Source organism: Psittacula echo, assembly GCF_963264785.1.
Source record: "Psittacula echo genome assembly, chromosome: 1".
Classification (NCBI taxonomy): Eukaryota; Metazoa; Chordata; class Aves; order Psittaciformes; family Psittacidae; genus Psittacula; species Psittacula echo.
The window spans coordinates 54,056,043-54,121,271 of NC_137735.1; the positions used below are offsets into that span (position 1 = coordinate 54,056,043).

Sequence of the window (65,229 nt, forward strand, 5' to 3'; positions counted from 1 at the left end):
GAACATCATCACCGTTCAGGTAGTGATTAATCACACTGTCCTCTGTAACTGCTTACAGCCCTCAGCTATTCAAGTCTGCCAAGTTTCTTCACTGTTTCCACACCATTCGGTAAAGCCTGTATCATTACATAAAAATTGCAGGTTTGATAGCCGTTTCCCGTTCTTCCAGCACAGGCTCTCTTTGGAGATCTATTTTCTTCAGATTATTATGGATCTCAGCAAATAACTGCACTGACGTTCTACGTGAGGTAGTAAAAGCAGACCAAAAAGGAAAGAAATACAGTCCTTTAGAGATCTCTCAATATCGCTTGTGCATTTTTAAAGGTAAAAATGCCCCAGGACCCAATATAACATAAAGTGTATCTTATGGCCTTTCTGGTTTTCAACTTGAGAAACCACTCTGCATGTTGGTTTCCAGAAGGATGTGCAGATGCTGCTGAAAGGATTCGGAGTAACACTTCTCACCTGAAAAGGTAAGGGAAGAAGTCACAACTCTCCATTTCAGCACTGTATCTCTCTCACTTCTCAACACTGTAACCTGAGTCGACAGCCTCAAACTGCTGGGAAGGGCAACACAGAAGCAAAAAGAGGGATGTGAGGAATGGGAGCTTGGAAGGGAGATATAACTGAGTTATAACTGTATTGCTTTCAGCTCTGTCATGTCCCTGTGCTTTGCCAGCAAGAAATATTATCAAACCCAATGAAAATGGCAATAAAATGCACTTTGTTTCAAGCTGCTGGGGACAACCCATCACACCATTCAACAAGCAAGCATAGGAAAAGCCTCCTCCCCTCACAGCAGGAAGATTCTTTAGAATACTTACTGCCAACAGTTTTGCTGGTGCCGTTTCGTCACTTTGCAGCTCTGCTTTCTCCAGGAAAAGCTTCAGCTTTTTTCAGCATCAGCTTTTTCCAGGAAAAGAATCTTTCCGCAATAACTCTTTAGTCTCACGCTGCTAATTGCTCGTCTCCTCTCTTGCAATTGTACAAGACCTGAGGGCTAAGTTAGTATTCCATTCCAAACACTCACCACAAGGAGGACTGCGCACTCTTGAGGAAAAGGAATGCAAGTGTTGCTGCACAGGTGCCGGACAGCAGAGGGCATCACGAAGGCGTGTTGCAGTAAAGATGCTAAAAATACAGACCCGCTTTTCTCCCAACTTTTGCATTTTAACTGGCAGGTGGGGGTCTGCTGAAATGTTGCTCTTTGATTCCTGAGCTGGGCATACAGTAAAGGCTACGCTTTATTTTTACTGGTCACTTATACATTCAGAACCCAGGTCTTCAAACTGTGTTTACTGTGGTTTGGTGGCAAAATAACTCATGGACAGATGGTGCCATATAGCCACACTCAGTAAACTACTGTTTCTTAAGAGCAGGTAGCTCGCTTTTGCTTTACCTATGCACTTACCTTATGCCAAACTTAGAACCTTAAGCCAACCACATTTTGATTCCTGGGCCTTTAATAGATCGGTGATGCCTACACACAGAGAAAAGAAGGGCAGTGGTTCAGCAGCTCAGACTTCTGACCAGAGATCTCTGGAGAAGGAAATAAATGGAAGACATGAGCACTGTATACAGGATACGACTTCCTATGATGTTATGCATTTTTACTTCTCTTGGGGATGGCATGGAACTTTGTTGGTCGGATTTCCCTCCCCATACCACTCCGGTGTAGAGCATATTGACTTTTGTATTTAGCATTTACTATGGAGTTGCATTCCCTGAACGGGAAGTTGCTGTTGGCAGTCACTGGGGGAACAATGCAGCTGATTCATGGGCTGAAACTTGTTCTCTAAAAGCTAGCCTGCAAATATTACATGTCATGCACAGGGGGTGTTCAGTGTAGCACACACTGCTCAGAATTCCCTTACTGTGTCTCTCAAGTGCTGTGTACATGTCACTCATTTATAGAATCATAGAATCATAGAATAGTTAGGGTTGGAAAGGACCTTAAGATCATCAAGCTCCAACCCCCCTGCCATGGGCAGGGACACCTCACACTAAACCATGTCACCAAAGGCTCTCTCCAACCTGGCCTTGAACACCGTCAGGGATGGAGCATTCACAACTTCCCGGGGCAACCCATTCCAGTGCCTCACCACCCTTACAGTAAAGAACTTCTTCCTTATATCCAATCTAAACTCCCCCGTTTAAGTTTTAACCCATTACCCCTTGTCCTATCACTACAGTCCTTCCCCAGCATCCTTATAGGCCCCCTAAAGCTCTTCATTTTCTCTATTAATCTATTAGCACAGGAACAGAGCACACAGCTAGAGCTAAACACAGGCAAAAACTGCCTTGAATCACCTTCTGCTCATTCATGGGAACTATCCTGTACATCTTCCAGGTGCCGCAAAACTCACAAAATTTTTCACACGGATTCACTTGCCAAGATCCAAACCTGGTTTTCAAGGCCAAGTAAGAAAGATAACAAGCACATATACCTGACCCCCTTCCTGACAAGCACCCCTGAAACTCTCATAGATCTGAACTGAGCAGGGGTGCTGACATGGAAGGAATAGGATCCAGCCAAGTGTGCTTGGCCCAGCTGCCACTGAGCTGAGCAGCAAGGTGACAGTACACTGATATTAGTCACTCAAACCTCAGTGCACTCAGGTTTGGTTCAGGGTGGAAAAACTCCCTCTCCCAGTGTAGCTCTGGGCTGCTGTGGGAAGGGTGAAAGCCAACAAAAGGTGTCTCGCCGATGTCCTTAAGTCCTTTGAAAATGAGGCAAGGGAAGCCCTGAATTCACCCCCAAGCATCCAGATCAGCAAGTGGGAATTTCCATAAGATTTCTGCTACCTTCGTATTTCAAAGAAAGGCTTTGTGTTCAATCTGATTTACTCTGAACCGACTGACACGCTGAATTGTAGGGAAGGTAGAGCAGAGAATATGAAGAGCCTGAGTCTCTTAGAGTCTCTCCATTCTCTTCAGAGAGGTCCAGAAGGGGATATGGATCAGCCCAGGTAAAATCTGCAGTGTGGTTGCTAGGATTAGGGATAAGCTAAACCTATAGCCAGATTTTTGTTTTCTCCTGGCACGAAAAACACAATAGCATGAGGTTGTGCACAGACCTAATCAAAAATGCCCCTAACTACAAACAAACTCCACACTCTTTGATACAAATTTTGTCATTACAGCAACATCACAAGATTTTAGGAACACTTGACTCCCCTTTGAGAAAAACCTGTATCTTGCAGTGCACAGTTTATGCCAGTTGTAAGACATTCTTTCTTTTTCACTCAGTCATCGGCTAAAGAATCAGTGGCAAGTCTAAACATGAAACAGGGTAAGTAATGAAAACGATAAATGTTAAAACACCCTGTGTCTGGAATGCTAGTCCACAAACAGCACAGGGGGAATCAGAGCTTCAGAAGCTCTAACATTTGTCTTCGCAGCAGGGCCCAAATTAGAATCACAATTCAGGTGACAATATGAGAAACTATATTTAAAACTTGTATTTAAGTTCTCTGTGGGCTGATAGGCAAGACCCTCTATTCTTGTGGTAAATCCACTGGTTTCTCTTGATTCATGTAAATCTCCTCCTAATAGGTGCAACTCAGAAATACAGCAAGGTGAGGGGCACGTGTGCAACTGCATCTGCCTCTTGCTACAAGGAACATATCAGCAAGAGATACTAATTCAATCTCATCATTAAAATCTGTTCCTGTAAGTCATAAACAAGTGGAAAGCATGATGCCAACAACCTTTGGGATTCACCTTCATCTAACATCCCTCCGTCCCTCTTTGCAGGATAAATAAGGCTCTCTCATACTTTTTCAGCTACCAGTGCCTGCTTTGGCATCCTCTACCCAGCCAGGGCAAGCCAACAGTACTGGCACTCCCAAGAAACACCACTATCAGCTCTGTGTCCCTTCTGAAGCACACAGAGGCAACACAAGTCAGTCCTAGAGTATGTTACCATTTTAACAAAGCCATTCCGGCCAGCTCTAATACTATGAACATTTACTGTTGCTTGTAATTCTACTGGAGGAGTGGGTGAAGAATAGTCTTACAGAAGAAGGAAGAAGAAACTTCCAAAGCAACAGTCTCTGCTGTTCAACGAGTTGTCCAGGGAGGCTTCTTTGCTACAGAGTAGATGTGCTTCTGTACTCGTAGCTGCACATGGAACAAAGCCAAACCAGTCTAACATAATCCTAAGCCTAGCTTTGTAATAGACAGCTTTCTTTTTCAAAATGTTTTCCAGAAAGGGAGAAAGAATGTCTCCTCTCAGCACTGAGAAACAGACGTCCAGAGAAGAAAAACAACTGCGAGCATGCAGTGGAAACAACAGACCTTCCCAACTCCCCACTCTATCAGAAGTTACTCCTGCGCAACAGCCACCCCCAAACAATACAGAGCCTCTTTTCCATGGACCCCTACCCCCTTCAGAGCCACTGAAGCATCTCCCACTCACCTTCACATATAGTAACAGGTAGTATGCAGATAATAGAGATATCTCTTTACGATACGGTATTACGATATCTCTTGATGATATCTCTTGATGGTATGGCCTGGCACAAGCAATCCAGGAGGTTCCTCAATTGTGTGGAAGACTACTTCTGCAAGTAATAGAGGAGCCGACAAGGAGAGGTGCCATGCTTGACCTCATGCTCACCAACAGGGAAGGGCTTGTTGGAAATGTGACGCTCCAGGGCAGCCTTGGTTGCAGCAAACATGAGATGGTCGAATTCGAGATCCTCAGGACAGTGAGAAGAGCGTGCAGCCATCTCACTGCCCTGGGCTTCAAGAGAGCAGACTTTGGCCTCTCCAGAAACCTGCTTAGTAAGGTTCCATGGGATACAGCCTTAGAGGGCAGGGGGGCCCAAGACTGTTGGTTGTTATTCAAGGATCACTTGCTCCAAGCTCAGGAGTGTTGCATCCCAACTAGAAGGAAGTGCAGCAGGAGGGCCAGGAGACCTCCTTGGATGGATAAGGAGCTGCTGAGGAAAATTCGAAGGAAAAAAAGAGGCTGGCAAAATCTTGGAGCAGATTCTCCTGGAAAGCATGCTAAGGCACATGAAAAACAAGGAGGTGGTTGGTGACAGCCAGCATGGCTTCACTAAGGGCAAATCCTGCCTGACCAATTTGGTGGCCCTCTATGATGGGGCTACGGGACTGATGGACAGGGGCAGAGCAGTTGACATCATCTACCTGGATTTGTGCAAAGCCTTTGACACTGTCCCACATGACATCCTTGACTCTAAATTGGAGAGACATCAATTTGATGGGTGGACCACTCGGTGGATAAAGAACTGGCTGGATGGCCGCACACAAAGAGTTGTGGTCAATGGCTCGATGTCCGGCTGGAGACCGGTAACGAGTGGTGTCCCTCAGGGATCGGTGTTGGGACCGGTCTGGTTCAACATCTTTGTCGATGACATGGACAGTGGGATTGAGTGCGCCCTCAGCAATTTGTCGATGACACCAAGCTGTGTGGTTCGGTTGATACGCCGGAGGGAAGGGATGCCATCCAGAGGGACCTGGACACGCTTGTGAGGTGGGCTGATGCCAACCTTACGAAGTTTAACCATGCCAAGTGTGAGGTCTTACACCTGGGTCGGAGCATTCCCAGGCACAGCTACAGGTTGGGCAGAGAAGAGATTCAGAGCAGCCCTGCAGAGAAGGACTTGGGGGCATTGGTTGATGAGAAAATGAGCATGAGGCGGCTTCAGTGTGCGTTCGCAGCCCAGAAAGGCAACTGTATCCTGGGCTGCATCAAATGGAGTGTGACCAGCAGGTGGAAGGAGGTGATCCGGCCCCTCTACTCTGCTCTCATGAGACCTCACTTGGAGTATAGTGTGCAGTTCTGGTGTCCTCAACATAAAAAGGACATGGAACTGTTGGAACAAGTCCAGAGGAGGGCCACGAGGATGATCAGGGGACTGCAGCACCTCCCGTATGAAGACAGGCTGTGAATCTTGGGGCTGTTGAGCCTGGAGAAGAGAAGGCTGCGTGGAGACCTCATAGCAGCCTTCCAGTATCTGAAGGGGGCCTACAAGGATGCTGGGGAGGGACTCTTCATCAGGAACTGTAGTGACAGGACAAGGGGTAATGGGTTCAAACTTAAACAGGGGAAGTTTAGATTGGATATAAGGAAGAAATTCTTTACTGTTAGGGTGAGGCACTGGAATGGGTTGCCCAGGGAGGTTGTGAATGCTCCATCCTTGGCGGTGTTCAAGGCCAGGTTGGATGAGGCCTTGGGTGGCATGGTTTAGTGTGAGGTGTCCCTGCCAATGGCAGGGGGGTTAGAAACAGATGATCTTAAGGTCCTTTCCAACCCTAACTATTCTATGATTCTACGATTCTATCTCTTCAGACTCCCTGTTAAAATAATTTTATGCTCATTGTATTTACTCCTCAAGCGATTCAACCAAACCATGTTGCAACCAAACGCTTTTAGGCTATAATCAAGTTGCCTCAATTGCACATAAACCTCTGTCCTCAGTGTTTCTTATCAGCTGTCTCTCAGCATCAGCCTGCATTAGCTGAGCCTGACAACCTTAATTATGTCTGAGGCTCACTACTGAACATAATCAAAATAAAAGCAACCACGCTAACATAGTCTTTCAACAGCACGGTTCCTCCATGAAGCTGACAGGTTGCTGAGAAAATATATTTGAGCCAAAAGGGTGGTGGTAATTTGCAACAATAGCTACAATCAATTTCATCTACTCAGTCATCCATTCCCAAAGCATCTATTACTATTTGCTAGATTTCTCTCTCCCTCAAGGTCACTTCAGCCGTCCTAGTAGCAAAGGCAGAGCAAGGTTATGTTCAATGTGTGAATCTCAAGATCAGAATTAAAGTTACTCATATTGGGAAGTGTCCCAGATACACAGTAATCTGTTGTTCCAGCATAAACTTTGCCATTCCCCAACACAAATGTTGCCCAGTCCTAAGCTTAACTTGTGCAAGTGTCTTCTGACACTTTTCCTGACCCCACCTGCCACTGATCTTAAAAGAGTCTGAAGAATCTTAGGTTTAATAGGTGCTATGTGCATTAACATGCAGCATCTCAGCTGTAAAAATGTAACTCCTTGTAATTTCACTGCTTTACACACTCATATCAGAGAATCTTAACAGATGGTGGGTATACTTACGCTGCACTTTTTGTTACAGAAATAAAAACAGCAATGCTTTTATGAAAAAGCTGATCTAGTTTCCGGACCAAAAGCAATCACATTTTTGTAATGCTTAGCAAAAACCCCCACGACTTGAGCAACAAACCACAACCTGTACTTTCAACAGACGAAACTTTTCTACCGCTATTTAAAAAGTATAGAGAGAAGTGCACTAAGTGGATAAAGTCATACCCAGTTGCTTGCCAACCCTTTACAGGCCACAGGGACCTGTAGGCATCCTACTTTCTGGTCTCCATTTGAAAACAGTAACAATAGAGGGAGAAATGAGCATGGATACAAACCAAGTAATACTGGATCATCCCTCTGATTCCAGCCCAGCAGAGATGAACAGTTACAATGATGTGCTCTTATACTCTTCAGCCATCCTAAGCGAAAGCTGTACTTGTTCAAAACCTGCAGATGCCTTGCTAGTCCCTAGAGCACAAAGGGATTGGGCAGGTTCACAGAGGCAAAGTGATGCCATACTTTCAAGGTGCCCACTTCAATATTTTACAAAAGCACTTAAAATCAGTTAGAAATAAGTTAAATCAGAACATCCAGCCAAGAGAGTCTATGCCTTTGTTGTTTTTTTTTAAAGAAAAAATAGTTGTCAGACAATACAATACATATAAGATGATGTGATAAAACAGGTATACTGAAAGCGAGCTGGTGACTTGTAAGAAAGAGTTCACAAGTTCGCAGCTCCAGGTACTGTTCTGAGGCTGTGTGATAATTTTGCTGAGAGAACCAAGAAGTAATCAAAAGGGATTGTGCACTCAATGTGCACCATGTGCCAACCAAGGTGCATGATTTGCACTTATGCAGACATTCATTCCACTCTAGCTGAAGTATAAAGCATTGGGTTAACCTCACTTGTATTTCGTCCACTGACCTCGCTGACAGCTGGCATATGAATGTGGCTCTGCTGACAAAGGCAGTTCAGTTGCTTGTCTGTTAAGATGCTCAGGAAAACTGAAATGTATGTTTGTTTGAGTGCTCATGCACACTTTGCTACAGGCAGTAGCGGTGCAGGTTTTGGGATCACAGCAATGCTTGCCATTCCCTGCTTTGAAGAAAACTTAGAGCAAAAATGGAGGAGAATGAATACATTCAAATAGTAACTACTAATGCTCTTGGGTAATACACCCAACTTGGAATGTATAAAAACAAATATTAAAAAAAAAATAGAATTTAAATAGCTTCCTTGGGAAACAAAATAAATTCTGCATTTGACATTAATTTATTTTTTTTTAAAGCTATTCATATTGAAGTTTATCTTTACCCTTCGTGTCCTGAAACAGCTCTGGGTCAACTATGGAACTACAGAGCACTGAGACAATTCATGAGGGCAGGAGATAGTCTTCAGAGTGTAATAACTTCACGTCCCAGGTCTATCTCATGAACTGCATGTCTCATCTTTCCCATCATCTCATTCTGAAGCCTAGTTGTTATCCGAGTCATTGTCTTCATCTTCTTTTCCAGATAGAGTATGTTTGGATGAATCACTGGCTTCTTCCAAAGGAACAGCCCCTTTCCGCTGTGGCAAGACACTGAAAAAGGCCTCCTTCCAGTCTCTCTTCTCCAGGTATGCAAGGATGATCTCAAACACTGGAAACATCAAGAAAGACCATCAGCTTTTTTACGGGCACATAAGTGAAATTCTGACAGGATCACATCCTCAAATCCATCTTTACAGAGGTTTATGTGCACTTGGTTGTGACATCTTCAGGGTAAAGCTGATGAAGTACAGGCAGAAGCAGACAAAACAATTCTGCTACTGCTGCAATCTAAAGTCAAAGCACACTTTGAGTCTCTGGTTGTAAGACAGTTACTACAGCAGTTCTTTTCTGCAGTGGCCCCAGTTTGAATTAATTTCTCTCAGGGACAGAGAGGAGTGCTCCTCCCACCACCCCAAGAGTACTTCAGGTCTTACCAGTGCCTAATGCTTTCTGCTGCTTGACAGGAATACTGCTGTGGATGTACTTTAGCAATGACTTTGTCCTCTTGCTAACACATGGACAGCCGGAAGTCTTCCTAAAACCTGCTATAAATGAGTTTTCTCTTTCATTTCTAGCTGAGCTTATAGCACAAATCCTTACTGGTCTCTTATTCTGTGACCCTTTCTTGCTGTTTCTATTATGCTAACCATACAGTCCACCCTCCTCCTGTTACAGCTGCCAAAACTTTTCCTGATTGACAACAGATCCAAACTGCATTATATATAAAATTCATCAGCAAATTCTTACTTAGAAAAATCTTAGGCTACCAAAAAAAAAAACCAACCCTCTCAACACAGATTGAGAGTGTTCAAACCCTGTGGCTCAGCAGCAGCAGGGAAGGCAGGAGGTGGCCCTATGTACAGCTGGTAAGCCAGACAGACTTGGATGACAAATCTGCAACAGAGGGGTGGCTCTTCAAGCTTGAGGCTGCAGAAACAGTGCTAAACACCACTGGAGAATGCTGACTTCAAAGAATACACCCAGCACAAGCATTCTTGATGCTAACTGACAGCATATGAGAAAGGATCAAAGGAGCTAAGAAGGGAGAAAAACATTACAGAGGTTAGGCAGGCGTGCAGAAAGGGAGAAGCAGCATGGATCTCGCACTCATGAGAGTCAAGTTACAGGAAAGTGGCTTATTTACTAGAGGTTTCCTGAAACCAGGTTTACTGGACAGCCAGCTGCTCTCTGTGACATGGAGATTGAAGAGCTGGCCATTTTACTACGCAGGTTATTCACTTGAAACGTACTGTGAAGGTATGAGCTCTCAAAAAACTATATTCACATCCCCTCACACAGAAAACATCTGTGGCTTAAGAGTCAAGTGGAGTATAAGGAGCATGTTTCTTCGCCCTTGCTCTAGAACTTCCTTTATCTGCATAGTAAAACCAGAACTGGTCGAAAGAGAGCAGCTTCCACAGGAGAACGGAGGCTTCTATGATGGGCTGCAACAGCAACAAAACTCTTTTGCAAGGACAGAAAAAGGTAGTGGGAACAGTTGGTGGACATCATTCTAGAGGTGAATGAAGCAATATGGCAACATATATTACAAAGTATTTGCCTTGGGATACAAACCTGAACAGGAGAAAAGCTCTCTCAGCTACGCTTGCAGTTGTGTTTTGCAATACAGTGTTTTATACAGATCTCAGTCTTCCAAGTTTTAGAATTCCAGATCAAGTTAAAAAAAAATGTCTCATCTTACAGTGTGTCAGTTTTCTAGCATCAAATGTTTCACACACACACACGTCCCTCATCCCATTTTAATGCAGTGATGCAGGCACTGCATTTTCTGTGGGAATACATGAAGACTTGATCCCAGGATAGAAGGATTATAAATCAGTAAGTAAAAAGCAACAAGTGAATTCACCTGTTAATGACTGTCACTCTCCCACCACCAGAGGGTCCATTTAATTAAACTGCCTCATAGACACAGCAGCTCAGAGATAGTTTCTTCTTCTACAAGACTTTCCAAATTCACACCTACCAAAAGTAGTTCCACAGGGACCAGGAAGGTCCCACAATCTCATGTGGCGAGCCCTGCACTGTACTCTGCTAGCTTCAACGTCCGCACTGAGGGTGGGAACCCAGAGGCCAGAATAACCAAATCAGAAGAGAAAGGGCAATTACACAGTTACACAAAGCACGAAAATGCAAAAACCTCAGTGCAAATATCCTTCTCACCTAGACAAAATTTGTAACATGAGACTTGAGAAGCAGCTTGATTCAGCCCACCTCACTCATGCCTCACTCCCTTGAAAGCTGTCGTTTTGGATTTAGGTTGTAAACTATTAGGCTTACACACATACACCAGAGCCTTAATTACAACAGTAAAAGGTACCTCTGCTTTCGGTGGTGGTGGACTTGGGTTCATTTTCCTGCCCCAAAATCTTGAGCAAAACATTATAATATTTATAGCCATAACATAATATTTACTCTAAAAAGGGTCTGTGCAGTAAGAGCCTTTCATTTGCAATTTGAAATGTTTTTGAAAGGCAAGGGAAGACAAGCTCCCTCAAAATGAAACCTTGCCAACTGAATTGCAGTGAAAACAGATGCCTAGATCTCTGGCACAAAAAACATGCAAAAGACCATAAAGCAGATAAATGAAAGCCTCAGTGTAAGTAACTCAAATTATACCCAGTGCTCAAACATCGACAACCCAGCCTTCAGAAATGTTGACACTAGAGGTCAGTATAAGATTATTGCAGAAAAACTCCAGTAGAAAGCTACAGCTATCCTAACTCCTGATGAATAACACTTAAAATCCTATTCTGCTCTATATAAAGCAACATTTAAAGATCAGGTTTTAGAAACACGTAAATTCTTACAAATACATGAGGTTAGATAATTTTTAATTCCAATGATCCACTATATTCTCCTTCATGTTTAAATAATCTTTATTGTCATGCACATACATACCTTGTCAATCAATGGCATTTTAAGAAAATAAAGTTATCATCAAGCAATATGTTACATAATAAAATGAACTTGAAATAAAGCCAGGTAAGAGAAAATAAGAAAATCCAAAGTGGGGCAAAATAAAGACTTGGACACCATGTCAAAAATCTCCATAAAGGTTTGAGTAGGCTTCATTTTGCATGCATTTATATTAAATGACACTGAAAGCTAATCTAATGATAAAACTGAAAGTTTAAAAGGAGTGGGATTCAAGACTTGGATAAGCAATTGTATGCTTTTAAATCAGTTTAAAACGCAGTTTTAAATCAGAACCAGGTAAAAATACAGTTAGGAAAGCTCAGCAGATGGGAGTACTGCTGAGATAAGGTACATCTACAGGTACCTAAGCAGTTACTGCTGAACGAAGGTGTCCAAAGAGGTGAAAACATCACATTTATCCTCTCCTGCGATAAAATACATGGGACAGTTTCCAACATTTTACACATTAAGGCTGGCAACAAGACCAGGATGGTAAGAATACCAAAATTATTCAAGGGACAAGCCAACAGAATAGAAAGCACACTTTTAAGTGGCTAAGACATCATCCTTTACATTAACCATATCTGAAATATTTGAAGGCCAGGACAGTTTCTGTATCCCAAAGGCAAGTAGATTAACAAATGTCAACACAATAAAATAAGATTTAGGCATCTGCACTACAGTGTACATTTTGAGGGTTCAAATTCTGAATATCCCAGGTATATTCCATAACACCATTATATTGTGATCTAAAACTTACCATGATTGACAGCTAACACTTTCCGACTCTTCATCTTGACAAAGTTTCCAAGGGGGAGCTGTGCATGACCAACTCCCTGCTCTACAGCCTTTTTGTAAGTAATTCCCTGTGAGAAAGACATCAAAAGAACCGGACTGAGAATCACCATTTCAGATCAGCCCATACAGATTACTAGAAGTACCATTTTTCTGGAAAGAGTTTTGCCAGTTCTGCCATGATCTTGCTTTAGAAGGTATTTATGAAAAGTAACTTAACCTAGTTACACAGTACTTGCTTCAAGGGCTACCTCTGGAAAACTTATTGCTTTGAACGTATGTCACACTGCGATGTATAGCCAGAAAGAATGTAAATAAAACTTGTTCAAGCTGCTGCAGCTATAGAATGCATCAGCTATAGCCTGTTCTAAAGGTAAGTTTATGCTTACGTACAAAGTCACTCATATTGCAGTAACTGGGTATTTTTTCAGAGGAAGAGTAAAGGATAAGGAAATTTCGTTTGCTTTTTTAAGGCTGGCAACTCCTGTGCCGAAGACAGGCAAAAAAGCCCCTTGAAAACTATGTGAACACTTTATAACATAATGACTAAAGGATCTGCTTCAACTCGCTCTTAGCCTTTAACTGTGGATTAACTGTTGAAGTATCATTTGGTATGGTTTAAGATCCATTCCTTTTTTTACATCACATTGAAATATTAAACATGTCACCAGAAATTACATAGAAGTGTCTCTGAAGAAAAGCAGCAACAGTGCTTTAACTTCCCAGATGCGTCCTCAGTGACATTCCAGGTTCACACAGCACGATCCCACATACAGGTATGGAATCAGATCCCCGAGGCATGTATGTTACTTAGCCAAGTCCTCCTGACAAGCAAACTTATTCAAAATGGACATCCAAGATCCAGGTGCTGCTCTTCAACTATATTTGGGCACATGCACATAACAAGTGCATGCACACACACAAGTGCATGAACAGAAACCAAACCCTTCTGTCTGAAAATACAGCCCTCATTAAGCTGAGCAGTGTTATTAATTCCATTCCTGTATTTAAAATTAAAAGATAAAATCCTCCAACGCTCTGCATGTCTGCACTCTGGAACAGAAGCTGCTTCTACCACTACAAGGTTTTTTCCTCCCATTTCTCCAAAATTTCTTCTCAAGCCTTTTTTGAAGACGCTTTCTTGTTATTGTTGTTAGTTTACACATGAACAATGTTCATGTCAAATAAAGTGCAAAAAAAAAAACCCCAAACCCCAAACCCCCTCCCACCTCCCCCAAAAAACAGCTAAAGAAACAGACCCACAGTTTACCTTGTGGTGGTTGTGATCCACCAGTCCTCCAATGACATAGGCTTTCTTCTCATCAAGCTCACTGAGAACATCTGGGGAGTCTGAGGTAAGATATACTAGGTCTTCTTTATTTATTAACTCAGTATAGTGCTCTGTTCTAATTTGAATATCCTCAAAAAAAGGTAGTTAAAAGAAGTTACATTTAAGTGATGAATTCCTGGGCAAGCTTTACAGACCCACGATGGAACTAGTAAATAGAAATCCAAAAGCATGCAGTCATTCCGCATCCATCATTCATGTTTAGGTATGTAGCACAGTGCAGACTGATTTCTGCATAAATAATCCGCAGTCCCTACAGCAATGACTGTAAAAATCATCAGGAAATTTTCCAAAACCCCAAAAGAACTTCACAAATCTTTAAATTCTTGTGACTCCCTTCAAATGTTACCATATTTCTCTTAAGGCCAAATAATTTTCAAGTCCACCTTTCTAAAAAAGGCGAAACCAGAAGTAACTGCTTAATTAACATTACTTGTTTGATAACAGTAATTTATGCTATGCTTTTGCAAAGCAGCTATCATGTAAGACATACTAAAAGTAGAACTGTTTTTATTTATGCAAAGTCGTCTTCATTTGAAGTTGTTGGAATACTGGTTACTGGTTTAACAGGGAGTTGCAAGGAAAGCCAACATGAGTTTGCCCGTAAGACAAGCTATTGCTCTAAAGAACACTTCAGCGTTAAGAGGCAATATAATGTAAGTAAAGGTGCATACAGAGAATCACATCATAGAACTAGAGAATGGTTTGGGTTGGAAAGGACCTTAAGATCATCTAGTTCCAATCCCCCTGTCATGGGCAGGGACACCCCACCCTAGACCATGTCACCCAAGGCTAAGTCCAACCTGGCCTTGAACACTGCCAGGGATGGAGCATTCACAACTTCTTTGGGCTTCAAAGTCTTATTTTTTACCAAGAAAAAAAGAGCATTGTCAAGACAGACAAGTGTCAGAGCTGCTTAAATCAAGTAGTCTTGCTTAATCTATCAACCTAGTTAGCAATTATAATTAATGCTTCTTTCTTTCTTTCTCTCTCCAGAAATAGTCAATTATTCACCTTCCAGTTCACCCATCCCTTGTTACTTTCATTCATGTTGGTCTTCAACTGTCCCCCATGGCTGGTCAAGTAAAACTTCAAAAAGAACAAACAAGAGGTACAAAATACTGAAATGTTAACATGCCAGTCGTTTCTTTACAAGACTTTTTCTACCCTTAAATATTAGCTAAAACTCTTCATTCTTTTAGCTGAAAATGGTACTAACATGATATTCACGTAGTTGTTGACACATTTAAAAGAAAAATCAGTCACTTTTTTTTTGTTTTTTAATTTATCACACATAAAACTGACTATCAACAGAAACTTAGTGGCATCCAGTATCTGGCATTCTTCATCTGCATGCACATACTTTTTTATATACACAGGGATTTTTATAACATGTGGGTTGAAAACTAATCTGCAACAATAGAAGTAATTTTCTTATTAAAAAGAGGCAGCTTCAATGTTTTTTTTCTACTACAGTTCTCACAACTTAGGCCACAGCTGCCTTTCTCATGTGCTTTGTACAGCGCAATAGCCCAATTTGTTTAAACATACCTGCACAGGATGAAATGCTTTGCGGTTTTCTGCATAACATCTCTGAATTTGCTTGTGAAGCTTCTTAACATCCTGTGTACAACACAATTTGTTTTTACATAGTCCTTCAGACAGACCACCACAAAATGCTTTACCATGAGCCAGACAGAAGCTAGAGAGAAAAAGGAAGCTTTTAACTGGCAAAAGAGGCTTCTAAGAGTGTGTGGACATCAGAACCTGAGAGAAAAAACAGCCGTGAAGAGATTATGCTGACAAGAAACCACACACATCTTCTACAAAGCGTACTTAAGGCACCTTTATGCATGTACTTGATTTATACAAACAAAACAAACAAACATCACTGGGATTTAATTATATGTAATAACATACTCAAAATTCATCTGAGGGATCAAGCAGATTTATCACTGTGACAATACTCATCTTTCACCAATAATATAAACTTAATAATAGCTTATATTAAGAAAAGTAAATCTGCATAATCAACCTGAAGAACCCCAGAACAATGCAGATAATTTAGGTGCTGATACTGGCATTTTAACCTGATAATTTGCACAACAGTTAACTACAACTATTAAAAATGCAGACAACTTAACTTTTAGTCAATTATGGGTTTTGTAAGGTACGCACACAGTGTTATTTTCAGTGCCCCAAAGGCAGTGTTTTGTAAATATAACAGATTCCCATTTTAACATGAACCATCATTATATTGCTTTGATTCATGTAATGCTTTAAGAATGTTTTGATATCTCCAAAGGATTTCAAATAAACTAGACTTCATCACTACAGTATCGCAAGTTTCTATACCTGCAATATTGTAGTGATAGATACTAGAGAAAGAATATAATTTACCCCATTGCTAAAGGCCACAGCCATCTTCACTTACACTTCACCCTTCCTGACCACCTGCAGAAGTGCTAGTTTTTCTATCAGGCCTAAGAGGGGCTCTGCCTGACAAAACATACGCTACAAATGATGAAGATCAGTAGGAAATGCCCAGTCAGCCTCTCTGCGACTATCAAGGGGGACTTCTGGTCTCCTCTAGGGCATTGCTGAAGGGGTCCTCAGGGAACCAAGCTCCAAAATGCCAACTGGAGCTTCCCCAAAATTCTGAGTGGCACGAGCCCCTGCTAGTACTACACATGCTCTGCAGGACACTCAACAAGTAGCCAGATGGGCTTTGCAAATGTTTGAATTCAAGCAGTGTTGCAGGGCAGTGAAGCCCCTGGGAACAGCAGAAGGGCTCAGGGTAACAAAGAGGGGAGAAAGCCACCTCAGAAACAAAAGGCTGCACTTTTACAGGATGCTGCATATTAGCATAGCTTACACAAAGGTGCATTTCAAAGCCTAAAAAATTCAACAACTGACTTAAACAGGTCTGGGAGTCATCAGAATCTGAAACATGCTAACCATCCTCTGCAAGCTGCTCTCCAGGTTTTGTGCTCTAACACAATTGCACCAATGCTGTCACTGGAGAATCTTTCAACACTTGTATGTGATGGGTGAACTTCTTTTACCTTTAGTACCATCAGGTCATCAAAGCTGCAGTCCACAATGAGGCGAAGTGTACTAGGAACAACTTCCCTTCGCATACGCTTTCTGTCATTCCCTTCATTATTGGAGTCCAATTTTGACTGACGTTCTTGTTTTCTCTTCTGGCGTTTTTCTTTTCGTTTCTGCCTAAATAAGCAAACAAGTAAATCTTCAAAAACTACAGCCAAATCTGCTGAGGAACATGTCATACACATAAATGTACATTTCGGTGATCAAGGTGGTTGTCCCACAACTGTGGTGGTTTAAACTTACCCTGTTGCTTGCATTTGTGTTAGACTGATGGCAGCACGAAACACATACCCTGTCTTTGTGAAGTTCTGTAAATACCTACAGCCATCTGACACAAATTCAGTCAATAGTGAGGGTCTCATGGATTTAAGGGTACTTTCAGTCAGGTCTCAAAACAGAAACAACCAAAAAGATTGCCAAAACTGCAGCAATGTGGAAGGCAATTTACCTCCTGTTTCACTGAACAGTTTTCCAAAGGCTTCTGAAGAAATTGTTTCTTCCCCCTGTTCCCGTGATGGGAGCAGGCAGTTGGAAGATCAAATTTCAGAGACAGCAAAAACCACTTTCTTGGGAAAGAGCACTTTGCATTCAGCAGGACAAGAATAAACCACCTCAGCCCATTTGCAGGTATGTTTTTTTCTCAACATGATAAACTAGAAACTCAGCATGTCCCAGCACTATTTTAATAGATTGTAAGTCAACATAACTTACAGCACAGCACTTCATGTGTCAGAAGAAATCTGGTTTTATCCACTGTCTTTGTAAGATTCACGAAGTCTGACAGCACCAGGGAAGGAGGGCATTCAGAAAGGAACAGGGCCACAAGTTATTCCTCCCTTCTGACAAACCAAAACCATGCAAGTTTAAATCCCTCTTGATATCCTCTTCAAGCTTAGGAACACCTATAGTACGAAGAAAAGATGCTTACCTTTACAACTTCTTTATATGCAGATGGAGCAGCCTGTGACTACTGCTTTAAACCTGTGGCGTGGGAAAAAACTGGTTCAACTGCCTTGGTTTGCTAAAGTGATCTACACTCAAATTCTACTGACACATCATTATTATTAGCATTACAAACTACATATGACCCTAGGAAAGTTATTTTGCAAACCATACCTCCGTAGATCTTTCTGTTCTTCCCACTGTTTCTGCTTCAACAGCTTCTTCCTTTGCCTCTTGGAGAGGAGCTCAAGGCATTCTTCCTTGTTTGAGCCTGTCTCCTGTCTCTCTACTGGACTGCCGCTGGACTTCATCTTTTCTTCCACATCAGGAACTTTAGGCAACATGGTATTTTCTGTTGGCACCTCTGAGGTTTCTATTGGTGTTTCTGATGACATTAGCTTCTGAACAGGTTTATTGACTGGTTTGTCAACAAGTGATAAATATTTCATTAAAAGCAAGCTTTTCCTTTGTCGATTCTGTAATAACCAAAACAATAGCACAAGTGTTATTAACATGAAGTTCAACTAGAACAAATATCCCTCTATACCTACCATAAACCTGAATAAAGAAAAAATAGTAAGATACAGCCTTTGTTTGTTTAAAGCTAGGTTAGTGCCTCTGCAAACTGCAACATATAAAATACTAAAAAGATTACAACCCATATTCAGATCACATCTAAAACTCTGCCTGCTACATCTGCAGCTATTTAAAATTTTTCAATTAAAAACTTTGTGAAACACAACTGCGTAAAAGTAGGGAATCATAGTGGATTAAATGTAAAAGAAAAAACAACAGTACTACTATGCCTACAACTATCTCAACTACATAAACAGAAAAATTAAAAGGCTTCTTGTGATATAACTATGGCAGCATATTACAGAAATATAATTTTAAAGATACTAAAGCCATTTGGGGGAGGGTGGAGAAATGTGATCAAGCTGTACCCCTTCAGAATTATTTTTTATTTCTTCTGAAGTCAAAGACATTGGCCAGCCACTGCGAGTGGACAAAATATAGCAAGTAAAGGGATGAACACACCAAACTGTTACTCAGCAAAACCTCCTGTGTTTGAACCAATTACAACTATACCATCTCTCTCCCAATAGCAAGTATTGGTATTTTTTATACTAGTAGCTCCCCAACCACATGGTATTCCAAAAATAACTACTTCACTAAAGAACTATATCCACAGTCAACATGCATTAAAACAAAAAAAATCCCCTGGCTTCTTCTGTAACAGAAAAGCTAGAAAACACAGAAAACCCCGGGAAGCCAGAAGTGTTTTAGCTAACATGCCCCGATTTCCATGTCTGGGGGTGTTAAGCCGTAAGGCCCACGGAGTGAGGATGGTTTTGTGTGCCAAACGGCAAGGCCTCACATGGCACAAGTGCATCTGCACCACCACAGCATGTACGCCCTGCTCAGACCGAGTTCTATACATACAGCTGCGGGTGTATATATATACAGACACACGCACACATCTATATATATAAACATACCCACACGTATCCATGTATACACGCATTACATATGTAGAAACAGTAGCGTTATTTTTGCTCACGCCCCCGAGTACTTCGTAACTCAACATAACTCAAGTGCTTGGGAGAGGGAAGGGGGAACCGTGACCCTGCCACAGACGGCAGCGACAGCCGGGCGTGGGGAGGGGAGGTTATAGCCCTCCTCAGGTCGTGTGGAGGCCGCCATCTTCCCCTCCTTCCCTCAGAGGAACAGCCGAGCCCGAACCCCTCTTCCCCCCCGCCCGTCCCCAACCACCAAAGGGTAGCAGACGCCGCGGCACAGGGGAATGACTTCAACGTACCCACAGGGCCGAGAGGCAGATAATGAGAGGCAGAGAATGAGCATACAAGAAGCGACCGCGCCCCATCGCCGCGCACGCGCACCTTCTCATCCGCCAAGACTACAAATCCCGGCGAGCAACGGGAGGCGGTGATGGACGCTGCCCCGGAGCGTGCGCGGGCAGTGCTGTGACAGTTGCGGCTCCATGAGCGGCTGGTAGCCGTGGCGGGACCCGGCACTGCCTGTTCAGGCGGGTAGGGAGTTGCTCTTGCCCCGGGCCTGCTCGGCGCCGAGAGTTTGCGCTAATCGCCGTTTGCTGAGCCAGTTCTGGTTTCACGTGGGACAGCTTCCAGCCGAATAAAACGAAATTAAAAAGCTACAACCGTAACAAATGCAGATTAACTATGTATTGTGTGGGCTTCTCGTTTTTACATCATAGAATCATGTAAAGTAGTTTGGGTTGAAAGAGACCTTAAGATCACCCGGTTCAAAACCCCCTGCCACGGACAGGGACACTTTCCATTAGACCAGGTTGCTCAAAGCCCCGTCCAGCCTGGCCTTGGACACTGCCAGGGATCGTTGCTTATAACAGGCTGGCTGTCAGTGGTGGCTGCTGCCAGCCCTGCCACGACAGCGGTGTGAGTGACAGTGGACATAGGTGATCAGGCTTTAGGGGCTTTCAGGGCCTGTCCTTGCAGGTGGGTACACAGGAGAGCTGACTACTTTGAAACACTCCGTGCCAGGCCCCACAGCCTTCCTCATGACCCTGATGAGTGAGAGTCATGAGGAACGCTGTGCTTCCCGCCTGCTTCTGGCTGCGGTGGCTCCACGGGATTAAGAGGAGCAAAAAGAAAACCTTATTTTTATCTGATGGTTTTGATGACACTACCGAGTTCACACAGGGGCCAGTGAAGTATTTTTAAGTGGTGGCATTCCTGAAAGCAGATTTCTAGCTCCAAAGGTCCCCCAGCAATGCTGTGTTCCCTCTGGCTCCTAAAAAGGGGTATGTGCCTTCATGCTTCATATTTTTAAAGGCCACCGCCAATTCACTTTTTAAACTCTGGTGTCAGTACTCAACGAAGGGAGACGTTCTTTTGCCTTCAGATGACTTCATGAAAGAATGCTGCCCTGGTACAGGAGTTCTGGAGACTGGGATTATATTATATGAGAAAAATGTATTTTGGGCAGACTAAATATGTAGATATCTGTTTGCCCCTGGTTAGTGAGGCGCACGAAGTTAGCAAACATACGAGTATGTGCTACCATAATACCCTTTTCATCTTCATCAGTGTTTATCTCAAGTTTCATTGGTTCCAGATATACACAGCCTTTCAGTTTTAGTGCTGGTTTCAGGTTTACTATGGCTGCGTTACAGTCACAAAACTATGGTGTCTCTATAGTAAGACCCTGATCTTTAACTGCTGTTGGTATTTAGTATTTGCTGTAGTATTTGATTTACTTTGTGATTCCTATTCCCTGCATTACTTTAAAAATAGCTAGATTTGCATTTGCTTTTGCTAGTGTCTATTTAAAACCTCACTCATGTTACCATTAATATCTAGCTTTACACTCCAGCATCACACAAGTCTAAAAGCGTCCTTACGAAGAATCCTTCATTTTCTTTTGGTCGTTAAAATGCTGCAGATCAGTCACCAGTAGAAGCCCATTTGCTTGCTTGCTTTTTTGAAAAAAATCCAAAAAGCACCTAACAAATATTCTCAATATTCAGATGTGCTTTTTCTTAGAATGAAGAAAGTGTCTACACAGTTTGATTTATAAATCTGGTTTTCTCATATTGCACTTTCCAAAGCTAATCGAGACCCCCATGTCCTCAGACGCTGACACAGGGTAATGCAACTTCTGCTGAAGTCTGCCAAGTGCCAACTGGTGACAAAGCAAAATGACACCCTGAGCAGTTGCAAATACCTGGAAAGAGCTATCGGACTGAATTTCATTATTTTGAAAAGCCATGACATAACTTTTCAAGATGCTCGATCAAAGGGAGAGCTTCCTTCCTCCAGCAACAGAACAAACTCAATACTCCATAGTCTAAAAATGCATATTGAAGCATTTTGTAGAAACAGCACTGCAGGTCAAGAGGTGGAGTATGGAGAAAAGAAAAAAGATTCCCTATGGAGGCCCAGGTGTAGATACTGATATCACTCTCTGTGGGGCAAGTCTGACTGCAGCAGTCATGCGAAGCTTAGGATGCAGGTGACACATACCTTAGTATGGCACTTCACCCTGAGCCAGTGGCTTGGCTGGGTGTCTTCTGCCAGTGGCAGGGACGGGTGGTGTCTTACCAAAACAGTAGGAGCTGGGGCACACAGGCACCAGGTGAAGGATGAAGATGGACTGGGGTACTTTGATGCACATAGCTGAAAGTTTGAGTTGAAAACTGAGATCTTCACAATGTGGCTTGTGAAGAGAAGACAAAACCATTTTGTTGATCTCAGAAGATGTGAGGAAATCTCATCAGTTTTATTAGGTTGTATAAAGATATGAGCCTTATAGTTTGAACTCTGGAAAATGTGCAGCAACAGTAATACTTTGACCCCAGTACATATGCCAGCATGGCGTGAAGTGTGCATTAGGGGCTCATTCTGCAACCTCTGTGTAATGGACTTTAGTGGGCGCAACACGTCTTTCATTGGTGTAATTTGACTTCAAGGAAGTCACTGCTGATTTACTCTGGCCGTAACTGAGGTGAGGCTCAAGTCTCCTGTTTGTAAGACATTCAAGGAATATACCTAGCATGCATTATGGGTATGTGTATAGGAGTATATATGTATATGCACATGGAAATGATGGTTACATCCTTAGTTCTGTAATTGGCACTACTATAGTGGTGTCCAAAAAGATATGCTGATTTACCTCAGCAGGGGATATGGCTTCTGATATTCTAGTGTCTAAGAGAGTCCCTTTTGTTAATAGCATTATTGCAAGGAAGAAATAAATTGTCCCAAGAGCATAAGAAGAAGGCAATTGCTTCTCTCCAGATTTCAGACCAACACCAACTCCTCCTCATGAGTGAAATGTGAACATTGCATTTCCAAAGCAGGATCTATACCTCCAGTTTCCCTCTAGCCGGAGTTGGTTCTGCAAAGAGCCTGCCAAGCTTCTTGTTTACCAAATGCAGCAAAAGGTTCAGCTGGAGTTCTCTGCCCCAGTCCCTTGAATTCAGGAGCATGTCACAGTCTATGCTGGGGAAGCAGGATAAATAACCACGAGCTGGGGAGAAGCAGTAGCAGTCCCCATGATTTCCTACTAATCTCCTCCCTCCCATGTGCATGTACACTCACACGCAACATGTGAAGAGCTCCCAAGGGGACTTCCACAAGGTGTGGAGATGAGCGTGAGCAAGAAGCATTGGCATAGACCTGCTGTTTCCCACTACTGAGCAATGACTGACATCCACAATGCTCAGCTTTTCTTTCACCACAGGGCAACAAAGGAGGCATTTATACCACTCGATGTGAAGGCTGTTCTCACTTTATAATCCCTAACATATAGGAGCTGGTGGCAGTAATGGAATGTTGGAAGCAGCTAAAAGGGGTGGCACTGATTCAGTTGGGGTGTTTGGATCTCACAGTCTTGTTAAAGCAATCTCTGGAAGTGGAATGGAAGAGCATGGTGATGGCTCACGGGTGTGCCTCCTCTACAAGCAGGACCAGATCCTGCCTCCTCACAGAGCAAGGGAGGCTCTGTATGCTGGGGAAGGGGATGCAGGCTGTGACACCCAGGGTGTGCCAAGGAACGTAGGGACGTGACCTACTGCCCCACCATCACCTAAGGGACAAGGAGGTCCTTTAGCAAGCCCTGTGGCCCTGAGGCTTAGTGTGACATGGCCAGGGATTTAATCTCAGATGAAATGGGGAAGTAGATGGTTTAGTCAGCTGGGAGCTTATCAGGGGAGGTGGTAAAGTGAGTGTGAGAAAAGGGAAAAATAGGGGTGAATAGGAGGGCTTGGTTTGCCCTGCTCCCAAACCCAGGCAAGCAGGTTCTCTTCACTGAGGTGGGACAGAATGGCTGGTTTATCTCACCTTTTCGGTCTCTAACCTTTGCCACTATAATGATGTAAGATGGGTGCTGGGGCTGCTGGAAGAAAGAGAATCTATTTGGTAGGATACAATATAGCAGGAACTGACATGCATTTTAGTCTCTGTAAAAAGTAACATCACTTTTAGGGATAGCACTGATAAATCCTATATATTTTTGCTTCCAGGAAGACCTTTAAAAATCATCTGCCTCTGGGGTTGCTCACAGAGTTGATACAAGACAGTGGAGACAGTGGTGAGGATCTGGCCCCTGGTAGCAACAGACCTGATGGCCCTTTTTGGTCAGACAGAGGAGGAGTGACAGGATCTCCTGGTCCTGCCAGGACTGGAGGTGGGCTCCCCCTCTCACAGATGTGGCTGCGTGTGCTTAGCATTCAAAAATGAAAGCTGAGGTGATTAATAAATGGGATAGAAACCACCAGTTACCTTAGTTCTTAATAATTAACTGGAAGTCCTTTGATGAACTTAGTACCTGAGTGTGGAATTTGGAATCTGACCTTTACTACATCTAGATAAACAGTGTGGCCAGCCCCGCGTCTCTCTTGGAAGGCACCTCTCCACTCTCAGCAGCTCACTTCTTGGAGGCTGTCATACTTCCATGCTGCAGTCAGAAGCTGACGGGAGTCCAGCATGATTCTTCTTACTGTGCTGTTCCTTTGCATCATTTCCACCTACTCAGCCTCTGTTAAAGGTAGGTCTGTACTGGGCTTAATTCAGCTTTTGGCTTAGCGGAGGCATAACCAGTGTGTGTATGCAGGTCTGTTTTGCATCAAAAATTATCATCTTTACTCACCCATCACTGAGTAATACAAACTCGTTTAGTAATTACAAAGGTTTAGGCACTTGTGGCGTTCATGTCAGCAGAGGGGATAGAGGAGTGTTTTCAGGTGCACAGGGCCAGCAATGTGAGCCAGGAGACTGAGGATCTTGACCTTGCTTAGTCAGGACATGCTGTGGGGGCACCAACTTGAAAGAAACTATTCACACACTCAAAGTTAAACACACAGAAGGGCTTTGGTGGAGCAGAGCCAGGAAGTGCTAAGGGTTCTCCAGGTTTCAGCTTCTGAGCAGTTGAATCGGCTACCACTAAAGTCAGTAACAAGCATCCCGTTAATTTCATGGGAAGCTTGCTCTGCAATAAGTCATGAAAACCTGGGTGTCTGCACAAGCTCTGGGAGCAGGGTTTTACTCAGGTCTGCTGACAAATGTCAAGGGTATGAAATCTGGAGACTGCTCACTTCAGCAATGGCAGTGTGTGAAGCAAGGAAACATGTCTTTAGTAGTGGCCCTTTGTGTACAACCTGACATTAAATTTAGAAGAGCAGAAACCTTAAAACGTGAGCCAACACCTAGTTTTCAGTCTAACAAGTATGTTTTTATTATGATGAGGAGCAGGGAGGGGGCATGCCATCCTAGGTTCAACTATTAGAAAGGCTGTAGAGGTGCTCTCATGGGTGCCTCCCTCTGTTCCCTGCAGGGCATCCAGGACACTGTGTCAGTGTAAGTACACAGCAGCATCTTTCCTCCCTATGTCCATACCCCCTTATGACAGGAGTTATAAAGCAGAGAAGTTTGCAGGTAGTTGCTCTACCCATGAGTGTAATGCCAAGTAATGATTATGGCTAGATACTGATGTGCCATATTTCTGGTATCTGCTTGTTCCAGCTTCTCCTTAACATCAGTTAAGCAAAGCTACGTCTTGGTATGAAGTAATACTTCCTTGTCACTTCACATCGCCAGGATACCCAGCAAGGATTTTCTCATTAATTAGTCTTCCCTTCAGCTCTGCCAGGTCTTCTCTCACTCTTGCGCAGGGAGATTGAGATCTAATTTACTGGCCCAAGTGACAGAGCTGGGATTAGGATGAGTTTTTTACCTTTTTACTGTGTTTTGGAAATATGGAAGGAATATTCTTTTCAAGTCAGCAATATCAGTGCACATGAAATTTTCTTACTGCAGTTCCACTTGAAAAGTATCTTCAAAGAAACGGATGGGGCTTGCTTTTAAAGCTATCCAGTATCAGAAACAGTGGCAAATGTAATTTATGAAGGTAGAGCTAGCAAGTAGTTAGAGACACACATGCTGTGCATGCCATATGTATTAATAAAACGCACAGGGCTTGACAGCTGTCTCTGCTCATGCAGTGTAACCTTCTGTATTATACAGTATCATGATTTAATTATAGAACTGGCATGTTACCCTTAATGACAGACACTTAAAATTACTAGTCAAACTATGTGTTATGCACTCCACCTTGAAAGCAGGCACTTCTGACCCCAAGAGAGCATGGCCAATTGCAGTCTTATGTCCATCCCTCCTTCCTTCTCAGTCAGTGGGACGTTTGCTATCAGCTGAAATGGTAATTGCTGTATGGGCGGCATGGATTCCAGGGCTGTGCTGAATACAAAGGAAACAGCTTCTGAAGGCAGGCTTTTTTTTAAGAAAATTTTATATCAAAGATGTAGGAATATAATTTTTTAAATAGTACAGGTGTTTTCTTCATGAAAGATGGTATGAAAATTTAGTTACACTGTTTTGAATACTGGTTCTGGGAAGTGACACTGTGTCTCTGTCCCTCAACCACCAATATCCCCCTTGCCTCTCAAACTGACCACGTTACCCAATTGTCTCTCTTGGCTTCCTCATTTGCACTGGGGTAAGCGCTAACCCCTTGGGAACTGCTTTATCTCTGCTGCTTCTGTTATCATGATCCACTGCTGGCTTACCCTTTTCCATCAGTGAGACCAGTCTTGCAACCAAAGGTGTCTTCTGTCCTGGCTCCTGTAGTGTTTTCCACAAATTAAATGGTGAAAGCTTTCCGAACTTCTTCTAGCTCCCAGAAATACTTTGTGATTATGTATCTCTTCCATGACATTTGCAAGAAGCTGCTGTGTCATTTGCTCACCTATATCCTTCAGGAGGAAGAAGCTCTTTTGTACATGGGGACCAGCAGGTGCTAAAAGGGAGGAAGAGGGAAGGAACACTTGAAAATTGGAAAAAGATCTATAGGTTGAGATGTGGGAAAAGGAAGTGGGTGGGTGAAAGATGCTTTTAACTGAAAAGAAAAAGGGAGCGAAACCACAAACATCCACCTTAACTACTAAGACATGTCTCTCAGCACCCAGATAATTTTTCTTTGACATGCTTGCCCCCCACCTCTTGCTTTTAGATGGGACTCTGTCACCCTCTGTGTTTAGAAAGCAGCTAGTGGGTGGCATTCATAATACCGGAGCTGATATTAAATCATCAGCACTGCCATTTCCGCTGCAAATGAAGGACATTTTGAACCAGGAGGCAAGCAGCTCCAAGGTACAGCAAGGAACCACGGATGTCCCAGAAAGCTGCAGCCACCTCTGGGCAAACACTGAGCACACTCTGCTCTCAAGGGCAATGTAGCTTCAAAACTGATAGGAGTAAGAGGAACTGGGGAAGGGGTTAGGAAATTCACAGTAAACTGAAGGAAAGGTTATATACGTCTTAGTCACTTTGTTTTGAAGCAGACGCACAAGACATGCAAAACCAGAAAAGCCGTGTCATGCCAACATTAATGCTTCAGCCTCCCTGCAAAAACAAATGAGCTATACGTCATGCAAACAGGCTGGTCTCCCTGGATTACCAAATTTGTTGTGCCACATCTCCAGCAGGTGTAAAGCATAAGTCAGTTTAGTTTGGTGTAACTTTGCCAATTTACGCAACTTACAGACCAAACATGGTGGGGTGATCATTTTCATCAGGGAAAGGTTCTATAAAGCTGACCTTCATCTACTGCTATGAACAGGGGAAGGAAGCCAATGAAACCTTAAGAAAGGGGGTTTTGGACCCTTGGAGGACTGCAGAATATATCCATCCAGCCATGATGGAACTATACTATGCACTATACCTACCTAATTGGGATTTAAAATCTGAGAGTGAAATAAGGCCTTGATTTTCTTTTTTACCAATACAGTGATTTGTAATTTATTTAGCAGAGTCAAATAAAACACTAAGGGACATGGCATAAAGCAAGATAGGCTGCTGATTCTCTGCAAGGGACTTTGAACACACTGATTACATTACAGCATGCTTAAGAATTTGTCTTGAGATGTTTTGATAGATTATATTTTTTCCCTGCACTTGTCATAAGACTGAGTTGCTTCTCCCTGAGCACAGCATTTTGCTTTTCTTAGATTGACTCTGTTATCATTTCTGCTCTGTAATTTCTGAACTGCATGAAGAAATTCCCAACAGATTCAGTGGTTCAGCATTTGGGTCTGAGAGGCTAGTGCCGTGCTGCTTACAGATAGCACCTAAGGTCACTGTATGTGTGTTTGCTTTGTGGACGTAAGAGCACTTTGTGTTCAGCCAGCCTCTCTTCTTTTCCCTTCCCTCTACTGACTTCACCAGTTTTTCATGTCAGGAAGAGACCTGTGTAGCCATCCACACCAGTGGAGGGAAGGCCTCAAAAGGAGTGAAAAGGGATGTTGTGTATACCCTTCATGACAAAATATTTGAAGGGTATTCAAGAAGAAATTGATTCTCCTTAGACAAAGATTTTAGGGGCATGGTCTTAATTCCTGTGCCTGAGGCTGGGTAGAGTTGTGACACTGGTGCCACACATTCCCCATGTGGCTGTGCATGAGGCAAAAGAAAGAGAAGATAGGAAATAGTGTGGTAGTAAGCAGTTTGATGAAGGAAAAATATAAGTCATTTGTATACTACCGATTTCGAATCACTAGGGAACAGTCTGAGTTGTTGTTAATGCAGATGGAAATGGCACCGTAAATTTTGTATGCAAATTGCATTTATGCTAGAATTTGGCTTTTATATGCCTTAAAATACATCAGTTAACAGCAGAGGCACAGCTAAAGGGACAATTCTTTAGTTTAAAGAGCAAGGGCTTAATTACTTAATCTAAAAATATTTTCACAATATCTTCTTTTCATTCCTATCACCCCCAAGTAAAGCTCAATGGAAAGATTCACGATAAATGTGAAATAGATGCAGGGAGCAATTTCTGTTGGCTCCAACAGATTACATTAGTGCATTTCAAATTGCTAAGCATACAAATTGCATGATTAGTTACAGTATTCGGAGTTGCAGATAATTTTGGATCAATTTCTAACTCTAATATGTCCGAAGTAAAGAATTTTACTTTCTTTTATTTGTTTAAGTATAGAGATAGAACAAAGGATTTGCTGTATATTTTTATCTTGAATATATAGGATTAGTGTCAACTTAATCATGAAAATCCCCCAGCTGCTCCAGTGGGACAAGCCTCTATAATTAAGGGTAGCAGGTTCAGTCCCATAAATTTTTTGTTGGCAACTAATTTTTTCATTTTTCTAAAGCTGTTTCTTAGAAAAAATAACAGATTATGTGAATCAGTCAATTCTAAAACACTGTTTTTGCTTCCCAAACAGGGCACACTACTGGACCAAGCTTAAATAATGACAAGCTATATAAATTTGCTTACTCGACTGAAGTGTATGTTGATCGCGTGAAAGCATCACTACAGAAAAGTGCAGGATACCGTCTTTCTTCTGGTGTGGATGTCAATCTCTTATGGAGAAACCCTGAGAATGATGATGACCAGTTGGTCAAAGTTACGGTAATGAATGCCATCAGACAACTTAAAACATGCCCATTTATCTAACTGCAAATCTAATCTTGAAGAACTCATTTTCAGAAGATGAGCTAAACATTTTATTCTGCTTATGACCTACAACCAGTTTCTTTGATAAACTGATTCATATAGAATAAGACTCACAAGAAAATACCTAACATCATAAGCCAGAACTTCAGAATATCTCCTGTATTTTGAAGCGGCTTCATACAGCTTCTACAGTTTCAAACAACTGATGTGCAGGCACCTACCAAGGGACAATAAGTTATCTGAAATTCTCAGTTCTAGCTGAAAATCAAGACATTTGCTAAATACAAACAGGGCTTGGTACTTAGTTTTATGGTGAATTTTTCTGCCACTAATTTTCCCAGTGGTGAGTGCTGGTTTCTTTTGAAAACATAGACATAGTAATCATGCAAGATTAATGATCAGAACCAGAAATGAAAAATAAAAAAGACATATTAGGTGATTTAGCTTACCCCAGGCCAATGCTAGACTGCTCTCTACACAAATTTTCTCTGCTTTTACTTTGCTAGATAAAAGATGTTCAAGTTGAAAATGTGAATGAACGTCCAGCTGCTAAAAACATCTTCAAAGGAAAAAACACAGAGAAGATCATTGGGAAAGAATATCTGCAAGCTTTACAGAGGCCTATGGTTCTTGAGCTAGTCCGTGGAAAAGTAAGACCCTGTCTTTTAAAATTCAATCCCTAAGGAAATCTGAGACAAATCTTTTCTTACAGGCTTGGAGAATTCACTCTCCTTTCAGAGTTCTTAATATGCCATAGTGTCTTATCGTTCTATGTAGAATGTTTGGGGTTGGAAGGGACTTTAAAGCTCATCTAGTTCCAACCTGCCAGGGACAGAGACACCTCCCACTAGACCAGGTTGCTCAAAGCCCCATCCAGCGTGGCCTTGAACACTTCCGAGGATGGGGCATTCACTGACTTCTCTGGGCAACCTGTTCCAGTGTCTCACCACTCTCATAGCAAATGAAATACTATAGTTTAGAATAGACTGTAATTCACCTGTACAAGGGGCCCTTCCAGCCCAAGCCTCTTGTGCATTGAGAACACCATACATTATGGAAGTAAACAGCCACAAATACGTGAGTACACATGTAGATATATGCACAGTTGCTGTGTAAGATATGTGCTGTTGACTCCAGTGAGGCCAGGATTTTATCCAAGGTGTGAAGGCAGAAAAAGAGATACAGTTTGTGATGAGGGAGGTTATACTGAGTCTGTGAGGAACAGTGTTAATCACCCTTATCAAATATAGCATGATAGCTTTTCCCACCTCTCTGGCTTGATTATTTATTTCAGTGTCACCTGCAGTTTCAACAGTCCTGAGTTAATGAGCTTGATGCTAAAAGAATGATGGCTTTTCATGTTGTTCCTCTACTGGGAAACTGTCTTCAAAATTCAGAAGAGAAGGGACACTGAGGAGGTGTGTTTCAGTGGGTGCCTGGTTTTGCAGCCTGCCCTGACAAAGCACTGAAGCATTGTCTCACTGCTGGATTTCCCGCATTCAGTTGCAGTTCACAGAATCCCAGTTTCACTCAAAAGTAAATACATCTCCCCCTCTTTTTCCCTGTGGAGCTGCTGACTTGTCCCCTTGCACTTAGCCTACTGCTCTGGCCAGGTGGTGACAAGGCTTGAGCCATGGCTGCTCCTGCCTCCTCTCTATGCTCCTTCTCCCTCCCGTTGCTTGTTGTGTTAGGCCAACAGCCCTGCTTTCCCCTCTGCAGCCCAAGCAATTCTCAGCAGGTGGGACGTGGGTAGAGAAGCAGTGAGAAAAGGAGGAAGGTTGAAGGTCACACTCCCTCTTCTCTTCTGCAGAGCAGAGTGAGGGCTGTGACATCCTATCCTGCAGGGTCTTTACCTCCTGCTGTAAATAGGCACTGAGCACATAGCCTGTCCGCCAGCTCAGCCTACTGAATTGCAGCTGCTATCAGGCCTGCTCAGTAACTTTCAGACTCAACCTTGTCATCAGTTTTACACAACATAAAAAGAAACAGGACAGCACTGGCTCCCAACTGTACTCATCCCTAAATGAGAACAGAGGTATACAGAACACCACAGTCAAAATACATCTGCTTCTAACACACTAAGCAATTCACACTAAGCTAAGATTGAGATGCAGTATTAAAAACTTGTGCTTTTTCTCTGGTAACAGGATCTGTGCACTCCTTTTATGATTTCTCTGTGGTATGATACTTTCATCCCTGGCATGGTGATTTACTTTCCAGGATTGCCCTGAGATAACACACTGATTGTACTTACAGTTCTTGAAAAAAAAAGAGCACTTTTAAAGCACCTTGAATGTGAAGTGGAGGTGCAAAGTCTTCTTACCAGAGGAGAGGCTCAAGCCCAACAGGTGACCCATGGAAGTGCAAAGGTTGTGATGCATTTGACACGTCATTTAAGCCATTCTAACTGTAATTTACCTGTGATTCATTCTGGGTTTTTGTAATCTGTGGCTAAAGTGCAATAGATATTATGCCCCTGTGAGGAGGGATTATCTGAAGAGTATGTAGAAAAATGAGTCACTTGTGCAATTATGTGAAGTTTCCCATTTCCCTTCATAATTATCTCTAATTAACAGGAGGAAAGATGCTCACTGTACTGAAACTGTACTTAGGTACAGCTGAAGCCCTAAATATGTTTGTATTGTTATTGCCAGGCCTTGCAGACCCTGGAGTTTGTTTAAATAAGGGCAAAGGGTCCAAATTCAGCTTCTCAATCAGAAAAAAAACCTAAAGGGAGTTTTTCTAGAAAGGATCCTCACTATTACTTTCTCATTTAATCGAATTTGTAACATACTTGGGTTTTATTCCTACAGGTCAAAAACTTCTACTCATACGAAAATGAACCTGCTTTTACTCAAAACATTAAGAGAGGTCTGGCAAGCCTTTTCCAGCTGCAGCTGCACTCTGGTCCTGCCCATGAGGTATGGTGCTAAATCTGGCAAGAAAACCATCATCAGAGAAAAGGGCAGAGCCCAGTCTGCTCTGAAAGACAGACCTGTGGCTCCTGCTAACTTCAGAAGGCATGTGACAGAAATCAGCCCTTTGATTGCATTTGAGATTGGGGATGTAAAGACAGTCTTCTGAATATTTGGTGACAAGAGGTTCTCCTCCCCCTCTACTCTGCCTTGGTGAGGCCGCATCTGGAATATTGTGTCCAGTTCTGGTCCCCTCAGTTCAAGAAGGACAGGGAATTGCTTGAAAGAGTCCAGCATAGAGCCACAAAGATGATTAAGGGAGTGGAACATCTCCCTTATGAGGAGAGGCTGAGGGAGCTGGGTCTCTATAGTTTGGAGAAGAGGAGACTGAGGGGTGACCTCATCAATGTTTACAAATATGTAAAGGGTGAGTGTCAGGATGATGGAGCTAGGTTTTTCTCAGTGATGTCCAGTGATAGGACAAGGGGTAATGGGTGTAAACTGGAGCATAAGAGGTTCCATGTGAACATCAGGAAAAACTTCTTTACTGTGAGAGTGACAGAGCACTGGAACAGGTTGCCCAGGGGGGTTGCGGAGTCTCCTACGTTGGAGATATTCAAGGCCCGGCTGGACAAGTTCCTGTGTGATGTACTCTAGGTTACCCTGCTCTTGCAGGGGGGTTGGACTAGATGATCTTTTGTGGTTCTTTCCAACCCTCGGGATTCTGTGATTCTGTGACACAAGTCAAGTTGCTGCACTTAACATAAAGAATTGGTGAAAATCCATTTTCAATTCTTTTATCAATTTAGCAGAATTTGGTAATAAACCGACTTACACTAGGTCACTATAAAAGAAATTATACTGATGTTTAAAGTCAGTTTCCTAAGCTTACTTCAGTGGATTAGGCCATTTTAAATCAGAGTAACCACACAAAGTTAAACAATGGTTTAGGCACATCCATTTAACCTGACTTACACTGTTAAGTTTCTACATCTGTACAGATGAGCAAAGCTGGAAATTAACCCGAATTCATGAGTATAGTGCCAGCTGCCAGATGTTTCCTAAATTCTTTGTTTAAGCAAACGTTGTTACTTTCCTTCATAGCCATCTAATAAAAAGCACCCTGCCTATCCAAAGCAGGTAGTTAGAAACACTGATACCTTCAAAACTGATAAACTCAAACAGTGCAGCATCTCTGGTACAGGATTCCAACAGCGGAGAAAATAGTTCCTCTTTAGAAGGTGCTCTGGGGTCCAAAAGGTAAATTCAAGAAATTGTTGTAATATGACTCTTTTTTCTCCAAGGTGGACATATCTGGGAAGTGCAATACTACTTACCATGTGCGGCAAGATCAAGTGACTAAAATAAAAGACCTTGCCTCTTGTGAAATACAAAAACAAGGATTTACCAGCCACAACCAGGTATGATTTCTTTAACAAAATAAAATCTGTTCTGCCCATTTAAAATATATTTTAGCAGCTATTATTCATTTTCTCAAAAGTTCTAGTTCAAATTCTACATGTGCATCTAGTAGTATTACTAGAACAAATTTCATAGGTAGTACCAATGGGGAGAACAGGGGATGGATTCTCCTCTCTTGAATGGATTCAAATGTTTTTATGTAAAACACCTTGGTTCAGCTGACATTAAGTACAGCACGCAAATTCACATAATTTCTTTGCTCTCATCTATAACATATTTTAGTTTCTATGCAGATTTATGGCACTTTTGTCTTGACTGTACTCAAGTTTTAATTGATACGAGGCTTCATTTCCTTTGGGGGAAAACACTAGGTACAGTCACAGTCATAGTGAAAAGAGCAATCTTTTTCCCAGCTGCTAAGTCACAGCATTCAGTCTACACAATAAATGCCAGGTAACTGAAGCACTTCTATGGCCTTAATGGTCCTCCACTACTAGTAAATGCCTTTCTAACCAGTTACTACTGAATGCCAGCTGGACAGCTGCTGAAGGCACTGAGATTCTCTGCATCAGAAACTGACCTTCCTCTGCTCAGAGGAGTACAAAGGTAGCATGTACTCTCTTAATAAACTGCCTTAACACTACGACTGAATTCCTGATTTTCACATTTGCCACAAAGACTTCACGTTGTTTACAAACAGATCAAGCAAGGTGGCTGGCTTTGCTTCTCTTGTGTGAACATGACAATCTTATTTACAAGACATTTTCTTGGAAAAGCTTTTATCTCATTTAAGATGTTCTTAGTTGCAGCCTGCTCCATAACTTCCCCACCTCCTCCCTTCCCTCCTGTCCCCTCCCAGCACACACTGAATTTGAAACACATAGTGCAGAAATGATTGGCTTCTTGTAGAAGGAATTCTTGACAAGCTGGTATATAGGCTTAGCTTGAGATGTTGTCAACCCACATGCACCTTCCTCGTTGGCTCTATTGAATTTCAAGTTTTGCTCTGATTTGGAACTGTGAGCTGTTTTCCTATTCTGTTGTTTACTGATCAGGGCTTTTCCTGGTTTATTTTCTCATTATTTTCAGATTTTAGATGTCAGTAAAAAAGCCACATCTGCCACAATTTATGTGCTGGAAGACAGTTTCTTTAAGTCCATTAAAGCAGAAGAAAATTATGCTTTGGTTCTGAATTCTCGACGAAAAACAGGTGCCAAAATAGTGTCAAAGTAAGTTGGGCAATTTGACTGTCACTGATAGTAGCAGGATGTCATGGTTCTAGTCAGGTTATATATGCAGGTCATAAGATCTAAAACTGTAAACCCTCCAGGTAAAGATTTAGGCCTCTTTTGTATCCATATGGTACCAGGTTCAACTTTGATTGAGGGCTATACCATACTGCAAATAAGAAATAATGGCATTCATAAGAAATTGAATTAAAACAGCTGGAATTGGCCAAAATATTTTAGGCAAGACATTACTTCTGCTTGTGTTCTGTTTCTATGTCCTCTCATTTCTTAAGAAATACTTCCAATGGATCTCAATTTCTAGTATGTGAAAGTTCAGAAGTATAGAAAACAAAATCTGCTGCATAAAAAGGAAACAATAGTGAAACCTAGTGTGTTATGCTCCACACTCCACCACCCTGGAAGTCTGGAGATACTCATGCAAGATAAATGATTCAGGTATCTTCTTAGTATTATGATATTAGAAAAATGTACATTCAGACTCCCACTTTCCAGATCTTATGAACAAATACATGAAACATTTCAGAATGTATATGGCTGTTTATCAGGTGCTATAAATCCATACTTATAAAGTCTATTATTTAGGTATTTTATGCCATATACCTCTAGCAGTAATTCTGCTGGTATCAGATACTTCTGCTACCTTAAAAAAGCCATAGGCTTGCCACGTTCTAATCATTTTAAGATAAAACTTCATTAAATCTGTGTTGCATATTTTTGGCCTGTGGAGGGTTTTTTTGGTTTCCTCTTGCCATGATTTCTTCATTTCTGCTCTAACGGTTAAGTTCTAATGGTGTCTTCACTGTATGGATACACAGGCAGAGGCTGCAACTGAAGTCAGTAGAAGCTGGGCCTGGACTGATTGCTGAGAAGCAAGTGGCGGGTGTTATCAAGACCTTGGACTCCAGTTACGTTGCTGTGTCACTGGTAGCAGAGCCAGTCAAATCCAAATGCAAAAAGTGTCCTTCAGTAAGTAAACACAAGCTTGTTGGACGTCAAGTTCGTTGACTGAGCAGAACAAGTGTGAAAGAACTTTCTGTCCAAACAGCCCGCTAGCAGAGGTCTAACACAGCAATATAAAATACACCCCGGAGTGGGGAGCACAGCAGTGATGAAATAGTGCTCCATCACACAAGGGTGTTTTAAGGTCTACTTCTAAAAGTACCAACCTTTTTGTTTTCTTTCAAAGATTAAGTGCAGTATTTCTCAAAACCACTAGAAAATACACCACCCTTTTGCTTTATCTCATCTTTGCCGACTTTGAGTTAGCAGGAGCTACTTTCCTCTGGAAATGTAGTGGTAAATTACTTTTAACATAGTTGGCCAGTGTTTAGAAACAATTCTGACATGGAGGAGCTGAACTGCTCCTAGAAATTAATGGTAGTTAGCCATTCCTTAGGCAGGCTAATTATTTATTGGTAATATATCTAGTCTCTTCTTACTGCCCAACCCTGAAGAAAGTAATTTATTTAAAAGACTTTATAGGTGTTTTATAAATATAAAATAGGACTTCAGTACTCTTGGCAAGTCCAATACTATTCTCATTTTTCCCCTGGAGAAAAAACAAACAAACAACAACTTGGGTTTTATATTGAAGACATCTAAAGACTACCAAGGGCTTGGTACCTTAAATGCACCATCTTTCATTTTACTGATCCTATGCGTCATAAATTAATATAAATTGCCACAGTGATTGTTAGGAAACAGTTTTAATGATATTGTGGAATGAATTTAGCAGTGGATGGGAACATCAATTTAAAGACTATTATTCTCTATCAGTTTTTGATAAGCAAGATAAGGCTTCTATTCAGCACACCTTATTTTAATCCTCTGGAGATACTCCTTATGAGCACAAATACCTTACTATATTGGAACTTGTGCTAGTTATTTGGAAGTAGCATTGCACCCTAATAATTTATGTTGTCTAATGCTTGTTGAGCTGCAGAGAAGATAAAAAACATGTGTTGGGGGAAATGAAATAGAAATGATGCTGCATGCGTGCTGGAACAGTTCTGAGCAGGGAACATCAAGGGATCTTAAAAGAGCAGGGACAGGTGCTTTTTCCCTGACTCTGTTCGTCAGGGTTTGTGCTGACCAATTTGTCACTTGGAACTGAGTTTATCATAATACTTATAATTTCCAGACCAAGATAACAAACATAGGGTATAATTCCAGAGCACTGCCTGGGGACTGAGCTATACCATTATAAACCTAATGGCACGATGAGAATGAAGTCCTGCTTTCTCACTGTATTTTACAGTAGCTGCTATGAAAAGATGGCATCTATAAACAGAACACTGTATCCAAAGCAGCAACATAACATTTGGTACTTATATATCATAGTATACATTAATGCCATGCTGACATGGTATGCTCAAGACTTTTATGTTTTCAAAACCCTTTTTAAATCATAACAGGTCTTATCTCTATCTATGAATTTGGTAAAATAACCATTACTGTTCCCACTTCACAGATGGCAGCATTAGCTTACATGATGTTATGGCCAACATTTACATTTAAATTTAGGCCTAGATTTCTGGGTTTGGAGATCATAAAGTGTGCTCTTTTCAGACGAGCTCATGGTTCTTACATTTTTTTATGCTCCTGGTTCCTACAAGAAAGGATGCTTGCCCCAGAATAAGGTGGGTTTGTTCTGTCTTGTGCAGCCAGCCTTTGTAGGTTTGTAAAGCAGCTGTCAGGTACGGATATTCAAAACCAACTCCTGCTTAGTTTAGGATCTCTTGGTTTGTCTTGAATTTTCCTAGAGTGTCCACAAAACCTCTGGTCTGACTCTCTGTTCCTGACAGAGATTTTTGTCCGAGCTCGGCTGAGTTCCCATGTGGAAGTTCATACATCTGTCCCTGAATCCTTGGGGTATTCGATCCACACTGCCTGACATTCACATCAGCAGAATGAGGCTCCTTGCAAAAGACGGTTGTGAATGCTGTTTTTTAAAGTCATGGTCACTGCAGGAGACGGCTGCTGCTCCTTGTGGCAGATGAATGGCTACAGCACCCCCCCCAAAGAGGAAGACTTGACCTTCACTCTCTTTTGTTTGAGATGGCTTCAACTCACATCTCCCACCTTGGTGTCTCTAGGGTACAGGCCAAGCTGACTAACAGCAACCCACACAGCCGGGATCTGCACAGGAGGAAATACAGGATCAGTGAGGTTACAGATTTTTTGCTCGGCTATGGTGCAGCCTCAACAGAGGGAATAGAAAATATACACACACACACACACACACACACACACACACACACACACACACACACACACACACACACACACACACACACACACACACACACACACACACACACACACACACACACACACACCACCCCCATGTTTATCCAGTTTCAGCTTATAATAGCCACACTGACCTTGGTGCTAAGTACTAATCACCAGTTGAGGTTAGCAGACCCATCTGTGCCTCACAACACAAGCTCCTCCCAGCTGGTCATTAATCCTCAGGAAATATCCTATGTCTCAATCATTGTTGCCTAATTGTTGTTTGTTACAGTTGATGGAAGTTGCACTCTGTACTGCTGAATGATACTTCTATTTGTGGGCAGGTTCAAGTGCCATTGCCTAATACAAAACCCTTGAAGAGAGGAAGTATTTTAGTAAAGGTCAAATGGGTGTTAGTGTTATTTCCCACTTGGGAAAACTGCAGTAAAAACTGCTGCAAAGAACAGCTGAGTTTTCACCAAGGAATGTTCTCGATAATTTGAGATAACAGAGGCAAAGGCAAGTAAGAGAGGAAAGGTCAAAATACCTGCACTGGTTTCTTATGGGAGTGTGTCTAGAAGGACAGATATAGGTGCTTTGGTACCATGTTGGCTCATTCAGGTCAAAAATGTGGTGCATGGAATAAATATAGCAGCAACATATGACGAGGCCAATACCTGTTGTAATGCCATCTTACCTATCATTTTGTATAATAACCACAAATCTCTCCCTATCTTATGCAGGTTTATGAATGAAAAATGGGAAGTACTTACGGGACATTTACTCCTGTTCCATAGTAACCAATTAAAAATTACCATCTTCTAAGAAAATATGATTACTTTGTGAATTGGGAATTGTGCATTGCCCAATCTAAAAAAAATTCTGTAGGAGAAAGTGGAAATGGAAGGCAAACACTGTATTCACCAGAAAGCACTGTAAATTTTCAAGAGAAGATAATTCACCTTATTGTAGTTGCAGTATAGTCAGGTTTTGCTCCAAAGTAGGTTGCATTTAAGGCAGTGTATGTTATCAGGAAAATACTAAAGTGTTGGAAGAGTGAAAGCTATAGAAAGGTTTCAAAAATATTTGTGCTGAGATGCCATAAATAATACTTAGCTAAAGGATGAGCAATCTATTGAATTTCAGCTAATTTGAGCAATAGCTGGCCCACATATCTGCATTTAGTAATTCTGATTTTGAGAACAGAAACCACAATCTAAAAAACTTGACATAATGTGAATTATTTTGCAGCTTTCTGAACACTGGAAGAGCATCAGAGAGCAAATGTATCCTGAAAAACTCTCCAAAGCTGAAGCGGCAAAAAGCTTTTTGTCCTTCATTCAGAACATCAGAAAAGCTACGAAAGAGGAGATACTGCAGGTTATTAGAAGTGAAAAGAAAGAACTTCTGTAAGTCATTATGAGCAAGCTTTCAAAAGGTTTAAGTTACTGAAAACTGCAGAAGGACAAATTGCATGCGAAGAGATTCAATTATACTGGTGATGTCCTAGCAATGCAAACCCCAGTGGTCAGTATTGTCTACAGGAACAGGACTTTTTTCTTAAACTGTGCTTGTTCCTGTGGTATAATATGAGCAGTGTGCTGCAAATATCTACTGATACGATATTTGTATCTGTAGATTGTATCTACAATACATGGCAAACATGCTTTGTAGTTTACGCAAAGGTTCTCATCCTGACTGCTTGTTCTGAAACACTCTATAACTTGTTCTTGCCTTGCCCATTTTTTTCCTTCAAATGGAAATACATCCAACCAGTTCATGCCTGGTTATTGTCCTAATATTAGAGTTTGGGTGTGAACAGCATATGCACCTAGGCTTGGGGGTTGGAAAGCATTTCCGAGTATCCTACCATACAGTCAGTATCTTTCAAATAAATTATAGCAGTTGTTAATAATGGAGATAAACCTGAGAGTAACTCAGATAGTGTAGAAGCCTGCTCTCTAATTGTCACTGTGTATGTAGAAATGAAACACTTTTTTCCATTTACAACCTTGTTCTGTAAACTTTAAGACACCCTGAATAGTTCTGGGGGTTTTAATACTTTCTTTGTCCCATATTTGCATACATTCATATATTATTATCCGTGGATATGAATAATTTCTGGAGTACATTTACCATTTTGAGGAGGAAAAATTCAGGGACACTGTTTTTTTACCAAGAAGAGTAAAAAATTCTGTCTCTTACCTGCACTAAAGAGATCTTTCAGCACATTAGCTTCTTTATTTCTATAAGCAGCAAAGTCTTTTCAGTATTCTCTAGCTCATTACAATGATATCTTCACTTTCACTTCTGTGTAGCCCGCAGATAGTGGATGCGGTAACCTCTGCTCAGACCCCGGAGTCACTGGAGGCCATACTGGAGTTTCTTGACTTTAAAGATGAAAGCACTTCTCTCCTGCAGGAGCGATTCCTGTATGCTTGTGGATTTGCTTCTCACCCCAGTGAAACGCTCCTGAAATCTTTAACTGTAAGTCAAAACATAAAACAAATACAATGCAGTTAATACTCTTGAGCCTTATCCCTGTCAAAGGGAATGGGAAGAAGAAATGACTGTTCCTGTTTCCAGTTTTCCTTTCCTTATGCTTTCCAGAGTTACCTTTAGGTGTGCCAGCAGGATATAGCCTGGAAACAACAAAAATCCATAAGTCCAGACTGAAAGTCTATTTAATCTGTAAAATGTTATCAATATCTACTACTTTGAAAACAAACTTAATTCTGACTCTTAGCAAAACTATTTGAGGATTGCTTGCTTGTTGCCTTCTCAAAGTCTTGTGACCATTTAACATGATATTTTTAAACACAGCTTCAAAATGAATCTATTTGAGATGCTGAATGTAACTCAAGAAGAAAATGGCAGTCAGTTATTATATGTAATGATAGAGCAGTGCTCTGCTTAGCCTGAGCCCAAGCCCTTGTGGTCATCCCTGTCTTTGCATTGCACTGATGTTCACAGGAAATGAGGGAGGGTGTTCAGCCCACTACAGACTGTGGTTCATTGTATTCAGAGAGACTCACAGCATTACTTTTGCATAACAGGCTAAGTTCAAGGAGGATATTGCAAATGAAGAAATAAGAGAAACTCTTGTCACTGTCATGGGAGCACTCATCAGGAAGCTGTGTGACAGAGAAGGCTGCAAGCTTCCAGTGAGTATCTGCTGTTCACAGCTGGCCAAATTCTGCTCTGCAATGCATGTAAATGATCTCTGCTGATGTTACTGGGAGAGCATGAGAGACATGGGAAGCATATTCCCCCCTGTTTTAAAATAAGCCCATAAAATCCTATGTTTGACAGATAAAGGGTTAGGGATTTGTTTATTTGTTTGATTTGGGGTTTGGTTTGGTTTGGTTTTCTATAATGACATTGATTTTATCAGCTTTAGGCTTTATTCTGGTGTCTTCCCATTTCTCCCAGTTTGCCCTTCTTTGACAGAACTTTTTGTCACTGCCTACTCTGTCAGCAGAAACAATACTTTTGCTTCTTTGTCCAAAAGCTTTGCATGCCCTCAGAGAAACACTGGCAAAATCAGGACCTCTTTAATATTTGCAATCACTTAGGTAATTTCAGCTCTGTGAAGAAGAAACATTGGTTCAAGTACACAACTCTACCCCAAATATGCATAGAACAACCAAGGAGGAAGGCTATAACCTTGACCATAGACTGAGTAGATGCTGGTGATCAGACAAGGCACGGCTACCTGCTAGATCTGTGCTGTTTAGGATTGCAGCACACTGCTGGAAAGACACAGAGCACCTGAATGCCTCTAAGGAGTCTGTTTTTCCTTCCTCTGTTAATTGCCAAGTGCTCTTATGACATTATGTTATGAAGCACTAATGAACACTTCTCTTGAGTTTTTTTGTGGGGACATGTTGACCCCACAAGTAAGACCTGAATCAGGGGAAGAGCAGCTAGCAAATGATAAACCTATAGATCAGGTGTCACCATGGCTATAGCCACTTTGTTTATGCTGAAGGAAGCCATCCTCATACAGTTTGCAAATTACACTTTTGCTAACTGTGCAATGGAGCTTTGAACCTGAAACATGCTAGAACCCAGCCTTCCTCCTCCTGCTTCTGCAAGGGAAAAAGATAGCTTTATGATCACCATTTAAAGATGCTGTTGGCTTTCTCTAGGCTGTTGTGGAAGCCAAAAGGTTGATTCTAAATAGACTGGAGAAGGCTAAGAAAGATGACAACGTGAGGATGTACCTGCTGGCACTGAAGAATGCACTCCTTCCCGAAGCAATTCCACTGCTTCTGAAGTATGCTGAGTCAGAAGAAGGGCCCATGAGCAATCTTGCTGCCACTGCCTTGCAGAGATATGATCCTTCTTTCCTCACCAAAGAGGTAAGAAAACATACTGCCCAAGAAAAGAAGTGCAAGAGACTGGATTAAAGATAAAGCGTAAATTAACAAGAGTTCCTTTGTCAGTCCCACTCTTTTCAAAGATGCTCCACATGTTTTACTCTTACCTCCAGGAAATTATTTCTTAGTTTAGCTCTAGTTCCAGCCAGAAAACTCTATACATTCCTGGTTGCCAAATCCCAGCTCCCAGTCTGCCAGTGCTATTCAGCCTTTGGTTCCAGAGCCACACACAGCCATTGAAGGTGGCAAGCAGTCTGCAAGGAGAACTGTTCTTCTTTCACAAGAGCGCTGCCTTCTCTGTGATGTACAGGAGACATTAGGAACATTTGGGCACCTGCATAACCAAGCAGAATGCATGAAGTAAGGAGGCTACATCTTACCTTGTAGCCTCCAAGAGTAAGGGAAGAAATAACAGAACATGAGGGCCTGCCTCTGCGGCATTACGCTGCATCCCATTCCACAGCTACTGCTGGCAGCTGTGACTGAGGTTGTCAGGGTGCTGCTATGCAGTGAACATGCTAGAGGCCATTCTGTCAGTGAGGCTACATGGCTTTCCATGGACTTATCTGTAACAAAGATGTGTCACAACTTCTCAGGGACATGCGGCCACCAAAGGCACAATTTAGAAAATTAATAATGCAAGATTCTTCACTTTTTTAAACTACATTGTCCCTTAACAGTCAAAGAAATCTCTCTTGATCTTGCCACTGCTACAGTATTTTGATATTAGTGCTTCTACTTATTTACAGTCCTGATGTGGAAATCAGTGTGGAAGGCTGCACTTAGACTGTGGCTGAGAAAACATAACAAATGACCCACTTGCCCATGTGGTCACTGAACTACACAGCTCTTACATTCCAAAAGGACCATGAAAAAACAGGGTGCTGAAAATACATTCTTAAGTATTAGCCTTAGCTGTGGAGCTAGCTTAAGCTGATATTATAAACAATATTCCAGTCTGTACTTCGCTCAGTCATCTGTGTGAGCACTGACTGAATAATCTATTTCCTGACAGGTGAAGGAAACAATGAACAGGATATACCACCAGAATCGCAGAGTCCACGAAAAGACAGTGCGAACCACTGCAGCTGCTATCATCTTAAACAGTAACCCATCCTACATGGAAGTGAAAAACATCCTGCTCTCCATTGGTGAACTGCCTCTGGAAATGAACAAGTACATGCTCTCCATGATCCAAGATATACTTCACTTTGAAATGCCTTCAAGGTACATTAAGTTCAGTATAAATAAATTCAGGTCATCCTTATTTCTGTGCAGAAACCCAAAGAACACACATGTTCTCATGAATTTCTACTGTAAAATTTAAGGAGAGGATAAAAGGATGCTTCATTTTCGTGTCACTGAAAAGTATTGATATTTCAGAACAAATATCTGCATTTCAGACTTTCATTGAATAGCTATTTGCATTTTCAGAGGTACAAATAAGAATTAGGCATCTAACTTGCATTACGGCAAGAGATGTCATCTGTTGGTCTTACTTCTTTCAGTTGGGCTCAGAAAATTCTAAACATCACAGCACTGTTGAAAATCGTCAAAATATCTCTTCTTCTCAACACCACTGATTTTCAAGCAAGACCTTTGCTTGCCTTTCTATCTATGACTGCAGAGAGTAGCTCAACTGGAAAAGACACTCTGGGTTAGGGCAGATTTTTAGTGTGAAAATGTGAGGGTTTTGAAGACCTTCTTTCCTATTGGGAAATTCAGCCTCTCTCAAATTTGGAATTTCTACAGAACAGTAATACTTTGGTACTACAACATGTTTGTGTCTCTGCGTTTTCATTTGTTTGTTTGTTTTGGAATACCACAGCAAAACAATTCGGCAAGTTCTGAAAGACATGCGTGCTCACAACTACGATCGCTTCTCCAAGACGGGCTCTTCCTCTGCCTACTCTGGCTATATTACACGTACGTAACCACAAAACTGCCTTTTAGCCCTGCTTGTATTCCCAAACACTTGATTAATCCACTAGTTTAGTCACAGGTACCTTCTTCCTTTTTTAATTAAGGTGGTCCAGATGTATCATCTACATACAGTCTTGACATCCTCTATTCAGGCTCTGGCATTTTAAGGAGAAGTAACCTGAATATCCGAATTTTTGATAGAAATGCTGAACTTCATGCCATCCAGGTAACAGCCACACTCTATATGAAAACTCTACCAGTATGTGGGCCTCTTCTTACAGTTTCTAAGTCAATTCAACTGATGCTTAAGTTTGCTGCACTTGGCAGAGAACAAGCCAGTAACAGGAAAAAAAGAAACTCAGAACAGCCAATAAGGCGCATGTTCACATATACAAAAAGACAAATGTTTTGTTCTGTATCATGTATCAAGTTTTGTTTCTGGTTAAAGCCTGTACTGTTAACCTGATATAATCAGTAAAATCTTTGTGAGTTTGTTTGGGTGTAACACAGAATAGAAATACAAGGAGGAGATCAAATGTGTGAATCAGAGATTTAAGTGAGATTCCTCTATTTTGGACTTTTGTTAATGTTGGCTAATATCTCCAATACTATAATGCTCCTAAATTTCTGCAAGACAAAAAATGTGCAGTGGAACATCTTTGGGTTTTCCTTCCAGCTGTCTGTGGGAAACAGTCATACAGAAAAAAGAAAATCTGTTTGAAAGCAGGCTCGAGATTGTGATCTGTATTGTGGGCAAATAATTCTGCCTGCATCTAAAGGGAAGAAACACGCCATGAGATTATTTCATTTTCCATTTTTCTAACTGCTTTACTTAGTTCCTTTAAGTCTTAACCTCATACTGTTTAATCTACAACTACATAAAATTAAGTCAGGCATTAAGAAAACGTGTAGGGTTGTTAACAACTTGGGTCAGGCAGAGTTTTTCACTGATTCTGTATCACTATTGCTTCTTAGGTGGTGATTGAAGCTCAAGGTCTGGAGTCCATAATAGCTGCAACTCCTGATGAAGGCGAGGAAAACCTGGACTCCTATGCTGGCATGTCAGCCATTCTGTTCGATGTCCAACTCAGGCCAGTTACATTTTTCCAAGGGTACGGTGATTTAATGTCTAAAATGTTCTCAGCAACTGGAGATCTCATTAACGTGGTGAAAGGACTTATCCTCCTGACAGACTACTCACAGGTACCGATAGCACACTGCTTGCTTCTTTTTCTGTCTCTTAAGCACGGATGCTCCCTCCCCCACACCATTGTTGTGGAACATCTTATTTTCTTTCTTTTTCATGCTGATATACCTGATCAATGTTACATTGGCTTCACTCACTATGAAAGCAATATAAAAGTTACAGGTATTAAAAAACAGTGTGAAATTACATGAAAAGCAATCTAGAGCAAAGGTGAGAACATGTATCATTTTAGAAAACAAAGTAACACTGAATAAAAGTGAATCCAACTGAGTTTCCTGTAGAAAACTCCTATTGCTACCACCTGTGGCCTCACCTCCCACAGTTTCTTGTAATAAGTATTGTCCCATGTGACCACCTAAAGTTTTCTCTTCACAAGTGGTCCAGAGACCTTACGTCCAGTTAGGCCATAACTGTCAAGTATGGAATGAATGAGTCACTGGTACTCAGACTTTCCCAAATAACTAACCTTCAAATAACAATGCTAAGAGGTCTTTAACCTTATTGCTAGGCAAAACAAGGAATTAAAATGAGGATTACGTAGCTTTTATACAACTGTTATACCAAATAGACTGTTAATATTATGCTCAAATACAGACTCATGTATTAATATAATCAGCTGCATAATGTATTACTGAAGGACAAAAATCTAGACATCTCTCTGAAAGTGCAGGACCAGCACTTGGTTTGATATTTTTGCTCTTCCCAAACAGGAATCCCCTTAGAACCTGTGGATTTAACCATGAGCAGCACTCAACTCAGGAAATATCTGCACTCAAACTTTACTTTTTGCTTTTCCCCTTTAATTCTTGGCAAAAGAAAACGCCAAAAGCAGATTATGAGAAAACCTACTCTGATCAACATTACACTGAAATACCCCATGCACATGGCAGCCTTCCTCTTCCTGAACCCAGCTCAGCCCCTTTATAACTATTAAAAGTCTAGAGGGCTTTCCATGTAGCCCTCTAGACGTATGTAGTCAGCACATATTGGCTGACTAAAGTTCATTCCAACAACACACTATGGTTCACACACAGATTATTGGCAAAAGCTTTATCATGACCTATTCAACAAACAGACTGCAGAGGTGAGAAAGATAATCATGTTCAGTCCTGAGCATATGAGCATGGTGTTTACAGAACTAAATATTTCCAACTGCTGTGCGTGCACTGAGCTCCATACATACCCTGGCTGAATCAGCTGGCTGGGCACCCTGAAAGCTCTGCCAGCCAGCAGATTCTCCAATCCTCATCTTTGGAGAACCTCACTGAAGTCTGGGGCACACCAGGGCTGGGATTGCATCCCATTTTTAACAGCACCTGGGTGTAACATTTTCGGTCAGTCACTGACTCTCTGGAAGCTTGGGCAGCAATGTGATGAGGTGGGATCCCACCTGCTTTCTCTCTTTGGTTGCCACTATCGCACTTGCTGCCTAAGCTCTTTGGGACTCAAGTAGTGGACACAACTGAAAGTGTGTGTTCCCAACCAAAAAAGGCACTTGTTCTTACCTCTACACCCCACAAAGACAAAAAATATTTGAAGTGCTGTTGAACACAGCTTCAGGATGAGCTGCATTTTAAATACAGCATAGCTTCCTAAGAATGCTCTTACAGATAGGTTCCAGGTCGATAGCAACATCAGCATGGTTTGGGCACTTCCACGTAACACAGTTAAGCTTCGTCATAAGTGCCCTCACCTGTCAACCTACAGTTGAACTATGATTACAACTGTACCAGAAAATGCTGACAGAATGGAAGTATGAATGGTGTAACACTGGAAATGAGGAAAAACAGTGCAAGAGAGACATAACTAATCTAGCTTCTTGATAGCTGAGTACTACCTCCACGTTCCCTGGTCAGTGTGGACATACCTTGCCCAGAACATAAGGCCCTTCACAAATTCATAGTGTAGACAATCAAGCCAAACGTGGTTTTATCTTCTTTCAAAGAAGAAAATCAGGCATGGAAAACACAACTCCCATTCTGATACCAAAACTCAGTGTGCCACAGTTGGCTGCAGTGATTTCAGAACAGGCAAAACCCAAACATAAGATACAAACAGCGCATTTTAGATCAAACTTCAGAAGGATGGCTTGGAAGCCAAGACTGGAACTTCAAAACAGGGGAAGTGAATCGTCAGACAAACACCTGTGTAATATTCGTGTTGACATTTTTGCACTGGTGCAGCCTGATGTTGAGAAAAGTTATTTTTAAATATTACAGAAATTCTGCTTCCCTATAAGAATGTTCATAAGAATCCTTTTGCACAGAAAGACCAAAACTGAGTAGTACTTAAAGTGCTGTCAAATCTGTCAAATAACTTGCCGTGCCCCCCCCCCCCCCCCCCCAATCTTCTCACCCCAGTTATTAACTCTAAACTGCAGTAATCACAATAGGCACATTTTGGAGAGGTGATTTCCAAGTTAATAATGATGCTTCTAAGCTTGGGCTCCTGCCCACCATCTGTAACATCTTTTCTCACATAACTGCACCAACTGAAGTCTGAATGCATTTTGCAGTTCTCACAGAGTTCTCTGAGGGCTAAGAATAACCATCCAGAAGTTATAATTCCCTATATAAACAGCTCTCATAAAACTGTTTTTGAGACCCCTAAGGCACCTACATTAAAGTTCAGTAGTGTTAATATTTCTCCTAGGCAACACACCTGCTAGAAGCACAGAGAAATTAAATACTGTATTAATAGGTCAGAGAATCCATTTGAAAGCCAGACCCCAGTGGAAGATAGCCAGCTCCCAAAGAAGTGTCTATTTCAGCAATCTCTGCATTGCATTACAGTAGCACTGTCAGTGCAGTGCGTAAAGAAACTTTTCTTATTGAAACATGGCACATTTCAGCATTCAGTGACAAACTAACAATTCTGATCTTTCAGATTCCATTTTCTACTGCAAATGACATACAAAGCTTAAAATAGGAAGGGAAAGGAGGATACTGCTCCTGAGGAGGCTGGGTTGCTGTGATTTACACCTCCCGTCAGCCTGGATTGGATCTGCACATGAGGCAAAGGACAGGACTAAACTCTAAATAAGGAAATGGATGAGCTGGTAAAACACAGGACAAGTGCTCCTTAGGTTCTCTTCTGGTTTCAGCGACAAACCTGACTTAATTTGAGGTAGCCTTTAAAGCCTTTAACTGTGCAGATACTGAAAACCAAGCCTACTCTAATATTTTTAGGTGCAATTTGACAATGCATCTAAAAATAGCTGCTCCTCTGGTTGTGTGTATGTGTCTCTGCCAGATTGTATACTGTTACCTCCTCGCTCCTTAACAGTTACCCACCAATTCAGTTCCAATTAAAAGCAAAGTCAAATAAAGTAAAACAAGCTTTACCTCCACACCTGAAGAGACTGACAAGTAAAGTATTCCTTGGCCCACTGCAGTCAGTACAAAAACTCCTTTTGACTTCAGCAAGGGTCAAGCAACTGATTGCCGAGTTGGCTCTGCAAAGGAGATTGTTCCAGAGATTTGTTTACCCTAAAAAGTGAAGCAGCCATATACAGGCATCATAATCACCCAAGTCCTTGGTTATGGCAGGAAAACTAATGCTCTGAATAAAAACCTCCCTAAATGTTGCTCCTTGCTTTAGGGATTAGAAAGCCAGCCTGTCTCTGCTTGCTTCTTTCTTAAATCTTGGGACAGCATTAGCTGGAACCACTGAGCTACTGAATATCTGAGAAGAGGAACTTTCAAAGTCCCTGGACATGGGGAAGGGGGAGAAAATTGGGTATTCATATGTCCTACAAATGCTTGCAAGATTACAGGTGCTGAGAATACCACAGGCACAGAAACCCAGGAGGAGGGAGGAAACCACCTGGGAGAGAGGAGGATATGCCCTGTATATGAGGGACATGATCAAAATAAACTTTTCCCAAATTAATGGTTCTTTTAAAACAGTGAATTAAGCCACTAGTTCTTAGGGAAGCAGGACAACTGTATAAAGCGAGTTTGAGTGCCAAGCTCAGTGAACCTTAAAATCTTGGCTGGGTATCAAAACATAAAAGTAATGAGCTGCCATGACCCTGAGCTGTATTATCACTTCTGAAACAGGCTCCATGTGATGAGTTTCCAGCCCAGCTGTAGAACTTTCAGGAAGCCATGAGTCCACTTGATTGTTGACTTAAAATGCATTAAAAGCAAACCCATAGTGGCAATTAAGGCACATTAGCTAACGTGTTTGACCACCCAGCCACCGCAGACGTAATTCCTGCCATACAGTGGGTTCAGAGCCACTACACACTGCACGACTGCTTAAAGCACTGTGCATCCTACTGCCAGTATGGGGCTGCCTTCAGGTGTACAGAAGAAGTCACACTGCACTGCACCACTGCTGCAGTGAGTTTAATGACGCAGCTGAACTGCCAGCAGAGCCTCTGTGAGACAGAGGCCATGATACCCCTTGCAGTGACACTCATTGCAGAAATTATGCCAGCTGGCATATAGTGGAGAGGGGAAGGATGCAAGGCACTTGCCTTAGCTTCATCTCCATTTCTAGGGACTGAAGTACATCAGAGATGCTTTGTCCACCCTTTCAGAAAAGCCTTCTATTCCTTTTCGTTCCTGCAAAATTATGAGTGCTATGTTGGCAGTACAAAAGGGAATAAGGAAACCACTGAGGTCTGCAGTCAGTAATGGGGGTTACCTGTGCTTTCTGATGGCTCTAGGAGATCCAGCTGCAGTCTGGGCCGAGGGCCAGCGCGGAGTTCCTGGGTGGCCTGGCCATTGACATCTCAGGAGGGATGGAGTTCAGCCTGTGGTACAGGGAATCCAAAACCAACATCAAGAATCGGTGAGATACTCCTGACATGCACTATAGCTGTAGAGGCTTCTGAGCCCTGGTAGTCCAAATGAGAAGAATTTAAATATAAAAGACCGTGCAGATGAGTTAAAATTAAATAAGTTATCTGCATGGGAGAACATTTGTACTTCTTTCCCTTTCCATCTGGGTAATACCAGTTCCCACTGGTCTCATCTGAATTTATATCGCTTTACCTGAAGAACAGGCTCCTTTCTTCAGTTTTCATGCATGGATGATAGGACTGTTTGCAATTTAATTTCCTCTTTCTTAATGCGTTTTGAATTAATTGCAATGCCTGAATTATTTGCAGGGTAGCCATGTTTATAGCTGGTAACACCGAGGTGGACTCCTTCTTTGTGAAAACTGGCGTGGAAACCACTTTTGAAGTAGAAACAACATTAGACTTCATCTCCACGGTGCAGTTTTCACAGTACCCATTTTTAGTCTGTATGCAGATGGACAGAGTCGATTCTCCATTCAGGTAAGAACTAAGAGCACACAATTTCTGAGGCTTTCTTCTAGCCAGCTGCTGAATCAGAAACTTGTGGTGTTCACAGCCACAAGAGATTAACAGAGGCCAAACTTCAGCCTAGCACAGTCAGATGCAGTGTAGGCTGTTACAACCTCTCTCCCAACCCATTCTCCCCTGTCTCCAACCGCTGAGATTCAGAAAGTACCTTTTGAGGATCACAATGTACCCCTCGTGTATGATCAGTTCTGATAGTGATCTGAAACTCTGCCAGCAGTAGTTCTCTACCACACTGTTGAGAGATGAAGTCCATAGCTATAAACTAGCTGAAGTGGAAAGTTTTTTCATCATCTGCTATTTACTGGCATCAACAAATGTATCTGGTGTGTTAAGTTCTTGCAACTGTCATGTTCTATCATATTTTATTAAGGCACCAACTTACCTGAAAGCTAAACAACTGCACAATAAGATAGAAAAGATGCTTTCCAGTAGCCAAAGAGTGGCAATTGTATTGCCATGTGAGAGACTGGGTTTACTACTTCCTCCTAATCCCTATTTGCTAAGACCTAAGGGCAATAACATTTGCAAAGCCTGTGCCAGATTTCCATTCAGGCTTTTCTGATCCAAAAGGTGGTAAGCCTGAGATGCATTAAAGAACTCTAGCACCTCCAGAAATCCTAAGAAAACAGTACCTGCTATTTTGCAGATATTACAACACTTTCTGATCACACCTACACGTGATGGAAGTGTAATCTGTAAGTAAAGTGTTTATCTCTAGCATCACCTACATGGTACAGATTTTGCATGTATTTGTTAATGCCAGACCAACCATTTTGTGTCTTCACAGGAGTGATGTGACTAAGTATGAAAGTCTACCGTCGGGCAGACGGTACACTGCAAGGAGGGGGAAGGCAGAACCACTGGCAGGCAACGAATACCCTCTCCATCAAGAGAATTCCAACATGTGCAGGAAGGTCATCGGCGCCAAGTCTGATTCCTCCAGCAACTGGTTTTGAAATGAGCACCTGAGGTTTTGCTTTCCTGCAGCTGTGGCTCCCTCAATGACTTCAGCTTGTACGTACCGTACTAACTTGGAGCTTGATCTTGCGCCACTGCAGTTAATGGGAATTTTGGATGGGAATTTCAACAGGCCAGGATCAAACTCTCAGTGTGTGCAGTCTGTTTACATGTTAACCTATATTTAAAACTTTTGTAAAAAAAATAGCTAAGGCAAGTAAAGACCAATTTGATGGTATTCCATGCACTCCCTCAAGGGTGCTGCTAGTTCTTTATTTTAACCTTTCTGTGCCAAAAGAGAAAATAATCCCTTGTTTTATTTTCTTGGGGAACACCGAAGTCCATGGTTTTGACATGCAGTAAGAACAATTATGATGTATAAAGAATTATTATTTATGAATATATTCTAAAGTATTTAGGTGGTTTAAGCCTTTGACCAACCCTCATTCAAATATTGAAGTACAATTAACATCTAAATGGGACAAAAAGTTCCTGCTTACTCAGTATTGCCTGTTTAGAAAAAAGCAGGTTTTATTTTACATGATTTTAAAGGATTTCCCCTTTTTTTAAGCAGTCAGAGCTTGATTGTTATTATTATTTATCTTTTGGGTTTTGGTTTTTTTTTTTATTATCTGCTATAGTTAAATACAATTGACTAAAAATCTGGGGTAACACTTCCAGAAGTACTTACGGTTGCCTTAACTCTGCTATAATTTCTGTAGTTATCACCAGAGGCAGAATTAAGCCAACGCTGGCTGCTCTTCAAGGTTATCTCCTGAAGATTTGTGCCCCTGTGTATAATCAAGGCAGATGTATCTCAAAAATGACCATTCACTAAGGCAATTCTGAACTAGGATGAAAGAAGGGGTCCTGAAGGAAATCCATTTTGAATGCACAGTTTAATGAAGCCTGTGCAGAGCCAGAACATTTTCTTCTAGGTAGGTTCTACTCATATTTCACTGCAAAAAAAAAGTTACCACTACTCATTCAGTTTCTTTGATTGAAATGATTTGTACCTTTTTGCTCATTCAAGCAGTGTCTTCATAGGAGCTGTGTAAAAAAGAAATATGTTTTACATTTACAACATCATGGCAGATTAGGAAAGAATATACCTCATCCCTACTCAGCTGATCTCTGACATGGTTCATTTTTATACGACAAGGTGGGTGACTGCTGGTCACATAAAAGTAAAATAAAAAACCAGGAACAATTGTTTTGTGACATAAACAAAGCCAGGCAGGAAAACCTCATGGATTTCATGGAGGAAAAAAAGGGGAAAAAGAAAGTATGACAAGAATTTAAAAGAAATCCAAATTCTTTTGTGTTGTAAAAAACCAAGAGTGCAGAAATCTGCAAAAATCAGGCTACCAATGGGATGAAGCAGTCTGCTTGTTTTCTTTCCTGAAAACGCCGACACACTTCTAGTCAAAACATAAATAAACCAGGTAAAAATACAGACTGACTTTGTCTTAAGTCTCGGGTTTTGTCTGTTACCTTCTGGGTTGGGAAAGCCACTCATTGGGAAAGGAATGGTCCTTTTAGGGGCAAAAGGAACTATTTAATTCACCACCACCTAGGAACCAATAACGTGAGTTAGATACTCACTTGTCCCAGGCTCCCCTTCTAGTCAAGAGACTGAAGTATCTCCAGAGGGTGATGTGGGCCCTGAGCAGGATGCACCACGTCCAGATGTGCCTGCCCAAATCCTCTGCCTAAAGGCAAGATAAGACGGAGATGGCCCTCTTCAGTGTTGCCACTAGAAATGAGTTAAGACCAAAGCAATACCAACACTGCTGGCAGTGACACCCCCCTGTAACATAACATGGCCAGCACTGCCAGCAAGCCTGCTCCTCATCCTCAGCTTTAAATGCCCTCTTTCACTCCTCTGCCGAAGGTTTTACATGACACCCCATCTCTGGGCATTCCTGCTCCTCCTAACTTCTCCCTCAATGAGGGGTAGTTTCTCCTTCCTCCCTTCTAAACTTCCCCTCGTTCTCCCCAAATACAGTACTTTTAGGAAGGCTCCCACAAAGCTGTCTCTTTCCCTCAATATCCATGCTCAAAGTCTGTACCCTCCATTTTGTAGACACTGTTTGGTCCCTCCACTACTGTTTTAGAAACTGAAACTGAAGACAAGCTTTTACATTTGTTATTACTACTTGTTATTCATGTCACATCAAACAAAAATAAGAGCAGAGCTAAGTATTCACACACCTAGAAAGAGACAATTCTCCTCCTGCAGTGATCTGACACCCTAAACATAGAGTGAGGACAATGCGTGGCACAAAGAAATAGCTATCATCACTATTACACTTATAGAGAATTGAGACACCAGCAGATGACAAACTCAGCTCCACATCCTCATTTGCATCAGCAGTTTGCCAGGCTCATCCATGACTGCACAAGCCAAAGTCAGAGTAAAAAGTTTCTAGATAGCAGAATTTGTAGCTGTTTGACCTGTGCCTGATATTAGCAATCCCACTGCAAGGCTTACCCTCTCTCAAATTTATTAAATCGAAAACCATTCTGAACGCGTGCCTGTAAAACAGGGCCCTTTGGCACATAAAAATAATGTCACATCTGCACTCACGTTTAAAAAAGCATAGCATAAAATACTGTCTGATTACAGAAGATAATCTGGCTGTGGCCAAGGATCTGGCCAACTGCACCAGGTGTGCTTCTTCTTCAAGTGAAATGCACAGGTCTGTTTAACATCAATACATCAAGTCTCCCAGAGATACTGATCCGTGCCTTTGGCTTTGTTATTTGCTCATCAAGCCCTGTCACAGCTTGTTGTGGTAACTCATGTGCCCATCTGTCCCAGAACGGGACAGCCAGCCTGTGAGGGCAATTCTGGGGCTTCAACAGCTTTGACAACATCCCTTGTAACTAAATCAGAGTCTCTGTTGATCCTTGAGAAGCAATACATGTCCTCATGGATACCCCCTGCTATCACAGCAATACACTTGCTTCTGAAGCCTAACAGCTGGACATAATGGGGATTCCAGAAGGGGTTTAGTCCAACAGCTGGGTAATGGAAGGCCATGGCTTCCTTACATGGGCTCCATAGCTACGGAAACAACAAAACTGAAAATCTTCTAAAAATAAGGTGAAATTAATACATTGCTTAAGCCTGCATTCGAAGTGAAAACACACTTAGGGCTACAACCAGGGCAAACACTATCACATCAGTGGGGATTAATCACAAATACGCAGCATACACCTCTAGTAATGACTGTTATGCATACTTTTAAATAATCAGCAATGGTGGCAATTAAACAAAAATTCATACGTGAAGTTTAGAGAAGCAAATGCTCAGTCCTTTCTAATTAGAAACCACAGAAAGAACAATTCAATGATAATCCAGCCATGTTCAAAAAGCAACCCAATTGCAAAAGGGATGTTTAAACTTTCCCTTTGGACTTTCAGAGAGTGCTAATTTTAAAAGAGCACTTTCCATATACTTTTCAAAAAATATACGGAGAGGGACTTTTTACAAGAGCATGTAGTGACCGGGCAAGGGGTAATGGCTTTAAACTGAAAGAGGGAAGACTTCAATTAGATACAGGAAGAAATTCTTCCCTGTGAGGGTGATGAGGCCCTGGCACAGGCTGCCCAGAGAAGCTGTGGCTACCCCATCCCTGTCAGTGTTCAAGGCCAGGCTGGATGGGGCTTTGAGCAACCTGGTCTAGTGGAAGGTGTCCCTGCCCATGGCAGGGGGTTGGACCTGGATTGTCTTTAAGGTCCCTTCTGACCTAAACCATTCGGTGACTCAAATAAATAAAAATAATTAGAATTCCAGTGTTCAGCTTCACACTTCACTCCTCCCTGGCTACACATCGTGGAAGGAACTGCAGTCTTTAAGTATGGATATGGTTTGGGAGTTACAAGCCCATGTGACACACACTACAACTCTACCTTAGACAACAGTGACAATCCAAGATGATGGCAGTTATAGAATAGGTGCTTTTACTACTGGGCTTCTTAGGGAAAGGTTAGAGTTCACGTTTCTCAGTGTGCTTATTTTGACCTCCTTTCTGTAGAGGTTTCAGCTTAGCATGTCCACCTACCGTGAGAAACCATCAGTGCTGTGAACAGGTTGTTACAAAGGTTGAATGAAACTGGGCTCCTGGAGCAATTCTTGGAGAAAAGGAGCAGCTCACAAATTTTCCTATTAACAACCCCAAGTCCCTTTGCAATTTCAGACTCCTATAGTTCGAACAAAGTGATCTCTGCTTTACACACCCACTATTAGTTTGGTTCTGGTTTGCTCATCCTTTGATCTCCTGCAGTCTCTCAGCTTGCTCCTGTTGAGCTGAGCCTGCGTGGCTCTGCTCTTCTCCAGTTCTTTTCCCTATTCTTCCTTTCAATATCTATGCTCATTCGACTCTTAAGTCTTTTCGGTCTGCCAATTAATCCATTTGTATATCTGTATAGGAATCACTACATTGGCACTGATGACACCTATCCTAAATGCAATGCTAAGGTACAAATTTCAAAGAATTCAGAAAAAGAGAGGATGTCACAAACACCAAACCACTGTTTTACCAGGAAACTTGTGCTTCCATCAAAGTAGGAAGACTGTGTTGCCATGTCTTGGAATGATACAGTAAATTCAACTGTAGATGTCTTCACATTGTACTACTTGCAGATAAATGAGGTGGGAATCTCTTTTCCTTTAGGCATCTACAGCATGTGATTAAAAGGAAGATCATTATAATGTGCCCGTTACATACTGAAAACTGAGAAGTGAAAGTGTTCTTTAAAACTGCAGAACTAATCTTTTTGCTTTCAAGTCCATTTTGTGATTTTTCACGTGTTTGACTCGTGCTTTTTTAAACATTTGGATTTGACTTAACATCAGAAAGCTCCTCCATCTCTGTTAGGGTAGAAGGAACAAACAAAAGCAGTAAAAGGTTTTTCCTAGCAATAATTCAAGCAATACTGCTATCCACTAATAAAGTCATCTTATTTCTGATCACAACACAATATTAGACAATGAAAATAACATAGAGAATGACCAGAAAAGAGTTATTCACCCACCAATCGCTCTCTCTGAACACATTACATAGAATCATAGAATCATAGAATCATAGAATAGTTATGGTTGGAAAGGACCTTAAGATCACCAAGTTCCAACCCCCCTTGCCATGGGCAGGGACACCTCACACTAAACCATGCCACCCAAGGCTCTGTCCAACCCGGCCCTGAACACCGCCAGGGATGGAGCATTCACAACCTCCCTGGGCAACCCATTCCATTGCTTCACCACCCTCACAGTAAAGAATTTCTCCCTTATATCCAATCTAAACTTCCCCTGTTTAAGCTTTAACCCATTACCCCTTGTCCTGTCACTACAGTCCCTGATGAAGAGTCCATCCCCAGCATCCTTGTAGGCCCCCTTCAGATACTGGAAGGCTGCTATGAGGTCTCCACGCAGCCTTCTCTTCTCCAGGCTGAACAGCCCCAACTTTCTCAGCCTGTCTTCATATGGGAGGTGCTTCAGTCCCCTGATCATCCTCATAGCAAAGGAGAACATCAGACATCAAAGATGCAGTTACCTGAACCCTTTTGCTAGCCAAAGTCCACTGAAAATGGGGAGCTCCTTTTTCATTTAAGTTATATCTGGGAAAAAAAAATAATCAAAGAGAATCAAGTGAAGCGATGCCTCCAACTTCCCTTTATCCTAAGAGGGCAGAATGAACAGGGAGATCAGGTCAGAAAGAGATTTACAACACTGGGACAAACACAGAGACTCCAAGTGAGGGGTTTTTGATCTTCTCTCCAGTGAAATCTTCTGTTACTGTTCACACACTGAACCAAGTAATGCCTCTGTTATTTACTCTGCACAACAGCGAAGGTAACTTCACAAACATACAAGCAATCATGGAACTGCAGGCTTACTTGCACTGTGTCTTTTACTGAAAAATACATTTTATTTTATCATAACATTCAAAAAACCCCCCAACATAATACAAATGCTAACTCATTCAGTTACAAACTTTGGTACTCAGCGGTTTCAGACAGTCCTTCCCGCCTGGTCATGACGTGCTGAAGCGTTCCCGAGGTGCAACGCACTGCTAGTGCAATTCTCAGAGCAACTGCTGTCCTTCCATCCCAGGCTCACGGCATCCTGCAGCGGGATCACTTCGGGCTTCAGCTACGCGCTTGCCACAGCGGCATCTATGTTGAGAGCAGCTCAAAGAGTCTGTCTCTTCTTTTGTTTATTTCCCCTCCCACAGGCAACAATCATCAGCTCAATGTGTACACAGCATTTTCCCCTTTGCCTTATAGCTCACCGCTCTCTCATCAGACATACCATCCACATCCTCTTAACAAGCATTAGGCTTACTTCACACTTGCACTTTTAAATACCTTTACACTGATAACCCACGAAGAAAAAAAAAGTAACAGAAAAAGCGGAAAAAACACAAGCATTTTAAAAGTATGTGTTCTCAGGTAGCCATGAGTTAATGGTAGTTTCTAAGCACAAGGAATGACACTTTGGCCATCAACACTAGAGAGTAAAGGTAGCTTTGAATGCAGACAAGGGGGGAAAAACAAACCCACACAACCCATAAATACATTTTAAATCATTCACCAAGTGATTCACCAAGGATTAAATTTAACTGAATGAAACCAACCCTGCTGCAAAAGACCAGAACAATATTCATGCATCACTCCAGTCCCGCTCAAACTCTTAGTTGGCATCCTGACACAGAACACACGGAAGTGGCTGGCCAGTGGCCGCAGCCCCCAAATCCTGATAGCAGGGCTAGGACGGAACTCGAGTGGTGCACAGGATTTTTCTCTGCTTTGCACACGGGGTGAATTTCAGCTGTAACATGCTAGGACTGCACCTTGAAACATATCATACTAGCAGCTTCTAAACCCTGACACAGAGGGCTTGACTCTAATCCAAGATATGTGGTTACACATCACCCCATCGGCTAAAGCAATTCACCATGTATACACGGAGGAGCACCATACTACTGGATATTTTCCGGCAACCTTTCATGGCATTATCTGCTGGGCCCAGCTAGACTCAAGCCCAGAGCTCTGGTTTTATACACATAAAGTGAAGAACCTGGGACTCAGGTCTGCAAGGCACTCAATGCTCTGGGCCAAGTTCAGCAAAGCATTGCATTGAATGGTGAAAAGAAAGATTGCGCTTCCAGTGAAGTTCCCAGGAATCTGCTTAGATATTTGAAGTTGGAACAGCATGTGAAGGCTTTGCTGGACTGAGTCTGTGAAGCGAAGCTCCTTGCAAAACTGACCCCTTGATGCAAACATGGAGTCTCTTTACTAATAGACAATATTAAGCAGATACTGTTTGACATCAGGACTGACACATTCCACTGAAGAAATCTCCCCTGAGTAAATAAATAGCTGCTGGCATTGCCTCATTTCATTGCTTTCGTCTCCACAGGCAGTTATAAAAATCCCTGCAAAATTGACCCCCTTCAAATACACCCTGAAATCCCGGGCACTTGAGTTTTGTGCATTTTTTTCCTTTCAAGTACACTGGGTGAAACTGTAAACCCTGAGTTTGTGCGTGCAAACCTATATCTTGTAAACGGCAACGTGAAACTTCACTCTGAGCACCGATATAGGAAAAGATAGGACAGAAACATTTTTAAACAGAGATGGTAGTGTTATAATGTACGTACCATACACATGTATGTTACAGGGACGATCTACTCTGGTACCTGCACTGTCCTGCAGTCCAAAGTACTGTTCTGTTTAATACTGATGCTCTAGTAATGTCTACGGACTTATCAGTCAGGAAAATAGTGAAGCAGCACTCATTTTCTTTAAGAGACACTCAGCCCGAATCCCAGCAGGAAGTTACAGCTTGTAACTGTAGACCGTAAAGCAAAGAGCACAGGGGTTAAGCTTACACACTGTATGCTCTAGCTGGGCACGCCAAGCTCTTTAGGAAGGGTTAGAATAATATTTTTCCATTAGATTTCCACAACGATGAAGATAAATGAGAGGATACATGTTAAATCACTCACTATCTGTATAGTTGCAGTGCATTTCATCCTGAAGGCAATTTCAGTTTGTGCCTGGAAACAAATAAACTGCATTTGAAATACAATCTCACATGTATGGTTACAGACAGTTGTAGCTGAGTTTTCTGCGAGTTACTCAGGAAAACGAAAACCTGGGCTTTCTTTAAGAATGGAAAACCTGGAAACTCCCTTAGCAGAGAGAGTTCTCCCTTGAGAACAGGCACAGAACAATCCTGCCTGTGGGCAAATGCTGAAGTATGGGCTCGTGGGCTTTGCATTTAGTTTCTAAATTTTGACTGTGCTACCTCAAAAAAACTTTATGCTAAATAATTTAGGTTTGACTTTACATTTATTGGCTTCCCAAAGTGCTTCCCTGAACTGAAATTTTGGACAGGGAACACTCTACTGTACTTCAGTTTTACTGTCATGATAACAACTGTCTTTTGCTGAGATTAACTGGTTGCTGGCAACAAAAGAATCAGTTTAACCAGAGTTTGACATATGGACATATATATCACTGCATTTTAGTCATCTTATTTTCTATTTTCTTGTTCAAAAGAGAAATATTTTCTTAGCAAATACAGACAGTGTGGATGTAGTCCTGAGATAAATCTGCTAAAGAAAAAACTACTTGGGGCTGTAACATTAACTCCCACAGGGGAATCACCAAGGTTATATTTTCTGCAATGTTGCAAATTAAGGAAGAATAGATTGCTGTCTTAAAGGAAAATAAATGCTGTCCTATCCTTTAGAACCAGGATCTAAAAATATTACATTCCATTTCTGGCTTTCCAGTATTTAAACACTGTCATAATTAAGGCAACTTGTGATGTTCAGCACAGTACAGAGGAGCAAACAGAAAATGAAAGCAATCAAATGTGTTTTCTGACGTTTACACAATCTGATTTGAACAATGCCAAAATATAAACACTAAAGGATAACCTTAACACCACAGATCTCTCCAATTGCAATTCCAAGTGCAGAAGTTCAGAGTACAAACTAGACATCTGATCATGAATCATCATAAAACCTATGGGGAAGACCCTCATTTTCTGCAATGGCAGAGAGCTGAGGGCTTTTTTGGTTTATTTTTAAGAGTTGTGGGGCCGCACTGGATGATCACAACACGTTCCAGGGACCTGAACAAAGCTGAGCATCTATCCACACGGAAACACTGCTGCATTTACACCCTGTGTTTTACAAACAGCTGTAGTGGCACTACTACTGCTAGGCACCAGCACAGAGGCAACGCCTGAAGCCTGCATATTGGCTTCCATATAAAAACAGCTTTGCAGAAAATAATGCAGTAATTTAGTGTTGCTCACATAATGAAATATATGCATGCTCCCAAATTGGGGGGTATTTAGGAGAAAACAAGAAACTTACACACTTGTTTTGTATGATGAAGCGAAAAAAAAAAAAAAAAGAGAGAAAACTGTAGAAGCAGTTTTTAGGATGAATGTTTAGAGTTACCAAGTGTATTTTGGATTAAAGGAGTGTGATTCTTCTTCCTTACCCCTGTAAAAAAACAACAAAAACAGACAGAAAAGTATCATTAATAAAAAGTAGATTGTTGAGAGAGCAGCCACAACCATTTGAGCAATCTTTACTACTCTAGAGAAGTGCATGGTGTCTCCTTCATTATCACACTACTTGCCACTAATTTCCTAAGCTACTGCCAAGAATCAGACAATAGCACCCAACTTTTTAAACTGAGTCAGTGGTCAGGTAGCCTTAGTTTTCGAGCAGAACTAATCCCTGCAGCTCAAGGTGTGAAACGTATGGTACCTTATGACCCTGTAGTTCCCCATGGCTGGTCCTGGGCAACCCCACGCACATAGGTGGAAAGAGGGCAAGTGATCCATCCAGGATTTAAGAGATCCATACACTTGGAGACCTGAGCACTTTACTCCACCATGGTGTACATGTGAGTGAAACAACCCATAAATATGTACCCCAAGATTTGTGGAGTTAAGACTTAAATACTGGCTTGGACAAGAATCCAAAGAGTCACCTGGCACATCATTAACTTCTATTATTTAAGCATTATTAACTACTATTATTAGCTTCTATTATTAACTACTATTATTAGCTTCTATTATTAACTACTATTATTAGCTTCTATTATTAACTGCTATTAACTTCCATTATTTAAGCATTATTTAAATGTTTCCTGAGTAGCTGTAGGTTGTAACACAAGCTCATACTTATTCCCCTTTGTAGCTTTACTACATCAAATGCTGAAGCCCTTTAAGTTCTTGGGATATGCCAGTATTTCCCATTAAAATCGAACAGATGCTTTACTAAACTCTCAGCATAAGTAAATCCTACATACTGCATATTTCACTGTAAGTTGACTTTTTGACTTAGTAGTGTGGACTACACATTCTGCTGAGTAGGGCACAACTAAAACAGAGTTTAAAAATATTGATGTATGAGCCTTTAAAAAAAATCATTTGTATATGCTATCCACACTGAATTAGTCTTTAAAGGCAGGCATAGATTGTCAGATGGCAGGTAGGAAGGAACACAACTAATAGGTATATTTACATACTTTGGTGAAAGAACTGACTTAGCCTGTCACGTACATAAATACCCCACATATGCCTGTAACTATAAGCCAGCTTCAGCTTGGGCACATGTTTGAACAGAACAAGATAAAATACCCTTCTAACATTGGCAGTACAAATTACTACAGTTACTTCCTATTTTGCTATGTTATTTTCTCATTTATTTAACTATCACAAAGCAGAGACTCCCCAAAGTGTAATATGAGAATAGATACATAAGTTAAAATACATTTTCAGTCATTCCGGCTGGGAACGAGCTCCCTCCAGGCGGACCTCTCACTACAGGTTGGTGCTGCCTGGGTTTGGATGCAGGCAAGCTGGCAAGATACTAGAACAGAAAATCAACATCAGTTTTTTTTCCCATATGAAGGAAGAAGTGCAGCAGAGAACTGTGTTGCTAAAGGCTGACCAACTACTGCTGGTAAGCGAAGAGGAGGGAGAAAATCGACCTCATGATATCTCTCAGAAACATGCATATATTCTCTAATATTTGTTGTATATCAAAAATTTCAGAATTGTTCAGAAACAGTATCTTGGATTTTGCCAGAGTACAAATTGATAGGATCTATTCTATCCCATTGATTACACAGAAAAGAGCATCAGACACAGAAAGAAGTGTTGGAAGAGCAGCAGATGTGCAGAGGATTCAGTGCCAACAGCACCATGGTCATTCTACTGCCACCAAAGCTTCAAGTCAGCTCTAACACACTGCTCTCCAAGAGGTGACAGTGACCAAGCTGAAGCAGTCCTTGACACGGTGACACTGTCCTTGACATGGTGATACTGTTTGTCAATGAAGATGTAAAAAAAAAAATAAGGAAGGGAGGAAGATACTATGTGCAGTGCAGGAAGGAATACAGGCATGGAGAGGAAAAGCATTCATTCAGCTTATTTTGGCTACTAAAATAGAAGGGACCTGAAAGGACAGCATTTTATTCAAACCCCATGTTCATGTGATGAAACCTGGCTGGCTTAAAAACCATTTTAGGATCTGCAGATCATTGCTGCAATCAGAAAAACCCCCAACACCCTGATCTGATGTGAAAGCAATAGGTTTGAAAAAATTATCAACAGTTCACCCTCTAATTCATATGAAATTATGCACCTTTTCTTGTTAGGGAAAGAACAGTACCCCAAGCAAACAAATGTGTTTAATTAGGAAGAGAAAGACAAAAGAGATACAGGAAAATAAGGGAGTGGGGAGCAGATTAAGAGAGAAGAAGAGAAAAAAAATCATCCACAGGAACATGAGCTATGTAGATGAATGAAAATGCTAGGAAGGTACACGGACAGAACAGCTTATCGTTTCAAAGGCTATTGATGTGATTCCCCTCTGGCATATATCATATACCTTTTCCACTGAGAGCTATAACCAAAGTCTGATAAGAAGCTAAAAGCGTCTTGCAGCATGCAATTAAAATTATTTGTTTTACTGCCTTTCAGAGCAGACTGAGAAAAAAAACCACAACCACACCACATCCATCACACACCAGCAGGACACCTACCTCAACAGGTCTGAGGTTGCTGGGAAGGGGATACCCCTGTCTGTATTGCACAACATGCATCACTAATGGTAAAAGATGAAAGCCTTCTAACTGCTGAATGACCTTCTGTAATGAGTGTGCAAGAATTTGCATCACCTGTCTCTTGGGGCAGATTTCATGCCTGTGTTGCAATGGCAGAGCTCCAATATAATGCAAGAATGTGGAGCATTGACGCAGCCACTGACCACCCCAATGAGAAAGAGCGCTTCGTAGAGAGCATTACCCACCTCAGTGGTATGCCAGGTGCCATGGGCAAGACAACATGGGATAATCCCCTGGGAAAGGAGGGGCAAATCACATCCTGAAATATGATGTTTCACTTTGAATTAGTGAGATGAGAACTAGAGCTTTTCATTTAAATAGCTGCTATAAAATAGAAACACTTGCACTATACACCACATCTTTTCAAAGGCAGCAAGTCCCTAAACTGAAATCTAATAACTTCCCTGTGCTGGCAGTCTGAATTCAGCCTACAGACCAGATGGAAAAATCAAATACCTCTTGCCATTTTATTTAGCTACTCTACCCAGATTTTACTGACAAGATCAACTTGAGTAGCACAGCAGAGCTCAGCTTCAGTTGGCACCTTGCCTGTCCTGAGTGACCCCATAAGGGCCAATGAAAGCAACCAAGACAGAAAAATGTCACTTTCAAAATAAAGTATCTAAAAGCAGAGGTGTATAAATCACTTCAGCAAGGTTTCATTCAACAAATAATTTACTATGCAATAGTAGATGAAGCAAACTGAAAGAACTACAGAAGCAAAAAAATTGTTAACTGAAACACTGGAAGAAAGAATTTACCCTTAAGCATGCAACTGAAAAAAAATGAGTGCAAACTGGTGACTAACCCAAACCTTCAACTGTTACTGCTGTTGTGTCTTGATATACACCAAGAACAAACTGAATGAGTCTTCGGTAAGCCACAAAAGACTTTGGGAGCTCTGCCCAGTACTGCACTCAATAAAGATGAGCTGTATGTTTTAAAGCAAGAGACTACAAGAAATCTGGAGAGGGAATTTTTAAGGGGCATTTAGTGATAGAACAAGGGGAAATAGCTTTAAACTGAAAAAGGAGAGATTCAGGTTAGATATTAGGAAGAAGTTATTTACTGTGAGGGTGGTGAGGCACTAAAACAGGCTGCCCAGAGAAGCTGGTCTAGTAGAAGGTGTGCCTGCCCATGGCAGGGGGTTGGAGCTGGATGAGCTTTAAGGTCCTTTCCAGCCCAAA

At 41.7% G+C, this 65,229-nt stretch overlaps 2 protein-coding genes across 2 annotated transcripts; one reads left to right on the forward strand and one right to left on the reverse strand.

The window, feature by feature from the left end:
* Nucleotides 1-7,948: 7,948 nt before the first annotated feature.
* Nucleotides 7,949-18,208, reverse strand: TRMT10A (tRNA methyltransferase 10A; the record flags this gene model as incomplete). The annotated part of the gene is made up of 7 exons (XM_080623413.1): nt 7,949-8,735; nt 12,324-12,429; nt 13,629-13,778; nt 14,721-14,795; nt 15,258-15,329; nt 16,772-16,934; nt 17,934-18,208. The coding sequence occupies 7 exons, from the start codon at nt 18,206-18,208 to the stop codon at nt 8,569-8,571; spliced, it is 1,008 nt and encodes a 335-aa protein (XP_080479539.1). The 3' UTR covers nt 7,949-8,568.
* Nucleotides 18,209-24,244: 6,036 nt separating this feature from the next.
* On the forward strand, nt 24,245-51,870 carry MTTP (microsomal triglyceride transfer protein; the record flags this gene model as incomplete). The annotated part of the gene is made up of 18 exons (XM_080631402.1): nt 24,245-24,305; nt 29,014-29,201; nt 29,753-29,896; nt 32,060-32,167; nt 33,466-33,582; nt 34,673-34,812; nt 35,649-35,799; nt 39,316-39,473; nt 40,383-40,551; nt 41,121-41,228; nt 42,216-42,428; nt 43,462-43,673; nt 44,275-44,372; nt 44,474-44,595; nt 45,345-45,572; nt 50,252-50,376; nt 50,696-50,866; nt 51,702-51,870. The coding sequence occupies 18 exons, from the start codon at nt 24,245-24,247 to the stop codon at nt 51,868-51,870; spliced, it is 2,682 nt and encodes an 893-aa protein (XP_080487528.1).
* Nucleotides 51,871-65,229: the final 13,359 nt, after the last annotated feature.